This window comes from Phaethon aethereus (assembly GCF_964289735.1).
Source record: "Phaethon aethereus genome assembly, chromosome: 3".
Classification (NCBI taxonomy): Eukaryota; Metazoa; Chordata; class Aves; order Phaethontiformes; family Phaethontidae; genus Phaethon; species Phaethon aethereus.
The window spans coordinates 51657572-51729512 of NC_138576.1; the positions used below are offsets into that span (position 1 = coordinate 51657572).

Here is a 71941-nt window from a genome sequence, read left to right on the forward strand (position 1 = left end):
CCGCAAAGGCCGCCGCGCTCCTCAGCCTGCCAAGCAAGGCGGTGGGCTCAGGGAGGTGGAGGCATCCCCAGAGGCATTTCTTGAAACTCGGCTATGTCTGGCTGGGGAAAGAGGCGTCTGTCGGTGCGAGAGGAGAGGCCGTGACAGCAGGTGGGTGGGAAGGCGGCGTGGCTGACCTGCGTCGCAGCGGAAGCTGAGCTGGTCGGCCATACTAGATACAAGAAGGTGGTGTGCTCGGGACCACTGGCTCCGTGCGCCCTGTAACCAGCACTTGAGCAAGGGAAGAGCTCTCCCCAAATCCTTAGACTTTGCCTGCTGGCTTTTTTTTTTTTTTTTTTTGTTAAAGCAAACGCTCACAAAGTATTGAAACTGCCTGAAGCAACCAAAGTGCCTTTTGATCCAGCTATGAGTGCTTAGAAGTAGAAAAGAGGCACATATATTGCTTTTAAGGGTATGCGCATCCACCCACCTGTTGGGAACTGTTCAAAAATACAGCTGGGTTGGCTGCAGTCTGAAGCGAGAGCTACGAGCAGAATAGCAGGCGAAGTAATTTGTACAAGCGACGTCTAAAGCGGCAGCTAATGGAGAAGCGGCTGGCATGCATGTTCTGGCTCTTTAGTGCGTGTTCTGAGGAAATGGCCTGACATGGTCGGCACAGCAGAGCTGCTTAACTACCCTCACCGACAAGACTTGAAAGAGAAAAATTAGTTATAATTGCAATATTACCACAGTAATGTTTGCCTCCTAATTACCTTTCAGTGAAAAAAAAACCAAACCCATGCATGAGGAATTTTTGTTACAAGCATTACTTACATGTAAAATGAATCCACTAACTGCCTCCCCTGTAAAAACCAGAACATTAAATGTCATGGTCTGGACAGTCCTGTCGTACCTACAAACGTCGTATCAAATGAGATAGCGCCTGTATACATCAGATACATACATTAAAACTATTTCAGCGTATTAAATGTAAGAACATCATTGCCACCATGGAGTCTATAAATACTGCATTGGTATTATCAGCCCTCCGGAGTAGGGGAGGTGGAGGGAAGAGGTGAGGCACAGAGCTGAATGGGAAGGATTCTTGCTCAGGAAAGTCGAGTTGTGGGGGGGGCGGTTTCCCACTCTCAGAACCAAATGTGAGGTTACAGATTCTCCAGGAAAATACAACAAAATGCAAAAATCTTCTTGGAACAAAAATGTTCCATTTCCAAAATGTCAAAATGATGTTTTGACATTACCGAAAGCTGTAGTTTCAGTTAAATAGAATTTTACATTAGAAAGTGACATGCTTTTATGAAGAGTTTTGATTTTGACAAAGTGGGATTTTCCAGCTTTGAAGCCATCTGATAAATTCTAACCAGCTCCAACTACTGATGTACTATAGCAAGGTGGGTTTCTAAGTGCAAGAATTAACATCACCTTTTGAAAAAAAGAACTGTTAACTAAGTTCAAAATTACGGGGGAAAAAAAGGAAGAGTGTTTGAGGACTCTTTGAAGGTGACATTACTAATACAGCAAGATTTTTACATGTTTTGGAGATCTTTGTGGGGAAAAGACTCGGGTTTTTTTTAAATGTAAGAGTGCAAAATGAACCGTACAGGTTTGATGTTGATGTGAAGTCACCTCTGTCCCAACCAGACAGCCGGCTGAACAGACTTCCATTCTCTACACCACGGACACAAAGTGACGTGGGTGGGTGCTACGTTCCAAACATCGACACGTTTAGGGTTCAGTATATTACATCACTTGATAGTATACAACTTAAGACATTTGTTCAGCTATTCCTGTTAGAGGTGTTTCAACGTGCAGGCAGGATTTGCTGAAAGCTGGTCAGTCCTTTAAAGATCCAATCCTGCAAACATATGCAGACAGCTTTGTTAATTTGGGGGAGTAGTCCCCAAGAGAAAGTCCTGTGGGATATGGTTTCTCATATTGTTAAGGATTTTCGGGATAAGTTCTTGAACCGGTATCTTTTTGTAGGAGTTCTAGTCTAGCAACATGCATCAAATTGAATTCTGTTCCATGAGGTATTTTTGGTAATACTCTGTTCTGCATGAACAGGGGCAGACGGTACGGCATCTTGCATATTATCAGGACCTCATTTCCCATACCAATGGAGGCTAGGTCTAAAATAACCTGCATGACTTACAAATGCTTGCTACCTCTCCTCGACGGGCGCTAGGGGTTTAAACTGTACGGATGTGTCCCTTTGTCATCCTCCGTTGTGAAGGATGAAAATGAGGGCATACCCACGCCACAAATTACCTCCTCAGCTTGAGACCTGTCCTCTCCCACCTGGCTACACGCAATCTCAATGAGCACCTTTTGGCTTTGTGTAGGAGGCAGAAGAGCATCATTTTTAATCCACTTGAGACTTAAAGACCGGCACATCTGCGTATGTGCTGAAAGTCGCAGCGCAGACGGGAACCAACCTCGCAGCGCCCGCCCCGGACCTGCCGGTCATTGCAAAGTGCGGAGGTGTGCCTTGCACTGCCAGCTCCACCTGGGGAATGCTCCCACCCGGCTCCCTCGCTTTCTAAAAATGCAAACAAAACCAAACCCAGAAATTCTGCTTTTTCTTAGAGCGCTGCAAACTGTACGCCAGACAGAAATGGCCCAGGGAAGGGAGCCGACAGCTGAGCACGCCAGACACCGTGGGAGCCATCCACCCCCTCTTCAGTGTAACGGGAAACATCCTGTCAGAAACACTCTCTGCATTTGGGCTTTTCTTGAATTAATTATCTGTAAACAGTGACGGGCTTATCCTGCTGGGAGCCTGCGATTCCTTGTCGGTATTTATAGATGTGCTCAATAGGAGAGTCGTGATGGTCAAAGTTCATCAGACAGAAAGCACCGGAGCTCCAGCCTCAAGTCTGTTAGGGCTGCTCCCTCTAGTGGGAAAAAGTACTTGAGCTACCTACAAAAAAATCTTTTTTCCCATTTTCTTTTGTTTTGAAACTTTCTTTTTCCCTTTTTTTTTTTTTTTTTTTTTAAGCGAAGGATTCAAGTTTTCCAGATAGTGCAAGACATGGGGCAGTTCCCACCAGACAACAGGTGACCAAACGCCATGCTTTTCCAACCCTTGGGCATCGGTGGTAGAGCTGGAGCCCAGCCGATGCAGGTCGGCGGTTACTCCTTCGAGGTGGACCCATGGCAAGTGAGGGACTCTTGGTTAGTCTTCCAGCAGTCCTCAGCATATGCCATAGCTGTGTTTGTTTTTGATTTCCCACTTCTGATTACAAAAATAGGACTTACTATAACCATAATAATATTAATGATACAAAATAATTATTGTAATTATATATTTTTGGCAAATTATTAACACAAAGCAGCCCAAAAGACCTTATTGGATTAAAAAAAGGTGACGATGCACAAATGTTAAAAAAGACAAAGTCTTTGTTAAAAAAAGAAGGAAAAACAATCTGCAAATGAATGCATTTCTGTAAGGCAGCATGTTACCTTTAGTTTTCCGTCTAGATTTAGGTCAGGTTCTGTTGTTGTTCAAGAAATTGTTAGAACTTGGCTTGCTTGAGCTTATCAATGTGGTAACACAGTTTCAGTGCAGGTCCCAGTTTCAGCCCCAGATATTTCATGATCATGTCACTTTTCAGCAGCAGCAAAGCATTGCCATCAATCTCCTGGTTTCAAAAGAGAGAAAGAGAATCAAAATGTGTTAACCCCCTTCCAGTGCTGTGTCCTGACACATTAAACAAGGTGGGTCAGAAACAGCATGTCTTTTAAAGTAGAGCTAGCTGAAATGTCATGCATTTTGAAATTTCATTTAAAAAATTGAAATCTGAGGTATGATAGAAGGAAACTCTAAAGGAGGGGTTCATCAAATAGTACTTATTATTCTTCAAGGAACTGTAGTTTTTCAATTATTTTGCCATTAAAACATGAGGATTTAAAAAACCCATCAGGGTTGCTCTAAGCCCAATTCTGAGAAAAATCAGTCAACCTTGAGAGAAAGGAGAAAGCAGTGAGCGACAGAGAGAGCGAGAGGGATGTGGCCTCAGGAACTGCTAATAGTGCACCTCTGAAGCTGAGTTCCAGCTTTGTCCCTGGCTATCTGCATGTTTCACATATCCCCAATGCACTTATATCTGGTGATACATATATCGATCCCTTTCTTTTTCTTAAATTATTTCTTTTTCTTACCTTTCTTATTTTATTGCATTTATTAATAACATTTGTTCAAATTTCATTTAACCATCATGTAAGTGGAGGAAATTACCACAAAGTTCAGGTTTTTATCCCAGACCTGTTGGCTTGAAAGCCTTTTGAAATCACAAAGTGAGCAGAAAGTATCTTGGATGCAGAGAGAAATCGACTGTTTTACTATGGACTGTGAAACACAGGAGCATTCAGCTACCCTGTCCTTCCTTGGATCGTGAGCCTGTCTGTTTTTTTCTGGACTATATTAGTGGATCTTCTGATAAATACTTCCCCTCCCCACAGTCTCCACCACACTTACATACTCTGACCATCAGAGCCAAAACATAACGAGTACTATGTGTGTGTGCGCATAGATACACATATACGCACACATACTAATGCTGTATATATTGTATTCTGGTTTTGATGGTCAGATCTTTCCTCTGTGATCCATTACCTACTAATTAAGCAATACTATGGATCCTAATTTGCCCTGATCATTATTATTCCATTCAGTAGGTGATTTAGGGGATGAGCAGTTAAGGTCCCTTTCTGATTAACTCAATCGATTAATGCTCTTCATTTTGCAACCCCCTCTCTATCCATAATAGAAACTCTCTTCACCTTCCTCCTCTCCTTCCCATTATTTTAAGGAAGCTAAGGGAAAGTAAGAATAAGTATTACATGTAATTAATATTTGCATAAGAAAGAAAAACAAATTGCTGGAACTGTGGTGCCATAGGGTAAAAACGCTATCAAGGGTTTGGTGCAGAGGTAGCTGTTTCTAAATGTTGAGTTCAGCATTTTATTATTTCCTTTGTTATTACTGTGTAGGGGTCAAAATTAAACTCCATGACAAGAGTATGCCAGAGGGAGCATTCATATCCAATTAAATATCCCATATTAGCCGTGTCCCTGTGCAGGTTGTTGGCTTGACTGCTCTACAGTATTACTGTGTCAGCCCTTTTAAAAAATAATTTAAAAAAGAAGGATTCTACAGCATGGTCCCCAAATCTGCAATAGCCCCACCAGAAGGTCTTGAAACGGATCTGGAGCTGGTAAAATTCAGTGTTATCAGTGCAATTAGCTTGTTTCACAAGTTGAGATCTGTCCCACCGCAAGTTAGAATATTGCAGGAGATCATTGCCGTGTTCCTGCAGGGGGATGGACAGAGCAAATGTATGAGCAGCAAGGTCATGATACAGTGGGTATAAACATACAGCTTCCCCCTGCAAGAACGAGTATTACTGTGTTTGTGCCAACTTCTTGCAGCACTTGTTCTGAGGATACTGCTCAAAGAACAGAGTAGCCCCTAAACAAGCCCTGTGCCATGCAAACAGGCATTGCACCCGGTGGTGGATGTCCCCCAAGATGAGGCTTTTGATGAGAAAGATGGAAGTCCCCATCTTCATGGGTTTTTAAGCAGCTAATTCAGAGTAAAATCAAAGACTTCAGGATCTATATCCTGCCTGGAAGAGACATATATATGTATTGCTTCCTATGTATTCTGCAATCTCATGAAGAAACACCAACCTTGGTAAGGCCACAACCTGCCATAGGAGTGCAGCGAGTGGCAGCTCAGTGGTCAGTGCTCAGTTAAGATGAAGGTCTAGAGAAAGATGCATGCTCACAAGTCTGATGTCTAGCACTGGTGGAGACAGGTTGCTATTTGAATAAATTGGATTAATTATGTTAAACTCAAAGGTTTTTGTCTCCTTCATACATGCATTTGCCAATCACTGGCCATAATAAAACTGTCAGACCATAACATTGCTTCGATCCCTTACAGTTTGCGTTTTCTACTTGCTAATTCCCCGTGTAACTCTTTTCCTTCCTCCATTTCCTTTCCCCTGGTCTTTCTACCAAGTCTTCCTTGCTGAGAGAGCACTGCACAGGGCCGCTACGAGGTGCCTGCCAGGCTGATGGCTCCTTTGCATGAGGCCCAAAGATCTACCAGCTGTGGGCTCGGCTCTCCTTGGCACACAGCCCTGACGAGGGAGCAGAGACCAGCTGAGGGGAGATAGAAGACAGTTTCACGGTCTTTGGTGGACAGTCTCAGGAGCCACCTGTGACAGAGCTCCTTGGGTGTCTTGGCAAGAAGAAAAGCTTCTGCTCCTGGTGGGAAGAGCAGAGCCAGAGCCAGGTCATCCTGCAACGCCTATTGCACCAGGGGAGGACATGGGCTGCACCTCCTCATTGCACGCTGGGAGAGCCAGCTCTGGGGACTGTGGCCAACACCCAAATGGCTTAACGTAGGAGCGGGAAAGCACACTGCCTGCGTGCAGGATACCTCCCCCAGCCTCTTCTTCCTGGTAGTCCCACCACCCTCTCCCTCCCTGTGTCATAGCGCAGATGAGCTGACTGACAGTGCAGCCATTTCAGGTGATAGCTGGGCCTTGTCAATGACAGTAAGTGCTTCTAAGTAAATTATGCACCTGCTCCATAGGAAGATTGAACATACAGGAAGATATGGCTAAGGTTAATGGACTAATCACTTGTCTCTCACCCCTGGGGTCTCCGTGCTAATCCAGATGAGATTTGAAGGCTGAAAAATGGCAGGGACGTATATAACTCAAAGGCTTAATTGAATTGAGTTGTGTGGCAATCTTACCCAGGTTCCAACACCTATGGCATATTATGCAAGGAAACCAATGATAAATAGAGCCCATAGGTGGGGGGTGTTTCACAAAGGGTGACAGGGACAGTCTTTAGTGGCAATGTAGCTTGGTCTCTTTGGTCACAGAGCAGCTGTAGTACCGTGGCATGCTCCAGTGCGGCTGGCCCATGGCTGCCTGGAGCATGCCACTGCCCTGCTGCTAGATAAAAGCATGCTGTGCCATCCTTTGCTACAAGTGGGAACTAGACAAAAATGGTGCTTTTTCATTGTACATATGTACAAGATGAACTTCAAATGTTTACTTTTCTTTGGGATGCACCTGTATACCTTGCAGACCATGGCAGTTCTCTCTCCCTGATGCACAAACCCTTCAGATAGTCTCAAAAACTCATGCTAAAGCAAGTTCCTTTAAACCTGGAGGTGGCTTGTTTATCTGCCTGGTTACCCACATGGCCAAGGTAGGCCATGTTTTCATTACCAGCTTATAAGGCAGATCTGGCTTCTCTGCAGAAGGCAGGGAAAGTAGGCTGGCACCTGACCCGTAATCACAGGTTTGGTCCCAGCACCACTCTGCCTGCTCTGTTGTTCTCATCCCACCAGCCTGTCTGCAGAATGGCAGATGGCCTCAATATCTGCCTAGGGTCAGCAGACATCAAGGCCTGTGTTCATTTTCATTTTCATCTGCTCCTCAGCCACCTCCTCTCCTCAGTATCTGGAAACCCTGCATCCAGGGTGTAGCTGGAAGTCCATCAGTTGTCTCCCTCAGCTCTTGTCTGCAGCCCCACATTCCCACCCATCCCTGCTAGTCCACAGGCAAGGAGTGGGACCTGATTGTCAAGCCCTCTCGTTTTTTTGCAACCTACACCTAAGGTGCTGATCAGGAGTCAGGGCTGGGGAGCTCTTCTTGTTTGGACCTAGGTCCAGGCACTTGCTTCCAAAGCTATGACCTCCAGCTGAACACAAGTGAGTCCCTTTTAGGGTAAAATCCATTTTCACAGCCAGACTGAATTGATCAAGGAGGGATGGAGGAGGAGGAGAAGGGTGAAAATGCTGTTAGATGCATTAGTTCCAACTCCATATACAGCAGCATAACCAGAAACTCCAGATCAGATGTGTGTTTACAGTCTTCTCCTTAATTAATTAAGGATAATAAAATTTCCACCACTGGAGATTGCCTAGCAAAAGCAACTATCATATTCTCCAGTGAGTCAGCAGGTCTGTTAAATTTGGTTATGTAGTACCATAATACTGAGGGGAAAAAGATTAAAAGCTTGGCTGGTTTAGGTTTCTCCTGTTAGTATCTAGAGACACATACAAAATGCTCTTCAGAGAAGAATCACAGGTATACTGGGAAAAAATTGTCATTGAGATGAGGCTTTTTTGTGCCAATCTGACAATGAAAAACGAGCACTGGATCCTCTGTTTTCTCCTAGGCTTGGCATAGAAACAGTTTACTCTGGCGTAGTTGGGAACAAATAGTGAGCTGCCTAAAGACATTGTTAGGGTCTCCCCATTGAAGGATAAGTAGGATAGGACAGGACAGGACAGGACAGGACAGGACAGGACAGGATAGGATAGGATAGGATAGGACTAGACTATTTCAGTTGGAAGGGACCTACAGTGATCTCTAGTGACCTCTAGTCCAACTGCCTGAGCACTTCAGGGCTGACCAAAAGTTAAAGCTTGTTATTAAGGGCATTGTCCAAATGCCTCTTAAACACTGACAGGCCTGGGGCATCGACCACCTCTCCAGGAAGCCTGTTCCTGTGTTTGACCACCTTCTCGGGTGACAAGTGAACAAAGGCAGCTGAGGGGGTGTGTGTGATGTGTGCTGGCTATCTCTTGGGACTGCCCATGCACTTGGCTTTAATGACCCAAAAATGCTAAGGGCAGCCTTCTACATACGTGTTTTCTGAAGAGCTCCACGTGGGGACCTAAAGCGTGAGGGTCTGCATCCTTCACAAACCAAACCACGTCATCCACCGTCCAGGTCAAAGGATTCTTGCTTGATGGCCGAGCCGTATCTTGTCGTTCTGGTGAAGGACTTGAGGCTATCGGTACAAAAAAGGCCACAACAGCACATTACAATGGCACGCAGCGGTTTCCTTGGCTTGTGAGCGTGCAGTGGTACGGCAGCCTCACTGCGGCCATTGGATCTGTGTGTGCAAGTATCAGCCTGAGATGGTGGGGTGGGGCGAGAAGGGGACTTGGAGCCATTTCCGATCTGACTGCTTATCGGGAGACACGATCCCAGCTGGCGAATTGCGTTAAAAAACATGAAACCCTCAGGTTCCTGCTGGGGAAGGAAAAATGTGCCAGCTGCCAGGCTCTTAAACCGAGCTGCCCCTGCTGTCTGATCTGCAAGCAGTGGGGATCTTGGCTCAAGAAGACACCACCCTCCCACCTGGAGAGAAAGCGCTTCAGCACTAAACAAAGGAGTTTGCCATTGAATGCAAGGGCTAGAGGATAAAATCAGGGTTTAGCAAATAGTTGGGTTTTTGTTTTTTTGCGTTCAGATATTCAGACTTATCTTAGAGCTTAAAGGAAGGTTTCTAGTCCATATCCTCCCAGTCTTAGGCTTTCATGAAGCTGATGGTCCCCAGTGAATGCCTATTTGGAAGGCTACTAAAACATGCAAAGATGAACATTGCACATGTGACTTTTTAATGGTATAAGCCCTGGATGATTTAAGGTCACTTCGGCTTGCTGTAGCTTTAAATCAAGTGAATAAAGGCACATTGCAATGAAAGTGCATTTATGTTTTTATTCTTAGTCTCTGCAGAATTATAAATCTCAGTCTCCACATGAATATAATTTGCACCCCCACTTCTGCTGCTTCACTATTACAAGAGCTATATTATGCTAGGTTACAGGAAAGCTGTTTAAATTTGTTTATATCCACACCAAGCAAACTTTGCATTAGCAGGCGGCAGCAGACAGGTGTGTAAAACGTTAGCTGCCCACACCTGATGAACTCTTTCTGTTAAGGCCCTGTTTTTAATGAGAGAGGTGCAAATGGTAATCAAGCAGGCACTACAGAAGCCGGAAAAGGAAACGGAAGAGTGCAAGTAGAGGGAGACCAGAGACACCTAAACTGGAGCCTGGAGAAGCCAAGAGGGCAATCAAAGCTGCTGAGGAGAGAAGGGCTGAGCTCTCCAGGGAAATACTGAGCTTATAGAGACAGATGAAATGTATGAGAATCCCCATGTGTGACTCGGAACACGATCCTAATGCGTTTGAGGAAATGTGGCGGGCTGGGTTTGTGGCTTATGTAGATTGTCGTTCTGTTGACTTCAATAGAGCCATGCTGATTTATATCAGCGGAGGATCTGCCCATATATGCACAATAACAGCTTTATGTGCATATTGGTCCTTCCTTTCTTGCCACCATGCTCATCTTAACTGTATAATATAATGAGATGTATTTTGCAGTTATGAAGGATGAACTCCAGTAAGCAGCAGTGCTATGAATGTGCAAATCTGGTCGATGGGCTTCATAATGGGATGTGATGTAAATATCATGATAATTACACTCTCATTTGCTAAGTCACTGTTCTGGATATAAAGGACAAGGAATAGCCGCAGGTCCTCTTAATTAGACAGGGAGGATTGGTGTTCGTATGGACTCAGGCGACCCTGGGCTCCGCTCACAGAATAAATGCAATACACAACGGTACAGACACCATCTGGAGCCGTTGGCATGAAACGATGAAGACAAAGAGTGCAAAACGAGAAGGGTGATCTTGGCCAACCCCTGGATCATCCGTAACGTCAAGTAACTTTGTCAGGGACAAGTGGCAGAGCTAAGACTTGTCTTGGAGGCAGAGGGGCGAGTATTTCTCCCCTACCTGATCTGCTGACACGACAGTGCCAGCTGACGTGCGGAGACACTGCGCACCTCGGCGCCTCAAACCAAAGGTCGGGGAGAAAACCAGGCTTTCACAAACCAGCCGAAAAAATACAGCGGGGAGAGAAAAGCTTGGCTGTGCGCAGAAGCGTCTGTGCTACTGCCATAATGTGGTTGCGGGAGATGTTGTGCCACTACTGAGGATCACGGGTTTTCCCCTTAAATCTGTATGAATGTAAGGAAAGCCCAGGGGGGCTTTAGCCTGGGATTCACCCCGGGCACAGAAAGAGCAGCCCCTGGCCCAGTGACTCCTGCCAGCAACCCGCTGCTTCCAGAAATGCCAGGAAAGGGCAAAGGGGAACAGAGAGCCCCGAGAGCAGTTGGGAGCTTTCACAGGTATTGGAAATATCTGTAGTAAAAGGAAGGGAGGTGAGAAGAAAAGGTTGAAATGACAGGGAAATTCTATTCACTCCTTCACAATCTAGCAATCAATAGCATAAATCTGATTTTGTAAAGACAAATTTATAAATGACCTTTCTAAAGAGCCTGGATGTCTCGAACTCTTCCAGGACACAGCAGGTGAAGACAACCCTTTCAAATCCCTACCTGAGGTATAATATAATAATATAAAAAAAAAGATTTATGCATACATACTAGCTCTTCTAAGATTTTTTCGTCTTCATATACCTACCTAGAGTCAAGTCCTGGATTCTCTGCTGCTTTTTCATGAATGAGGATGTGTTATTTTACTTGTGTGCAGGGGCTACCTTTAAACGTTGTTAATAAAACTGGGATACCGTCAGCTTGCAGACAAAATCTTGAACGCAGTTTGTAGCTGGTGAGTCTGGAAACAATCTGTTTTTCCATATCTTTTAAAATGTATTTTGTTGTTTAATTTACTCTGGCTTTTTAACATTGTAGTTTATACATTTAAGTGTAATCACTTAATTATTTAAGTGTAATCACTTAATTTACAAAAGAAATAAATAATTTAATGTCCACACAATGGCATGGGGTTTATGTTTCAATAGCATCACTTTGCTGAAAGATTATATTAAGCACAAAAGTGTTTGATGGCAACAGGGCAAGTACTATACATTTTTTCTTACCTGAAGGTATTCACACTTAACCTAAGAATTAGATAAATGAGGAAGTCTCATGTCTCCCGGGTATCCTATGCCATCCTGTCATCAGAATTAATCAAGATGATAATGAATACTCAGATTACAAAGAGATGGGAGTGCTCACGACCAATAATTATTTTTAGAGATCGTAATCTAGGTCAAATCCAATTTCCTGTTTTTGACAGGTGGCAAAAATTTGTCACATTAATGGAATGGGTTATGGAAATTTAGGTAATCAGGGGGAAGCACTTCCCCCTCATGCCTGAAGCGGTGTTGGGGAAGGAGAGTGAAGAGGTTCCTCTGCAGGGGAAGGTCTCAGGCATCCCAGTCAAGACCATTGCATGCACAGAAACAGCTGGAGATACCGGGTCAGTGGCCAAAGCCTGGCGAAGCTAATGGAAGGACGTGGCCTGGCTTGGTCAGAGCTCTCACCCCACGCAGACTTTTCTCTGCCCCCCACCTCTGGCCTTGGGACCTTGCTGAGAAGAAGGAGAGAGAGGGAGAAAGCCAACAGCCGAACGGCTGCAGAGGCATGACAAGGAAATCCAATGCTAAAAATGGAGTTAAACTTGCAAAAGAAGGAAAGACAAATAACAGACTCCCTAAATATGTTCTTGGCAAACAAACAGAGCTCAGAGGGAGTTCAGTCATTGATAGATAAGGGTGGAAAGGGAGTGACAGATGAACTTTAATATTGCTGCAGGCCTAAATGATTTCTTTGCCTCAGGGGAAGGGGGTGGGAATGAAATTGTAAAAGGTTCTCTCTGATTGCACTGGAGCAGATAATAAGGAGCAGCAAATCTACTGAAACTAAGCAGAAGTAGCAGACCCTCAAAGGCGCAGAGAAATGGGAATGATTTTAAAAAACAAACCACCTCTCACTATAAACGAGGAGGAAGGCTTCGTAGAAGACACTTTTTAAAAGTCTAAGGCACACCAAGCAGGAGAAGAGAAGAGGCATCAGAGAAGCAGGCGTGTGGGAGAACACAATTACAGGATGGGTATGGGTGGGTGGGTGGGCAATATGGGTGCCGGGGGGTTTGACGAGCCACGGTCAGCAGCAAGCTCTGGAAGGAAGATTGGGCTTAGCACGTCGATCTGCACCGGCCCGCGCTTGCAGGAGGTGCTGTGCACCACCGGGCTGGTGGCCTCAGCCCCGCGGCATGGCAGGGCAGAGTCCTCATCCCACCAGCGCGGCGGCTGCCCCCGCTCCCAGCGCGGCACGCACCGCGTGGGGACGCGACGTCACGACGTCGCAGGTGCTGCTCTGCCCGCTGCAGGAGCCACCCAGCACCCAGCTGCAGGAGGTGCAGCCACGGGCTGGCGTAAAATATTTATTTTGCCTCTTCTTGGCAGGGGCGGGGGGGAAATAGGCAGCTCACTGAAAGCATCGAACCTTTCAGGCTGTAAATGTCCTCAAAAATTAATAGGCAGGCTGTGTTTGCTGGAGAAGCGGTACCCAGCGCTGAGCCCCGCAATGCCGTCAGCAGCTCCTTTGCCACTGCCTTGGGGAGGTGCTGGATCCGGTCCCCGAGGGTGCTTGCAGTGCTATTCTGGAAAAGAGAAACTTCAAACCCTGCACCCCCACATTTTTTCAGGAAATAAATGTATTAGCAAGCAGGATTGCCTTTTTAAGAAAGGCCCTCAGGTGATAATAATTAACTGCTTATATTGGATAATAAAATCTACATAAAAATAACAAGCTACAGGGCAAGGTTAAGGTTATTACATTGTGGTTGAACAGGCAATTCTTCATACTTGGAATAAAGGCTTTGTTTGTTATGTAAGCAGGCTTGGAAAGGTTTATGATGTCCTTGACTATTCCTTCCATGATTTAAGAGCTTCAATTTGGCAAATGATGACAGGAAAGTGCATGTTTATCTGTTAGCAGCCCCAACTGGCTTTCTGAAATGAGATTTTTTTTGTTGTTGTTTGGAATTTTTTAGCATAATCATGGAGAATTAGGCATCAAGCTTCCAATCGCATTAATGAGAGCTTTGAGGTTTAATCTCATCCATTCCTCTTGAAAGACATGTTCTGCTAGGCACTGAGATATGTTTTATGGTTATGGTTTTTTCCATGATATTTGCCCACCATGATAAATAAGGCAAGCTATTTTTCAAAACTATCCATAAATAAAGAGGATTGGTTTGAGGTTTCAGAGATAAATTCTTCCTCTTTTTAATGAGTCCTGCCCATCCCTGCCTTGTAGGTTATGCAGACTGGGGATGATAAGAACAGAGACTGGCATGCACTACTTACTTACTTACTCATCTTTGCTCACTTATGATTCAGCAGCTACAAATTATCCCTAGAAAGAGGAAAAACATATGCAGAAGCATCGTAGTGAGAGTGCAAATTCCAAAGACCTTTGCAAGAGAGATTTTGTGAAGACAACTAATCAAACTCTAGTGTGGCTGCACTAAGGCAATTGCAGCAAGATGTGTCTTTTTAACAGTCGGGGGTTGCCAGTAAAACTGGAAGCAGCATGCCGGGTGAAAGTATGATAGCTGCGAAGAAATACGGTCTTTAATTTTAAGCAGGATCAGGCAATGCTTTGTAGGACTCTACGGTGGGAATTCCAGCATTACAGAGCTGACGCTATGACAAAAGGAGCCGGAGATGAAACTAGGCTGTGACTGGAAACAGCCCCGTTTCTTTAATGCTAGAAGTGATATCATAATGAACCTGTGAGCACCTTGACTTCATGGATATCGCTGTGTTGCCCACCGCCACCAACTGCTGTTGTTGCCCCACTGAAAACTGCCGGGCCATCTCTGAGAGCAAGTGGCTGTCCTCTGCCTCAGAGGACCCAGCTCCTGCTGTGGACTGTGGGAGACTCTCTGCTGGAGTCCCCAGAAAGCAGCTGGGTGGATCAGAGGAAATCTGATGTGTGGTGATGGCACAAACATGCACCAGCCTTTTGTGCTGCCGCACATTGGTGGAACACAGGGGTTTGCTATTCCTCCTGTTGGAGACCTTGACAGGTAACCCATCTCTGTATGGGTTTGCATGTACCTTTATGGCAGACCCTAATCTACAATGGATGATACCATGACTAATAAATTGTTAATAATTTTAGATAAGCAATATCAAAAAATCAATAACCATTTTCGTGATGTTCACTGCATAAGTGCCAGTCTTAGGGAGCCTTTACTGTTGAGCTGGCCTAATGACTCAGAGGTCCCAGAGAAGCTAATCTTTGCAAGTGTCAAACGCTTGTCACATAAAAAAAGACTAATCAGTTTTAAGATGAGTCCTGTTACCCCAAAGTACCATATGTAGCACCTTAAAGTCACTTGCAACTGCTTCAAAGACACCCAAATGTCACAGGTGCCTAGTCCAAAAGCAATCTCTTCCTCTTTGCTTCTCAAAGTGCTTTAATATGTTTCAAGCTAGAGAAATATAGGAACCCCCAAAGCCTATATTGCATGGCCACTTTATGACTTTTCTATTGGTTCAGTTCTGGAAAAAAGGCATGCCATCTTTTAGGTTTTCGTTTTGTGAAAACTGAAAATTTTCTGGGAAGTCATAAGAGAGATGGAGCTGTCTCCTGGAGGTTAGCTTCCTGCCTCAGGACCATGCTGAGTTTTCACAAGACGTTGGCTGAGACCGGGAAACAGTGACGTTAACAGTCAGAAACAAGAAGGGAAATTGATGCAGCTGAGCAAGCTTAAGGAGCAAGCTTTTAAGCTTCAGCCCCTTGAACTAGGTTGAATCCCCTAGATTCAACCCCCCGATACCACGGCTTTTCTCCACGCAACGCATTTTTAAGCGTGGGAGCTTTACCACAATATTTTGTGGATGCTGAAAATGCACAAAGTATTCAATAAGCCACTGGGTGATTCAGGGAAGAAAAATCTATGAAGGGTTACTAAATATGAATCCACCACTTCTGGTTCAGGAAGTCCTTGAGCCACAAATGTCTGAAGGCAGAGAGGGTAGTGGGGAAGCACCACGGTCCCCGCGCTTATCTCTTTCCTGGAGGTGTGCTGCTGACTCCCGCGGGAGACGGGATGCGTGGCTGGGCAGACCTTTGCTCTGAACTGCTCTGACCCTTCCTGTGTGCTGCAAAGAGGTAACGACTGATCTCAAGGAGAATGATAAAAGATTTTCAAAGCAAGCGAGTAACAACATTCTTGAATCTTGGCTCCTTGCAGCTGCCAACTAAAAAGCTTGACGAAAGGGTCCCAGTTCTGCTTGGAGGCTCTAGGGAAGCAGTGGGAGAGGGGAAAATGAATCCAGTGCACAGTAAGCCTCTTGTCCTCCCCACACCTGATCGTGCTGGCCCAAGAGGCACTGAACAAGATCTGAAATAAAGGGCTTATAATTTCTTTTTCTTTGTAACTGAGGCCCCCGGTTCTTAGTGACAACCTTTTACAAGTTGTTTGCAGTAGTACATTTCTATACTATCCACTTTGCTTTGAGTAAAGGTGACTCTGTAAGGAAAGAAAAAATAATGATCACAACTGAACGCTTATCTGTGGTCTGTGTAATCGAGTAACACAGGTGTAAACCAGGGAAACAAGTGTGCGAAAATAATAGCAGAGTGATGTTTTTGGGTAGGTATTGAACATCTAAGAAGGCAAACTTAGACAAACAAAGAAATACAAGCTAAATACTGGTAATACATCTTTTGGAAGAATAATATTCTAAAATATTAAGTAGGGAAAGTTTAGGAACAAGAAATAATACAAGCACTGGGGAGGTGAGGGATGTGAAGGAATTTTGCAAAGATCTGCGGCTACTGGAAAGAGGATCTGGAGTGGCTACCAAGCAAGAATATGCAGAATTACTTGCAGTTTCCAGGGGAAATGCAAGGGCAGAAAGACAGTGTCATGAGCTAATGGTAGACAAAAGGGCTAGGGGACCCACCAAGGCTTCTGCAAATATATCAAGATTTAAAAAAAAAAAATACTAGAGTGACAGTAGATTCCATTAATAAATGAGGAAGGGGAAGAAATTAATGACTTAAAAATGGCTGAGACACTCAACTCCTTTGTTAGATCTATCTTCAAGATGAAAAATGCATAAATGAACTTCGAATAATTAGTAAGGGGTGAAGACGCTGTTGGAATCACTACTGATAAAGACCTGTTAATGGAGAACTTGGAAAAAGCAAACAAAGGCAAAGTTAACGGAAGTTCAGGGAATTAGGTAACCCGTTTGATGAACCCAGGTCATTTCTAGGGAAAAAAAAAATCATGGCCAATAGGGAATATAGCTAATGGGCAGAGCGACCAACCCAGCAAACGTAAATCCTAGCAGGGTAACTGGACAAAAATACAAAGAGAGGGAAGAAGAAGGGTTATTGAATGCAGTGGTTCCCATGGCATCCCTTGAATTTGCAGATAAACTTCTTGTGACTTTGCTTCCTGGAGAATAAAAGAGCCTTGAGCAGTGAGCTGAATGATTTCTAAAAAATGTATGTTTGCTGTGCAGTCTTTTTAAAGCAAAATCTGGCTTGGTTCATGATTAAAGGGGTAGGACGGGCCATGCAGTTGGGAAGCAAACCCTTTTGCTAAAATGCTTTGAGGTAGGCACTGATATTTGGGTTTGCTCTGCATCGTATCTTGTATACAGCTGGTGTCACACAAATAACAGGTCCCTGCCTGTAGGCCCTATCAGTCTTTGGGAGGAATTCCTTATGTATTAATATTTATATCTGTAAGTCGATAATAACAGTTGTGATTGCCACACAATTATACATAATACATATGTTTACATAATTAATAACAGCATTAGAAAACAGTCACCTTTTTACCTAATGATGAACAGATTGATTTTATGTTTACACAGGTTATTATTTCTCCTTCTAAATGGAATCGTGAGTGGTCTGGATGGATGTCAACACAGACCCTGGGAATTTTGGGAGTGAGTTAAGATCCCAGCATGGCACCAGCACAGCAACACACATTGCTAAATAGAAGATGTTATATTACCACTTCTGTTTCCTTCAAGATAGGTCCCGTTCCTTGTTGGGCTGGAGGTCTGATGCCGCAGGCCAGTAGACGAGGACCCCCCTGAAGACATCTGAGCAGGACGGTGGCTACAGGAGGAAGAGGAGCCTCCAGCAGGATGTCCGTCTGTAGGACTCTGCCGCATGCCATACACGGAGCCCATGCAGCCGAAGGCAGAATCGGCAGGATCCACACTGTACCGCTTCATGTTTGCAGGATCAGCCAGGTAGTCCTCAGGTATGACTGTTTCTGCTCAGGAAGCCAAGACACAAAAGAAACATCAGTAAAACAGAATCAATTCAGCCCTCGGGAATTTTTTTTTTTCCCAAAATTCCCCTTTTTTTTTTTGCAAAAAGTTTAACTCCATTTACAACTTTCTGTACAGACAGCTGGCTCCAGGGGGGATTCTTGCTGAGAATTCATAAATAATGAAGGGAAGCACAACCAGTCAGAAGTCAATAGAGCCACAACAGGGAAGCTATGGCTTGGTGTGATTCACCCGTGTCAGCTTACGGCAATGTTCTCTGTAAAGTCCTGGGGCACTGACTGGTGAGTCCCATTTGCCTCATTGTGCTCCCCAAATACCACCAAGACTAGAGGATTGTACAGCTATTGTTTGGTCTGTCTTTCATTTAAAAACATGAAAGTTGAAAGGAAGAAGGCAGGGGAAGGACAACAGGACAGGCAGCTTCTTGGGTTCATAACGCCTGGCAGCAAGTAGGAGGGAGCGAAGGTAATAAACCAAAGCCTTCTAGCTGCAATTACCAAAATTAATCAGAAAATATCCTCAGCTGCAGGCACTCATCAGGGCCAGTATCCCTCAAGAAGAGGCTTGATGGCTGATGAGCACGCCCAAGGTTTATCATGGGCAGAGATGCGTGAATGAGTCACTCAGATCCAGCTTGGGTTCAGATACACGTGCCATCATCACGGATGACTGCAAACCATTGCTCTGGTTCCTCTCCTCTGCGTTGCACCTTGCACACCATGTAGGAGCTAAGTACCTTGCTTTTCAGACTCTTCCCAATGAACAAAATTTTGCGCTTAGAGACCTATTTTGGAGACTTATATTTCCCTTTGCTTGGGGGTCTAACACAGAGGTATGAGGCAGGTCTAGCCACAGATTTTGCAGTACACAGAATTTTTTTGCGAGTTCCCCTCATACTTAGTTCCAGATTCATCTTGCTTTGCTGTCTGGACTGAGACCTCCATGTCTGTGTCATTGTCCTCCTCTGGCCAGTCCCCGTCTCCTCCCAACAGGCCTTGATATCCAGGCTCCTTGCTACCTGCCTTTTTTGTCTTCACAAAAGATAAGTCAAAGATCTTCCTCCTCATTCCACTGCTGTTCTTCCTGCAAAACCAGCCCTCCACCCACCCAGCCCCAGGACCCTTTCCTCCACCACCATCACCACCACCACTGGGATACAAGCAGAAACCTCTCTGAGATCCACACCTTCACATAACCCCTACAAATACTGGCAACCTGTGCTTCAGAGATTCCCACTCTTACTGGGTGAAACAAGGTGTTAACATCTGGCGGGCAGGGAGCCCCTAGATTAAGAAAGTGCCTGTCATTGCTCCGCGACGTTTCTTTGAGCTGTTGAAAATGCCACTTTCCTCATCATGCATACTTTCCCTCCAGAGACATCCAAGTGGAGTGAAATTACCCCCGTGGTGTCGCACATCTCCTTTCCTGCCTGAGCAACGCTCTCCTCCTGACATATTGTGTAGCTTTATGAGTAACAGGAAGAATTTATGCTGCAATTTATGCTACAAGACCCAAACCCCATCGCTAATAGATGTTGAGGCTGTATATAATAGAGTTTTCCTTTTAATTTACATTTTTACTCTTTTGCTTTGAAAAAAAAAACAACTTGGCAGCTGTGTACAGTAGTTGATGTTAAACAAACATGATTTAGTTTGACAACTCAAATACTCAAAAGTTGTGCCACGCCAGCATCCTGGCTCGTGTGTCAAGCCACAGCACAGATTTTTGTTACATGATTGCCTGACTTTTCATATTCTTGCTGCTGTCTTTTAAAACTTTGTCCCATTCTGAGCCAAAGTTGGACTCACCATAAGGCAGATCTGAAGGACAGCTGTAATGTGACGTTTCCTCGCTTTTGGGCACTTGCCTCTGCAACTGCAAGTAACTTTCCTTTAGTGAGACTTTTTTCCCTTAGATAATTTGGATTCTTACAGCATGCATTCAGGTATCCTGCTGCTTTCTGCCAGGGATTTCTGAGCTTGATTCTCACACAAATACAGATAGAGTGTAATTCAGTTGAATTCAATGGAGTTCAGCTAGTGTAACACTAGGAAAAGAGAAATGGGAATAGAAATGGGAATCAGACACTCTGAACCTTTCTCCCTAACCTCCAACAGATGCCAAAATTATATAGCAATTGAGCTAAATACCTTACTTTTCAGACTCCTCCCAATAAACCAAAGAAAATCCAATCAAGCCTCCTCATTCAGAGGAATTTAATTACTGTGTAGAACACTTGCAATAAAAGCCTCTTACTCATAAAGACGACAGCTCTTTCTGCAGCATCCTGCCTGCACCGCATGGAATAATTATGCCTCTTGTGAATCATTAACTCTTTATTCCAGGAAAAGAATGGTCTTTTAATATGATTACAATATAAAGAAGACACAGTCTATCAAAACAACAAACAGCATGTTAGAAAAGCCCTGCTAAATAAATGGCATACAGCTTTTATTACTATGGATATAAATTACTCCAGAATTTGTGAGCAGACACCAGGGATTTTTTGACTGATGTCAGACCCTCTCGGTAGTCTGTGTGAAATAAGACATGTGTGGGTGAAATTCCCTCATGGAAGGACACTATGACGAGGAGCCAGACGCCGTCACTTCTGTCCCTGACCCTGCCTCAGACTCTGTTCTTGATCTAGATCAATTTATTCCACATGTCTCTGCTTTGGGCTCCACAATGGGACTAATGTTGCCTATTGCCACAGACCAAGCAGGAGCCTCCACCCATTACTGTTTGAAACGTGCCCCTGTGGAAGGTGCTCTGGGAATTTGAAAGTCATATTCATGTCTTCATTGGACAGAGGGGAGCAGGGATCATTTCAAGCCGCCAGGTTTCTAAGCAAGCCTTTTAATAGCTCCTGGTCTTCAAGTTGACATGAGCAGTCAGTAGATTACAAGAGCAACTCATCAGTCACCTCCTCCTGACCGAAAGAAGCTCATGATGAAATGCAGGTCACAGTTAGATTAAGAAAAAGGAGACTGTGCATTCAAGTATGTGTGGTTACAGGTTTTAAATCATACATTTTTAAAAGGTGGTGTTCATCTTCTGTGCTCCCTGCTGAATGTGGGCTACTTCGTAAAACTGCACGAGCTGATGCACCTTTAGCAACCCTATGTCCATGAGCCCATGCCCTGCAATGGTCTGACCACCCCCAGGAGAGGCCCATGCATGGGAGGGAAGAGGCAGGCAGGCCCAGGGGGCTTTCAGGGCACAGAGGGATCCATTATGCTCGTGAAGGGTGACACAGTCCCTTGTGACACTTCAGGGCAGGAGAAGACATCGGCATTTCATGACCCGCCTCCCAGCAGCAGAGAAGGAGGTGAATGTGACTGGGGACAGTCTGTGTGGGTTCCCCAAGGATCAGTCACACCTGACCAACCTGATTGCCTTCTATCATAAAGCAACTGGATTTGTGGGCAAAGGGAGAGCAGGGGATGCCATTTTCCTTGACTTTAGCAAGGCTTTCAACACAATATTTTTGCATCCAAGTTAGAACATTACTGTTGGGATGAGTGAGAAACTGGCTGGATGATTAGGCTTAGTGGGTGGCAATTAATAGGTTGTATGGAGGCCAGTAAAAAGTGGGGTACTACAGGGGTCTAACCTGGCATCCAGATTTGGTCTCTGCAATACCAGCCACAGACAAATGGGTGAGTTCAGTGCCTGAGGCCTGGAGCACTTGCCCTGTGAGGGGCAAGTTCCTGGGGGAATGGGGCTTGTTCAGCCTGAGGGAGAGGCAGCTTGAAGGTAAGAGCCTAACAGCAGCCCCCCATGGAGAGGTCAGCAAGAAGATGGAGCCAGGCTATTCACAGTGGTGCATGGCAGCAGAACAAGAGACAACAGGCAAAAATTGAAACGAAAATTTCAGAGTTGGGGTTGTTCAGCCTGGAGGAGAGAAGGTTCCAGGGAGACCTTCTTGCAGCCTTCCAGTACTAAAAGGGGGCTTCTAAGACAGATGGGGACAGACTTTTTAGCAAGGCCTGTTGCAATAGGACAAAGGGTAATGGTTTTAAACTAGAAGAGGGCAGATTTAGACTAGATCTAACTATTCTATGATTCTATGATTCTATGATTCTATGATGTAAGGAGAAACCTTTTCCCCATGAGGAGAGTGGGGCTGTGGCAGAGGTTACCCAGAAAGATTGTGCAGGCTCTGGCACTGGGAGTTTTCTAGACCCAACTGGACAAAACCCTGAGCAACCTGGTCTGACCTCATAGTTGACCCTGCTTTGGGCAAGGAGTTGGACCGGAGACCTCCTGGGGTCCCTTCCCACCTGAATTCTCCTCTGATCCTATGACTGTTGTCTTCTCCACTTCAAGAAGCAGCCAAAGAGTGTGGGAGAGGATCGTGGCAAGGGTTCATGTGAGGGTCCCAGGGCCCCTTACAGTGGCGCAGGAGGCAACAGGAGGGACAGGCTCCACTGTCCAAAACCTACAAAAGACTGTGGAAGCTCTTTGTGTTCGTATTTCTCCAGCTCCTTGTTAGTTTGTACCACAGAGAAACTGCATGAGTTAGGGCTCCACCAATGATGTATATAAAAATATCTGCGTTTTGTAAGCTCCCAGAAGGCCTTGTAATGCATACGGCTTTCACAGCTACTAATCCCACTTTGGCCAATTAGGGAAAAACATGTTTTCTAAGACAATAGAAAAAACCATGACTCTCTATTGAGGTTTAAAATGCAACAGTTTCATAAATCTGTAGCTTAACCCATCTGTATTCTGCTGCATTTCCATATTTTATTTTCTAGGTAGTTAGCAGAAGGGCACACACTAGTGAGAAATTAGTACACAATGTTTTAAAGCAGGATTTATGAGAAAGATTGTTTGAGCCTTTGCTTTGAGCACAGTAGCCTCCATTACAACTGTTCACCACCCTGAGATGCTCAAGCCATTTTGGCATTGCTGTCCTTTCCATGAAAGGTCCACAGGCAACTGGATTGAAAAGCCCAAGGCTGTTAGATCCAGCAGACCTTAAAATGCATCAAAGGAGGACAGAAAAAAACTAATTGCTTTGCCAGTTTAAAAATGCATATTTCTTTAGCTGAGTTTCTTTAAAGTAGCAGCCTGTATGGTTCCTACCCAAATTCATGAAGGTGGATCACCTCAGAGTTAAAACAGTGTGACAACTTGCAACTCACATCCCAGCTCTGCTGCAGACCTCTGGCGTGACCTTGGTCAGGTTATCCATCATCTCTGGATCCCAGTTCTCCATTAAGGTGAAGAAAAATACTTGTTTTGTCTCTCACCTCTGTAACATGTCAAGTCTTTTGCCTTGGCGGTCTCTGTATGCCACTGCAGCGTGCCACGTGGATGTATACTGCATGTGTGAATGCAGAACACATAACAGTGGACCTTTGGTAGTGTCTGGGAATAGAGACACTCCAGAAAGGCAAAAAAATTATTAGGAAAGCAAGTGAAAATCAATTTCAAGTCAAGCAGGAAATGAAGAAGAATGTATACTCAGGAAAGATGATCCTTAGCTGACATTTTCCTGAGCAGGTCTAACCTCACAATTTTTCTTCTTTATCTTAAAAAAACCCAAACAAAGTTATTCTGCTAAAATCTCTTCTATAGGTGAAAGCTCTTTCTGCACTCCAGAGTCCTTCTCTAGTCTGCCTTCTCCCTTCTCCTCCCGGGCCAAGCACAACTTGTGCCGCTTTCCTCACCTGCTGCTGCTCCCACATCACTTCTCGTGTTCCAGCCCTCTCCCCTTCAGCTGTCGCAGGCTCCCTTCCCTCACACCCCCCACCTGCTCCTCCCTCTGTTCTTCCCCATCATCTCTTCCTACTGCTTCTTCCACCATATTCCCACTACCTCGACCTTGCTGTAACGCTGCTTTCCCACACCAGCAGCATCACCCTTTTCCCATTTTGCCAGCTATTTTCCTATCATCTCCCTTCTCTATTTTCCCTCCTCCCGCACCACTGACCTGCATAGCCATTTCTTCCCCAGGCTGTTCCCCTTCCGTCTATCTCTCACTCTCATTCACCCAGCTTTCCCTTTCCTGATGTCCCCATGCCTTTCTCTGGGTTCATCCCCAGATTGACGCTTGGGCAGCAGAGCCCGAGGTCAGGGCAGTGAACTGGGACCAGGGTCCCCATTCCCAGTTAACAGGCCATGTCCTGCATAGCCATGGAGTGGCTGCATCGGGGTGAAGGTTGCATGGACAACCGATGGAAACCCACGCCCCCACCTCTCAGCACGCCGGACACTGATCCCCAGACCAGGCAGGTCCTCTTTTACACATCAGTAGCTTCCTGGGACAACTGCCCTTCCTTCTAGGCCAATATTTTTGCGTAATTTCATAACCTTTCACTCCACCACCTGCAATGCTCGATCATTTGTATTTGCTCTGATTAAATTCCCCATTAACGTCTTCTCCTCACAGTCAATATAGATTTCTTTCCTTCTTTCTTTTCTCTGCCCCCTCCTTCCTTTTTTGTGTCCTCTCCTATTCCTCATATCGCCTAGTGATGGGCTTTGCCCTCTGACCCTTCCCTGTACCTTTTTAAGTGCTACCATATATTTTCTATAATGGGTTGACCAGATGTGAACTCCATATTTTAAGTGGCATGATATCATAGCGTCCTCAGACCTCTCGTCTCCCCCAGCCAGGGACAGCCTTTTCTAATCTCCCAGTCGTTTTGAGAGGAGCCAGTGACAGTATCGAAATCCTGTTGAGAGACTCCTTGTACAGTTTTCTCTTCGCCTGTATTTTATAGTTCCTGAGCTTGGCTCCAGCTCCCCGCACAAGGATGGCATTTGCCTGGCCTGGGAGGCAGTGGCGGGCACACAGTTTTAAGCAGTTGTGGTAGTTAGAAACCCTGCATCTCAGCCTTCATGGAAGGAAAAATAAGAGTGGGGAAGCACAAAAAGCAAATGCAGAAATGCAGAAGGAAGTACTTTAGGTGAGTTTAACCATCAGTTCTATCTAGTGTAAGCTGGAGAGGGAGAGAGCAGAGAGATCTAAATAGTACTTAAGAATGTGAAAGATATGCCTTGGTTCTGAACTGCTATCTTCTGTTTTAACATCAGCTCTTAAAAGATTAAAAAATAACTTTTTCTGTGTCTGCCAAACAGCCCCACACATTTCTGTGCAGTCAGAAACAGACTGTGGGCCTTATCTTCCTTGTAGCTTGAGCCTGCATACATCTATCTAAAGATAAGAGCTTCCTATGATGGATTAAGACTTTCCGGCTCTGCCTGCTGTGATTTACTCTGGGATTACAGCACCAGCCCATTCCTTTTAGCTCCATTGCCCATCCAGACATGCAGCACAGTGAAAATATGATGTCACCCCTTAGCAGGCATTTCTACACCATGTCAGCACCGCTCTCTGGTGCACGCACCTGCACCCCGCGCAGCTCGGCAAGGACCTTTTCCACACCAGCCCGTGGCTGCCACGGCTTGGCCGGACAAGGAGAGCGTGACGGGGAACGACGGCTGGTTCGTGGCAGCGGAGCCAAGCTGCTCACGGCTCGCCAAGGCAGAATGACACAGAGACACGTCCCTGAGGAGCCACAGCATCCCTGAGGCTGTCGCAGAGAGGCAGCGAGTGAGCAGGCAGCCCAGGGCATCCGCTGACAGCGGCTCAGGGCTGTCACGCCTGCGTTTTTCAGTCTATGGGATAACTTTTGCACGGGTTATAGGAACACACAATCGCATCCATGGGGGATAAAAAAAGAGGGGCACTAGTCAGTCGGAACAGGAAAATGTAAATAAGCCTTACCCCCTTGTGAATGTAGATATTATGAACGCTGAAACCATGGTCACACTGTGGAGATAAAACCTGTAGTGAATTCTCCAGGGTTTATTCTGAGGCTTTACTGCACCATGTATCATCTCGCTGTGCCCTAGCTGCTAAAAAATATTTTGCGGTAACTGAAATGCTGAATTCCCCAAGGAGAAGCTGCCAGTCAGTTAACATAAAGAAGCTAAATTTTTTAGAGAATTTTCCAAAATCCAATGTTGTCCTGATTACAAGGACTTCAGCACAGGCAATTTTTTTTTCATTATTTAAACAATTTCCCTTGAGTGTTTGCAGCCCAGACAACAGCCACATTGTGTTTAATGCTGTAGAACCAGGGAATGAAACCAGCTGGGAACAAATCAACATGGTTTTATTGTCCAAACTGAGTAAAAAGGTAGAGTAAATTCACAAGCTAGCTGCTGACAAATACATTAGATTTCATAATGAAAGGTGCTCTTGTGTGTAAATAACCCATCGAGGATTTTTGTTTTTTAAGTGCTTGGGGATGATTGAGTAAATGTCTAGTGTTGCAATGGAGAGGTTTTAGTCCCATCTTACAGCCTAGGCAAATGGTTTAGGCACTGCATAGCCACGAGTGAGGGCGAAGGGATTTCAATGACATAGGCATCCAGCCCTTAGAAGAAATCTTCCTTTGGTCTCTTCCTCCTGATTTCAGACCTGCTCCTCCATTCTCTTCCCTTGCCTTTGTATTACACTAAAATGTACATCATGAAAAGGAGATTTATCAGGGTGGTATAGTTTTGTGTCTTTGCACAGCAATAGTTCTGCACTGGCAGAGGGAGACGGGAGAGGCTGTGATCGATCTTTTCTGTCTCCAGCTTCTAGCGGTACCTAGAGGGGTTTTTCTATCCAGGTACTTTATAATGCACTCTGTATGCTTATAAATCAGCATTGATAAAAGTCACAAAAAGCTGTATATAGAATAGACTAGATGAAAATGACTGTGGTATTTGAAAATTTCAGGGTGTTATATACTGGGATTCTCTGCAGCTGAAGTACTTAGTGCATTTCTGTTCTGATACTACTGTGATGAATCTCCCTGAATTATATTGCTTTAGTACTGGCTTAAAATATTTAACAGCAATTCTTTGTGTGAAAAACAAATAATTTGAGACACAAAAAGTCAGATGTCTAGAGCAAAGTGCAGTAACTGCAGAATAAGTTGCGTTTGCCCATTAATAACTAATAATCTCATCCAGAAATTAGGTAGAGCACCTGTAAAGCATGAGCCTATACATGTGTTTATCCGTAGGTATAAGATCTTTATTATAAAGTCTTTGCTTCCTTTCTCCCTGCCTAGTGCTGCAGCTCAGCTGGACTTTCTGATATTTCTCCTGGGGTTTCTTCTGCTGTATAAATACAACATAGCTGGGCCCTAAAGCCGTAGTTCCCCTTCACAAATCTGTTCTTTTCCTGCCTTCTCCGCCGCTGCTTCTGACATCCATGGCCCACCTCAGTCCCAGCAGCTAGCAACTCACCAATTCCTCTTTCTTGGGTCTTTTTATCCCCTCCTCTTCCCGTGATCCCACAGAGCCAGTTTCCCTTCACATCGGTGTGCTGCACTGTGCCGTGCCACCGGGAAGCTGGGCTTGCCCCAGGACCCCATCCCAGGACTCACCCCCAGCCTCACCGCATTTTCCTTAACTTTGGCTTCTCTGCTGAAGCCTCGCAAGCCACTGCTGCCTTTTTGTTTAAATCACTTCTGTAACCTTACCTCTTCCATGAAGGAACCCACCATAAAGTACCTGATGCCCCAAACCTCCAGTTGCAGCTTATTTTCAGTGAGAGGTGGGGACGCATTTCTCTTGCCCAGCTGCTTGCACCCTCGCCTTGCACCCTCACCCTTCTCATTGCTGCCCACCGCCAGCACCGTCCCAGCACAAGCACTGAACTGCTTCCATTATTCTCTTAACTGCTTTAATCTCCTGCTCTGCACTCATTTTGCCAACAGATGAATTCTTCTGGCAGGTGCTGCATGTTACTACTTTCCAAAAGGCACTTTGATATATTCTGCATAATTACTGCAAACAAGTAAGTCCTAAGGAGCTGGGGAGTGCTGTTGATTAAACAGGGGCCAAGACTTTTTGAGAAAAAAATGGATGTTTTATTTCCATGGAACTGGAAATGCCATTATGGGGGGGGGGCCCATTTATTTTGTAGTGAACTAGAAAAAGACAGAGATAAACAGAAGGTAAAGACAAATAAAGGAAGAAGAGCCTTTTAATCTTTTAATCTAAAAGGCTAAAAAAGAGAGCAACATGGGGGAGGAGAAAAACTGAGCTGAAAAACTGAAGAAAATCCAAGCAAAAATCAGTAACGCCCCCTGAAAAAAGTTCTGACTCTGCTTTGAAACATGTCAAATGGAAACAGTTTAAACACAAGACTCCCTTTTCCCCCCTTTCAGCTGGCTCTGCTTCCTCCCACGGAGGAGCAAGCCCAGGCCCTGCCGTAGGTGCCCCGTACCAGGCAGTCCCAGAAGCAAGAGTCCTCTCTTCCAGAATCACAAAACATGAGCAAGTGTCCATCTCCCTTCCAAAACATTTCTTGTTTTGTCTTTCACTTACTAAGTGCTGGCTTTGCTAACTCTCATAGTCCCCTCCACTGCCATAGCCAGTCTTTCCATTACCCTGGCTGCGACAGCAACCCAGCAGCAAGGAGCTACACATCTAACTGCCCGTGGCTTTCATGGGCTGTCAGAGCCTACACCGACACATCGCACGTGTCTCCCAAGTGATGTTGTCTCATGTGGCTTGAACTGGCACGAGGTAAGGATCCTGAGGATCATCTTCTTTCCGCCTCGCATCTATGAAAAATCTGATGGGTCATGCCGGCTAATGCATGCGGCACTTGGATGGGGGGTAGGTTTTTCATCACCAGTTCTGGCCTGTGGCCTGCTGATTTGACTGCTTGAAAAATGGGTATATTGGATCACAGGTGTTGCTATCAATATTTTAAAAGTTTAGGAATGGAAATTCCTGTTTCAACTTTAATTTAAGCTGTTGAAAATCAAAGCCCGGACTCCTAACTTCAGACATCTCCTAAAGGAATCATATAGCTCTATGGAAAAGTCTTAATCAGCTAAAACAAAGTTAAAGGTAAAAATGAAGCTAAAACAGAGTTACAATCATATGATTTACCTAACTGGGCCTCTAAAAGAGTGTCCATGCTTTCCTCCACACGACTGCACATGTAAAGCTTGAATTAAATCCTTATACCCAGGGGTATTTTTTTCTGTAGTGGATATGATCTCATCCATCATGCTTCATGCATTACGCCCATCATTTCATCCACTTTTCTTACGCATACCCTTTGATATGGCAAAATAAAGCATCTTTTTTCCCTTCTTTAAACTCTATTTCATAGCTTAGCTCTGTCTTCCAACCTCCACAGCTGCAGCCCAGGCAATCTCCAGCACTGCCAGTGCCTGTGCCGTGGCTGTGAGCACATCTTGGACTGAAGGACAGAAGAGCCTTTGGGCTTCTCCTCATCCGCTGCTGGGAGCAGAGTGCCTACCCCCCCAGGGCACAGCTTTTCAAAAGGGATGGATTTTTTTCCACCCCTCAAGACTGTGGAAGTAAAACAGCCTGGCAGAAGGCGGGAAGGAGGATTTCCCTTGGGCTGACTGCTGGAGGGATGTCTGCTTATAGCTTCATTGCAATTTCATAAAGTTAAAGGAACAGAAAGGGACTCTCTCTTCATTTGGGGGTTAGCAAAGAGTAATCACACGGCTTAAAGGTCAGAAGGGTCAATTTATCCAATTCTGCCAATTCTATAGAGTTTGGGCAAATTATATCACAGGTGGATTTCATCTCTCCTATCCCTCTCTTATTTTCCTTCCTGCCAGCATCTTGCCCCTTAGCGTACATTTCATGCTAAAGCTTCTACTCCACCCTCATGAAACCCCTCCACAGGGACATTCCCTGACTCTCTCTTTTCTTTCACCCTCCTGCTTTTACTTCCTACCTGTTGTACCATCCTAAACTGTTCCTGTCCCTCCCCAAGTTTCTGAATTACAACATTTCTGCTCTGTCACAGAGTTACTACCCTGGACACCTCATGTCAGGAAGCCAGTCCTGGGGATGGGGCTCCAGCTGCAAGCAGGACCTCAGTGTGGGGGTCCTCGGTGGGATGCCCTGCCCTGGCACTGGCTGGGTCGGGTCTGGAGAGCGAGGAGGCACCCAGCCTGCTGGTGGATGCACAGACTCATGCACACACAGAAGGAAGGAAGAAAAACCTGCAGCCATCCCACCCTTTCTCTGCTCTGCTTCAGGCTCTGCCGTCAATTCAAATGCCCCAAAGGCCAGACAAACTTTTTATATTAGACCTTGCTGTGGCTGGATGGCTCGTGCAGTTCCTCTGCTCCCTCTTTAAGAGTGACCTTAATATTTTATTTATTGTTTAAAGGATAATGTTCATGGTAGAGGAATATATGAGGCAATAAATGGCCTTTGCAGGTAATTAAATGCTGAAGAGAGCCGAAGCTATTGATAGCCGTAAAAGCCATTTATTCTGAGTGTGCTGAGAAGCCAGGAGCACTGTTCCTCATAGCATGCAACAAGACAAGATTAAACAAGCCACGGTACTAGAAAGGGGAAAGACAACATTTTTCTTGCCCTCTCAGGGCTTGAAATTTCTGAGCTGCTGTTTATTTGGTGCTTGGAACAGAAAATATTGATTGTAATAATATGTGGTTTTCTATCATGTTATTCTTTTTTTCCCAGCTGTTTTAGAAGGGCTTTGCACATGGTGGCAAGAATTATTGCCCTCCTTGGACAAAGGCTCAAATAAAGGCAATGACTTGCCCACACAATCAATGGGAAAGTCTCTGACAAAATCCAGCTCCCAGCCTAGCGTCTTGCCTGCTAGTCACACTCTTATAGTGCATTGTTATCACACTTCTCATACCAACTTTTCACAGAATCACAGAATCATTAAGGTCATCAAGTCCCACTATCAACCCAACACCACCATGCCCACTAAACCATGTCCTGAAGTGCCATGTCCACACATTTTTTGAACACTTCCAGTGATGGTGACGCCACCACCTCCCTGGGCAGCCTGTTCCAATGCTTGACCACTCTCTCAGTAAAGAAATTTTTCCTAATATCTAATCTAAACCTCCCCTGGCGCAACTTGAGGCCAAGTTTTCAAGTGCTTGTAGATAGGAAGAGCCCCCCTTCCTATATATAGAAGCACTGATATAGCACAGGGTACCTCTACCTCCTGCTGTGCTTCTGTTCCATATGGGGCCCTGCCTCCAGCCACTGCCACAAGAAGACGTGCTCTTCTCCTGTGGACAGTGGTAGGGGACACCATATGGCATCTACACATACAAATTTGACTTGGCCATGGGGAGAGGAGCAAGGCTGGAGACCTTATTCACAGACCTTCTTGTCTTCCCCTCTGATGAGGACAAGGGTACAGGGTGGCCACAGGAGTCCTTGCGTAAAGAAAGATTTGCTGCAGCTACATGCAGACATGCTCTGCGTGGAGCACAGCAATTGTCCAACAGCACAAAATAACCAAAAGCCAAGGTCCAGGACAGAAAGGGTAAGAAAAGGATTGACTGAAAGGGGAAAGAAGATGCTTATCATGTTTGATGCTTCCCACATAAGAAGAATTACGTCAATTTCTGTGCCCACCATAACGTTGGGAAGAAGTTTTATAGCAAACATGCTTTCCTCTGAAAAATAACAGTCTAACATTGCGTAGATGCGTGTCAACAGTATGTAGGTGTTCCAGAAATGACGTTTTCCCATGCTTCCATCCAAGCCTCCATTAACTCAGCATGAAAGCTGAACGCAGAGAGTGTGGATGGAGGCACTTCACAGGATTTCCGTTGGCTTCCCATCCATGTAGCCCTGGCACACTTCACAGCATTTTCTTCAGAGTTCACTCAGATCTTGCCATCATTTTGGTTGAAACTGCACTACCACTCTCATGGAAAATTCTGGGGTGCAGGTCCAGAGGCGATTTGAACCCAAGTGCTGTGGGGACAGGTAACATCTCAGGATTTGCTGTAGTGCAGACCTGAAGCTGGGCACTTCCTGTATGAAGTCCTGGCAGTCATCCCACAGCTGCACCCCACAAATTGCTCTTATGAGCCAGAAAGTCCCCTCACAGCTGAGAAAGAGCCGTGGGATGTGCCCGCAGATGTGCCAAGACAAGGCAGGGAAGCCACTGGCGTTGGAGGAGGGCTGGAGAGGGACCCTCGCCCCATGTGTGGGGCCGCTGGGTGCTGGAGCGAGAGGGGTTGGCAGGGCGGGCAGAGCGTGGGGGCTCAGGTGTGGGGAGGGTGATGCACAGCCAACGAGGCTCATTGCAGAGGCTGCTGCTGGGTACAGCCTGGTGAGTGCGTGCTTCTTGGGTGTGTAAAACATCGTTGTAAGAAGTGATATATGCATAGATCAACAAATCCCACTTGGCCTGTACACAGCCATTAGCATCTGGCAGTTTGCTGCGAGCACAGGTGAATAATGGCTTAGGGGCATGTGCTTGGGGGCAAGGTTAAAAGGTGACTCTTGTATGGTGTAAGTGGATTAATATGACTGGACACGATGCTGGCTTCTCCTCTCACTTCTGCCACTGTAAATCAAGGCTAACTGCACTGTAGTCAATACATGTATTAAATTCATTGGTACACAGGGGCTGAAAAGCACATGATTTTAAAAGAAAGAACATCTCAATTACAAGCTGGAGAATGGAAACAATGAAAAATGTGGCTGCTTTGCATGGCTTCCTGTGGTGCTTTATTATGGCTCTGCTCCTTCCGTGCGAGCTCTATCCCAACAGGCGCCCTCGCAGACCCGTCTGCGAGAAGAGCTCCTACTGTCCTCCTTATTATTGCCACCACAGGGACACCCTGTCTCTGTCCTGTGTGGCAGAGGTCCCCCTCTGCTGACCTTGCTGCAGAGGCACGCGGGCTCCGCAGGAGATGGAAGGAGATTTAGGCAATGCAGCATTAAACACAGACTGAGCGGCTCAAGCCCCAGCGCCTAAAACTGTGGTTATTCCGCCGGTGCCGACGTTGTTGTTGAATACAGCCTGACATGATGAACAGGAATATTAGGTATCTGCCTGGCTCTGGCAGAGCACAGCGTGGAGGGTGCGAGGCCATCGCTCTGGTCCCTCTGCCGCACAGCCACGGACAGACAGCGCCTGAGCTGGACGCAAGTCACCCCGGGGAAGAGTCAGCTTTTCCCCTCTCCAAAATTCCCCATCTCGAGGGCTTTATGTGGCAGAGTTAATTTCTCCTCCCGTACCTCTTTGTGTGCGCTCTGGGGCAGAGCAGTAAGCTTGTAGGTGGGTTTTCCAGACAACAACCCGCTGCACTGAAACAAGGCCCCGACTCTCCAGCCCGCAGCCTGGGCCCCACAGCGATGCAGGCCGCGGCTCAGCTGGTGAAGCTGTTGAGCTCCTCCCCAGGCCCGTGGACAGGTTTCGGTGGAGCGACCCGGGTTCGCCAAATTTGGCCCACCAGGGCCGGTGGTCAGCAGAGTTCTGAAAACATCCTCAAATCCCGTTTCACCATATTTCTGCTAATCTTTGGCGGAAGGAGAGTCCCCTTTTGGGGCTGCCAGCTCAGAGGGTCACCTGAGCACCCGGCTGCTCTGGAAGCGGCACGGCTCATCGCAGCCTCCCTCGCTGCAGGACCAGGCTGCTCCTCCATCACCTCTCCCGTGTCCCCACTTCAACAGGGAAGCACCCAAATCTCTGCAGGTCATGCTGACCCACACTCGACTTTCTGCCTAGCAGGCCAGTGGCTACCAGACCCCGGGGCGAGCAAGCTGGAGGCTGGCAGGGGAGTTTTAACCCCATGTATAACCCCTGCCCTCAGCTATTTCACAGCTTGCATCCCACACTGTATGTACCACAGTGCTGCTGGTGATGGAGATACAAAAGCCCCAAGAGCCCATCCCGCTGCCAGGCAGAGGGGAGGAGAGCCCAAGCAGCACTAGCCCTGACTAGCCCAGGCTGCCCACCCCCCTGCCTGTAGAGTGGCTATTAATTGCCCCCAGCAGTGGGAGAGCCAGACACCTTCCCTACATCCACGTCTCCTGCCCGGTCTGGGGCAAAAATAATATTTTGCCCCTTCCTCAGTGGCTGGGCAGAGCCAGTGGGAATGGTGTCAGAGACATCTTCCTTGAAATTATGTGGGGAAGGAGATGCTCAGAGCGTAACAGCCACTGTAACAACTCCGGCTGTGGAGTTGCCTTCCATCACATACAGACTTGCCATGCAAATTAAAATGCAAATGCTAATGCAAATGCCAGGCCTCCTGGGCTGCACTCACTCAGTGATACAGAAATCCCTTGACCTCTCAGAAATGTTCAGGTTGCTGCAAATGTCCAGTCCAGAGGAAACAAATTATTGCTTTTCAGTCTGGGTTCCTGCCTTTCCCCCGCTATGTGTCAGGGTGGCAGCTGGGTATCTCTGCACAAAAAGGCGATTTCTGCACTATGTGCACAGCCCACTCCCAGCTTTGGTGTGCGAAGCACACATTTAGGGTCTTCCTGGCAAACAAGCGATTCATGGATCATAACTGTGGACACTAAAACACCTTTCTCTCAGCTGCCAGCATGTATCTGCCATTAAACCGAATGCATGAGAGACAGCGTGCTCCCCAAACACCCACAGTGTTGTTAATAAAAGAGAAGAAAAAATAATTTAAGTCAGGAGGAAGACTGCAGGTGAAGCAGAGGTTCAGGGCCATAACTTTGCATCTTTCTTTTTTTCTGAACTGACTTTTGCAATGTCCATAATAAGGCCACAGGGCAGCTTTCTGGCCACTGATTGCAGATGGGGGCTGCAGGCATGTCCCAGCTCCATGGGGGCTGTGTGGGGCCAGCACCCCGTACCAGCACACTGGGGTGTGGGCAAGAAGGAAGCCCAGGCGTGCCCATCCACCTGGGAGCCTGGTGCTGCTCGAGGCAGATGCCTCTCTGGACCACCAGCACCCTTGGGTGCATCTGCCCCATGCCACCGCCCCTCCAGGCTTCACCCCACACGGTCAAGCACTAAGACAGGGACCTTGCTGATGCCCACAGGCATTTTAAGCTAAGAGAAACACTCCTCCAAGTAGTAAAGCAAACCCCTGAGAAGTCACGACTCTCACATAGATTTACACTCATGGGTGGAGGTGACAGGTCCAGGCTGACTGTGCTGCAGCAAGTAACGTTACCTCAGATTTATGCTAACGCACTGACCCAAAACTGCATTGCTGTGAGGGGCTCTCTCCCCTCTCCCAGGAAGAGGTCCCCTCGAGTGAAGGCAGACCGTGCTGCTTTGCAGATGATCCTTAAAACGAGCGGTGTGCAAGCGGGGAAGCACACAGGTAACGAGTCAAACCAGGTCAGGGTGTACCGGTTACGGTGGTGATTTCCTATTCATGCTGCGGTGACACCGAAGTGTGGGCTGGGGTCCACGCGCTCCCCCGGCCTCCCACCTCTCGCTGCAGCCAATGAGCCAAGGCAGGGCACGAGCAAAGGGGTCTGGGGAGCGGGGACAGACAACGCTCTGCAGGGGGGCTCTGCAAGCAGAGGAGGCTTGGTAGTCAGTGGGGATCCTTAAGTGTCTAATATGGTGGTTGAGTTCTATGGAGAGAGAAATTTCCCCTCTACCTTCCCACCTGTCTGAAACTTGAAGGAACTGAATGCCTTTAGGCTTCTACCCCAGGGCCAGGTATGGTTGAGGAGACCAAAAGTAATGGGAGAGAATTGACAGAAACAAGGACAACGGGATCATACAAGCCTTGTTTCCTTAGGAAAAGAGATAAAAGAAACAAAGAGATAGAAAGTAATTTAAAAATTATCCCTATCACTGCTGGGGCTCCTCAACACAGTGGTTCTCACCTGAAAGCCACCTCTATAGCCACTGGGAAAAATACTGCAAATCAGCCTGCTGCCTCCTGGTAGAAAGGTCCCACAGAGACCTGCAGTTCTCCACCATATACAGTACAGGACCAAAAAAAGACAGTTATTTCTTCAGCCCTATTAAATCTTAAGCTCAAGCTGATCAAGCAGCCTACCTGCCTCCATCTGTCTGTTTTCATACGCCTCTGGGCTTTCCGGCACGGCGTTGTACGGCTGGAAAGGCTGGTTGCTGAAGAGATTGTCACACAAGAGGCTGCGACAGAGCTTCTTCAGGAAGCGCAGGACATACCCGATGCTGTTCACTACCAGCAGGCTCAGGAGATGCTGCTTCCCCTCAAAAGAAGCTGAAACTGGAAAGCAAGCAGGAGCAATTCAGTACCTGGGGATGTACGTCGGGAGGACAAATGAGCGCAGGGGAAAAGATTTCAAACAAGTATTTGTATGTCTTAAAATATTTTACATAATTACCTCGCCTGAAGTACAAAAACTGGAGGAGCTTAAGGAGCTGAGTTTGTATGACCCCGATCACCTTCCCTCTGGAGTGCTGAAAGATGCTGACTGGCATGGCCAGCAGTGCAAGGATTTCTAATATATGCATCCAACTGAAAACTGTATTGTATGATTGGAAGGAGGCAATTACAATATCCTGATCTAAGGAAGGGGAAAGAAAGTGATCTGCCTATGATGGGCTATTAGGCTGACTTCAGCAATACCCAAGGTTTTAAAAGATAATGGGGACACAAGAATTAAAGACATGGCTGTGAATGAATAAAAGGTACCAGGGTTGTACTGAAGAGAGGGCTACCAGCTTCATCATGGAGCTTTATTTACTGATTTAATTGCATTTATAGGCAAGGGAAGGTTGGCAGTTGTGGTCTATCTGGAATTCAGTAAAGTATGAGAAATCCTTTGTTAAACTGGAAATGATTGTCTATGAAAAGTGGGTCAGGAGGTGATAACAGGCTCTGCTGGCAGGAGACCCAAAGCACTGGAGAGGGACCAGCAGTGGTCCATGCTGGCACAAAAAGATTTTGTTGATGCTGTGAGCTGGGAGGCATTATCAATGTAGAAGAGAACTGGGAGATTGCACAGAAAGGACTGGCTGATCTTGAGCCCTGCAATAATAAAAATGGGTGGAAAAAATACTAGAAAGTACACAGCAATCCATAATTTTTTTTTGCGGAGGCTCAACATGACCTGATGGGAGGAGAAATGATGAGACAGGCTCACCAGATGCCCATGAGCCACCAAGGTGACACAGCAATGAAAAAGTCAGATATATTTCAAGGAAGTATTGAACAAAACATTTCCAGGAGAGCCAAGGGAGTATCAATTCCACTGTATAAAGTCCTGGTGAAAGCTGAGCTGGACTGGTGGGCACCATTCTGGTCATCCAGGCTCAAGAAGGGTGAGTTCACACCTGAAGAGTTGAACAGGCAGGCCACAGCAAGGTTCAGGGAACAGAAAGTTTCCCTGTGGCACTGTAGCCACCACCATCTCTGCTACGAGGGTGTGTGGGAAGACACTTGCACTTCTTACATTAATCCAGCGATCTTCCTCACAATGCAGAGAGGATCTGAAAGAAACTGTGTATTTCAGCCTAGCAGGATGAGGACTGCTCTTCAGAAATACAGCTAAGATTGAACTCAACGGTGAGAGCAGAGCAATTAAAAGTCCTGGACAAAGGTGTCAGGGAGTATATTGAGCCAGGAATAAAAAAGGGCATAGGTCCCAGCCATGAGAGAGGTGGAGGGGTCACAACAGACCCAGCAGGATAAACTGCAGCAGGACACATTCAGGTGTCAACAGCTTTGCAGGGAGGACTACATGATATGGCTGCCTGAACTCCACCACCTGGAAGGTTTTTTCCAGTCCTACAGCCTCCAGTCACTACTAACGAGTATAAATTGTAATGTTAGACATATAATCTTTGGGATAACTTCAGAGATTTCCTGCTGGCCTGAGCTGCTGTAAGGAAGCCAGCTGAGTACCTGTGAGCCAAGCCATGGGAAGACTGGAAAGCCCATGAGAAAATCTGTCTGCGCTGCTGCTGAGCTGGGATTGAGCTGCAATCTCAGAGCTACACCACAACTAGAAGGCCATTCACCCCTCCTCGATGATTAGAAGAGGCATGAAGTTGGGAGCAATGTTGACCAGGTGCCTTTAGCTCAGGTACCTGAAGTCAAGCCAGCTCAGAGGAACTGAGACCAAGGGGTTTGGCAGGCTTGGTGCACAATGTGACTCTCCTGCTTGTAATGAAAATCATATACATAGCAGAGAACCAGGCAAAAATGAAGCTGCACTAATTGCTTCGGTCTTATGTTTCTGTGAACAAATCTGTGTCATTCTTAGAGTATTTCTGCTGTGCCTTAGGGAAGGCACACCTGTGATTAGAGAGACCCAGAGGAGAGGGAGGAAGCAGGATTTATATGCTGCACAGAGGGCCAGAGCCTGGGCTCCCACACAAGAGGGTCCCAGTGGCATGGCTGAGCTGCTGTGATCCCTGCGAAACTGATTGGACTTGGTCCTTGGTCCTTGGTGTTCCCTTCCTGCTGCGTTCCCACGTGCTAAAGCAACGCTGTGACACAAAACTCCTGCTGTGATTAAAAGAAAAGTTCATGTTCGGTCTGAGAACCAGGCTAGGGGGTTCAGCATGGGACACAGGAGGCTCGTCAAAGACACACCAAGAAGTGTCACCGCGGGAAGATGAGGAGCTCCTGGGAAGTTCCCTCTGATCTCTGATTCTCTCTGATATATTTGTATAGTCCTGCTGTATGGGGAATTGCCACGGGACTTTTGCAAGTTCCTACAGCTGAGAGCAGAGGTAGCTCATGAACGGCAGGCGCAGGACACACCAGCAGCTGAACTCATTGTGAGTTTTCCTTTACAGCGACACATGGCAGCAACCTGTGGCATGAAGCAGGCTTGCAGTGCCGCTCGTCTGTGGGGGGCTGCGTGAAAAACCCAGCTGATGCGAACGGGGCAGCTAGGGCAGTCAGGACTGAGGATCAGGTTAAGACTGCAAGCCCTTCCCAATTGGCCACAAACCCCTCACAAAAAAATGCCTTACCTGACACCATCTCGCCTCCGTAGCCCGGCTTGATGAGCGAGAAGACCGCCTTTTGCTGGAGCGCACAGTCGATGCAGGCCTGAACCGCCTGCTGCAGGGCCGCAGACGGTCTCTCTGGCCCGAAGTGCTCTGGGAGCTGCTGCACTTTTTTTCTGTCAAGGTACGGCCCCAGGTTCGCTTGTTTGTTGACATAAATGCAGACTGTAGACACAAAATCCCAACAAGGTTATCGCGAAATGGCCCTGAGAGCGTCCTAGCAAATGCGAGCTTTATACATTCCTAATTTATTTCACAATAGTGGATTGCCACCCACTTGCGATGGGCACAGCCAGGCTTCCTTGCACCCGTCGCCTAAGTGAAGTGAGCTGAGCTGAGCTTATCGCTCTCTACAACTACCTGAAAGGGGGTTGTGGTGACGTGGGTGTTGGTCTCTTCTCCCAAGTAACTAGCGATAGGACGAGAGGAAATGGCCTCAAGTTGTGCCAGGGGAGGTTTAGATTAGATATTGGGAAAAATTTCTTCACCGAAAGGGTGGTCAAGCATTGGAACAGGCTGCCCAGGGAGGTGGTGGAGTCACCATCACTGGAAGTATTCAAAAAACTTGTGGATGTGGCGGCCGTTCAGGACATGGTTTAGGGGACATGGTGGCGTTGGGTTAATGGTTGGACTTGATGATCTTGAAGGTCCTTTCCAACCTAGTGATTCTGTGATTCTGTGATTCTGTGAGCTTAGGCCCTGCTTAGTACCACGGATGAGGACAAGCTACATGCAATGAAAGAAGCTCCTGTGTGTGTCTGGGGTCTGCTCTCTTGCAGACTACCTTGGCCATGCAGCTGGTGACCAGAAACATTGCTCAGGACAGTGACTAGCAGGGGTGACCTTACAGCAATGGGCAAACTCCAGCCTGAGGTGTGTTTTGGGTTTGGCTTTTTTCTCTGTGTGTTTTTACACTGGTTCTTCTCTGAGAAGCACAGCTCTGAGACGAGTTTTGGGACACTTGTGTTCCTTTCTGCTTCTGACCTTAAAGCAGCTGTGATTTCTGGAGGGTTACTCTGTGCTGAGCTGCACAGCGCGATGGCAGAGACTCTGGTCTCTGGGAGCTTCCTGCCCCTCCACGTCCAACCCAGCACTCTGCAAACTGCATCACCTCGAGGGAAATTTTACATCATGTGCAATGCTAAACCCCCGTTTGGGACCACAGCCGCCCGACTGTGCCACACAGGGGTCTGCGAGGGATGCCCCAGCTTCTCCACAGCCAAGCCCTGCATGCCTCTTCTGGTATGCAGTTGCCTGCAAATGCAGTTTTTTTACATGCCGTCAGGCCTGCCAGCAATAGCCAAAAAATCAGTGTTCTCTCGCTAGCATGAACTTATTTTAAGCTTGGCTAAGACTAACCGCGTCTTGGAGGAAGCGGAGGTGATGCTGTGGTAACTAGGGGCGACTAAGGCACAGCCTAAAGTCAAGCTAAAGTGAGATATATTATAATAGCTGCCAGAGTGTGCTCAAGCTGTCATCTCTCAGACAATATAACATTATCCTCTGACAGAAATCAGATATGTGACAAAAAAACCCACCAAGCAGAGTGGAGGACATGGTGACAGCTGTGTAAAGTAGGAAATAATTTACAGTTTGCATCACCATAATGAAAATCTACTGCCACTGTCACAGCGCACTCTGCTACCCCATCTCTCACCGAACAGCAGAAGGGGCTCAGGCAGTATATCCTGGGTAAACAGGAGGATAATAACAATCATACTTATCATTACATAGCACTTTACACCTTCCAAGTGCCAAGCAAACAAAAGGATAACGCGCCGAAAGAGAGCAACATCATGCATGCATTGCAGGGTGCTGTCAGGGTGCAGCTTTCCCAGCGTGCCACCATGCCAGGCTTCACCGAATCTGCAAAGTGTGACTTCTGCCATCACAAGGCACCGGTTTTGTCCGGGGCTCGGCTACAGGAGGGACTCTGCAGCCTGCAGGCAGCGTGCTGGGTCCCTCGCTGGGAAGCGGGGGCCCCTATGGTCCTTTCAGCGCAGGTAGGGAGGTAAAAGTTGGCTTGCGCATGCCTGCACCTCCCGCAAACCCCCCTCTGGTGGGAGCCTACTCACGCCATTGGGAAGGTGCTGGGAGAAAAGGTGCCGGCGGCATGGGGACAGGCAGACAGAGGTGCAGGGTGCCGCATCCACAGAGCCCAAAATCACCCACAGAGCCTCTGCCTCTGTGGCCACCCCAGCAATCTGGTGGGGCTGGTGGACTCTGCCTCCCTGCCCCACTCCGAAAGCAGCACCAGGCACACCTCACAGGGCAGTGCTGTGCAACGCTGCTCGGCTGATGTTTGCCAAGCGCTTTGCAGTCTTCGCATGTGAAGGGATAAATGAGAATAAAATATATTATTATTGTCATCGTCACGATGTTTAGTATCATTCTGCTACCAGAGCAGATGGAAAACTTCTCCTCTGTGCATCCCAGCTAAGAAATAATGGGATTTATGTGTTGTGTTTAGATTCTAATGTTATCTAATCCATTTCTCTGCTGAAATCTCAGGGTAAATCAACTGTCTTGTTGATTTTCTTCTCATTTACATCAATTTAAAAGCATTGACCTATGTTACTTCTGATAATATAAGCAAAAAAAGAATAAGGCTGTGTTTTCTTTGGTTACAGCCAGAAATGGCCAGGTCCACTGCTGTGATAAGGCATTGGGGTTTATGTACTGGTAGCCCTGCCTACGAGTCAGACCATGGCTCCTCCGTCCTTCTTCTCCCCACAGCAGTAACAGATGCTTCATGTTCACACTGGGGTTTATTCCAGTCATTGCAACACATTTGATGGGGTGAGTGTTGGGTATAAAATGGTAGCATTCATGGGATGCTGATGTCTGCATTTCAAGAGGAATGGGTCTGACATCGCCACTAAACTTGACACATGGCAGTCAAAACGTAGTCTTGCAGGACATCTTTGTTCTTTGTCACTGGTTGCCAATCTAATCTGCAAACCCCCCATTTTCATAAGCTCTGCCTGTTCTGGAAGGCACAGCATCTGGCTGTCAGCCCATGGTTCCTGCTCACCCCTTGGCCAAGGAGCACTTGAGGCTGGGTACCTGTGAGAGCCTGTGGGGTGGCCGAGTTGGGTATCGTAGCTGCATCCTGGGGGATTGAACTAATATCCGGCTCCGGTGTGCTTCTCGGCGGAGAGATTGCTAAAGGAGTCATCAGGACACGAGACTTCAGCTGCAAAAAAGAACCAGTTGGGTAATGAAAGTATACACAAGATATGCCAATTTTATTCCGTGTATGTCACTCCCCATGAACTCCCACTCATTAGCAATCTGCTGTTGCATCACTTTCTCCAGGCCAGGAGCATCCGTTCTGCTCCCAGGAGGATGCTGGAGCCTGAAGCCTGACTGATTTGCAGCAGACAGCAATGCCTTAAGTTACAGGATGCAAATATTATGCCACCCACCAGGTAGTTATTTACTCCGGAGCAAACTGGGTCCAACGCTTTAACAAATCAGCGCAATGGCATTTTACGACCCATTTAATGTGGGTGTAAACAATTCTCCACAACTCAGAAACACGGGATCTTTAAATGCATCATAATTTAGGGCCAAATTCTGCTCTTGGTTACAGGGGTGTAAATCTTGTGTAAATCCGGTGGCACCAAGAGGTTACTTTGGGCTGACACCTATGTAAATAAGCTGAGACCATGGTCTGTAATGTGTTATTACCAGGTAGTAAATACAAACGGCTGCACTGCTGCATCCAGTAACTTTTGTGACCTGCAGCCTGGCTTGGAGAAGTGAAACACGATGGGAATTTATGGTGCAATATCACTACATCTTTATGCTGCCGGTACCTGGCAACGTCTCACCAGTCAAGTGATGATCAGATCCTCATAATTATAAAGGGCTGATGTGATGGATGTGACCCGAAGGTACCACTCTTGCTTTTCCTTTCGCTACAAAGGGAAGCAGGGGAAAAGCAGAGCGCGAAGCACACAGTTGGTTTATGTACTTACATACCCTACAGTGGCCAAAGGTAAAAATGCTATAAATGACAAGCATAAGAATGAAAAGGAATTTGTAGCCCTGTTAACTTTTCAGAGTATTGCTTCTCTCAGAGCTTACACCCAAGCTAGAAATAATGTACAAAGTATATTTTAGGTGGAAATGAAGCCAGACCATTACCTGCAAACTAAACCTTGAGCAAGTCCTGGTGGAGAGTAGAGGTAATCTTGGTTAAAGACTCACGTTGTCCATGATCGTGATTACAGCTCTCTAAAATAATGGTCACTGTTTCAGTGTAAGAGTAAAACCAGAAAGCTGGGGAAGGGAGAGGGAAGGTTGTTGGAATTAGTGCCATCCAAGTGAGTTTTTAATTATTAAATCTTTGGGAGTTTGGATCATTCCCCAGTTACTGGCTTATCCCAGCAAGGGCTTCACTAAGAGAGAATTCAGGGTCTCTCTTGCTTTCAGTAGCATGGTAGCCTGTACTGGGATGGCACCCATCAAAACAAATAAAAAGGCCATCTTTGTTGAGATGGGTGTGATTTTTGCCTGCCAGACCTCCACCGGCCCTTCCTGAACTTGCTCCTTTACATAACCTGGAGTTTCCCTCAGAGCAGCCTCTGTGGAAAGATGGGCACAGTAAGCCCAGATGGAAATAAAAGCTGGCGTCTCATCCAGGCACCATCCCCTGCAGAGCTCTGTTCGGTGCCTGGGGCAGAGGCTGTATCCCACCTGCCTCAGAAGTGCCAGGCACCACCTCCACATGGTGGCACCACCTCCACATAGTGCCACCACCTCCCCTTCCCTGGGGCGGGCTAAATCCCTTTGGATTTAACCTGAACAAGGGAGAAAATGTTCAATAAGTGAGTATAAGACAAACTATGGATTGACCTCCTGCTGTATGGCAGCCACAGGGCAATAGGGACCCAATGAGTGCCAATCCTCACCTGCCTGTGTTGTCCTGGTTTTGTAGGGTTGTCTTGCCTTCAGACTGGGATTGGGAAAGACCGGCAGCAAGTTTGTTTGTTTTCCAAGCAATTAAAATAAATGGGAGGAAAAAGGTGTTTCAAAAAACCGAGGCCCTCATCCACTTTGGGGTGTATCCCATGTGAGAAGGTGAGAAGCAGCATGATTTTTTATTTTCTGTAGCAACAGGTCAATGACTCACTTTTCTATGGTGAAGTGGGCTGGCACTGTGAAACTTTGGGTAGTCTCTATGCTAGGCTTCTGGGCTTGCTTTTGATCATACGCATATATGCATGTATAATAAATGCATATATATATGTGTGTGTTTGTACATAGCATATACACAGGTATAAAAGTATATACATTTGTATAGAGATGTACATATATACTTGTAGATACATATTTGTGTATACATATATATAAGAATACAACTATGCACTCACACATGCACACATCTATATAGGTACTATTTTGGAGACAGCACACCTAATAACTTCTGTTTCACTTGCTTGTTGGCTCTTTAATGTCCTTACTGGCTCACAGTCCTGTGGCCCCAAACACAGGCACACAAGTCCTTTCTCCAGCCCTTGAGCCTCGTGCACCATCTGAGCGCGCGCTGCCCCATGGGCACCATTAGCCCGGAGGAGGTGGGACAGTGCCTGGTAGACCTCCTTCTCTGCCTGTTCCTTGGCTCTTGGAGGCCCAGGCAGGCTTATGTTCAAGAGCAAATAAACAGAGGGCAAGATTTGTGTAAACTCTCTAGCTTGGAAGCCCCTTCTTGGCAGTTTGCTGTTTTAGCGAACTTAATTGCAACAGTATGTGCTCTACAGCCTCTGGATACAGAAAAATGCCATTTTATTGGGGGTAGCAGAGAATGTGCCTTCATTAGATCAAAATAAAACAATGCCTGGTTACAAGAAACAGTACACTAGCAAACACGGCTTAAATACCTCCTGGCCACTGAAACCCTCAATAGTCCCTGAATATCACTAAGTGTAAATCTTGAAATATTTCATATAAAAATGTCTTTTCTTGGGCTGATCCTTCTCTACCAAAAAGCCAACCCAACCAAGCAGCTGACTGACTGAAAGCTTGGCAGTGGAGAGTGCATACACATGAAAGTGAAAAAAAGTGGAGGGGGGGGGGGGGGAGAGAGAGAGAGAGAAAAGGAGACAGAGAAAATCTGTCCAAGCACTTTGGGAAATCCTCGTGGCAAGGCATTCGAAGCTTTTGAATATCAAATGTTGTAAGTTTTAAGATGCACAGCACGAGATATAAAAGGCAATGGTTGCTTTAAAACAAGATGTACCACCAACCTCTTATGGACCTTCTGCTATGGAAAAGAGAACAGGGAAAGCTGATCAAGGATTTAGGGTAGGAAATAAGTGTGTCAACTTCACCAAAGTCACCGTGCATTAGATGCAGAGAGAGCATGGACTTTCGTGCCATTGATGCCAGCTGCAGGCTTGTCTGAGTCTGCAGTGGCTGCGGAGGACCCTGTTGACTCCCGGAGTTTCTGCACATCCCTTTGGAGCAGTCAGGGTTCATCTAGCTGGTGTTTCTGTCACCCCAGACTAAAAAAAGTGAAAGAGGGGGAAAAACATTTCCCAGACAGCTTTTTTTCCTTCTGAACAAGTTCTCTACCAGCTTATATAATAAAATACACAGGAAAGACACAAGATGAACCACGATGCAAACTTTCCCTGTACTTTTCTTAAACCACTTAGATCATAGGTCATCATCTTTATGGCTCCTAGTTCCCCCGTACTGGTTGTCCCTTGTCCTGACAAAACACTTGCTAGAAAATGCTGGGGTTCACCACGTCCCCACGGGCCTGTGTCCTTCCAGCCAGGATGGCAGAGGCACCTCCTGGCCACAAAAGATTTGCCGCTGGAGAGAAAAACACCTCCAGCCCCTGCAGATGTGCACACAGATGTGCACCAAGGTGAGTGCCTGGGCCAGCCTGGTCCTGCTGTGTGGGCTTCCGATAGCTGGGCAGAAGGGTGCCGTTAAACCTGCACCAGGGAAGCACAGAGCTTCCGAGTACGAGTTTTGGGGGTCGTGGCTGTACCTCGCACTCTTCTGCGTGTTTGGCTGTGGGTGAGGAGGCTCAGCAGGAGGCAAGTCAGGGCTCAACTCGGTCGCCGGGGCAGAGAGGGGTCAGCACTGTGCTGGCAAAGGCAAAATACAGTCCAAGGTCTTTCCCAGCTTTTCTTCTTGTGTCATGCAGTCCCCTTCTGCCACACAGCAAATGACGCAGAGTCTGCACGCAGCCTCCTACGACCCCGAAGTGTTTTGCAGTGAATGAGGCAGGTAACCTTAAGAGGAGCGTATGCCACCTTGAAATCCAGGGCGGTATCACAGGACAGGTGAATAATCAGGGCACTTCAAGGTTGTCTGTGCAAGCTCAGTCCCAGTGTGTCCACACCCTGACTGCTTATTTATCATCATTAATAGTGACTTCTAGGGCAGCAGAGGAACCTCTGCCTCGTGATGGAAATTGTCACTCCACACGCCATCCCGCGTCTCTCGCTGCCCACCCCTCCTGGCAGGAGCTTGCAAGGTCCCAGCTGACCACTCGCCCCGGGCTGGGGCCACCTCTCCAGGCAGGAGCTGCTGCGGGAGCCCCGGGGGGACAGACAGCCCTCGGGCTGCTCCACGGACAGGGCCATTGCTTTGCTGCTCTCTGGGAGGGATGTGGTGGTCTCTGCTGCAGCGCTGCCCCGCAGCTGCGTGGCTCCAGTGTCCTCTAACACCGCGAATCCCCCCCCAGTGCTAACAAAGCCTTCCCTCGCACGGGCTTTCTAGGCAGCTCTTCGGGGCTGACCCTCACTCACAGCCAGAGAAATAAAATGGATTCATCTACTAATCTCCCCACCCCGGCTGCCAGAAGACTCTTTCCTAGAGACAGTCAGAAAGAATATTGTATTTAGGGAAAATATAGCATTTTATGGCAAATAGCTCCACATCAGGTACAAAACAGTTTTTGGAAAAACAGCTGATGAAATTTTATAAGCAAAGCTCTGAAAAAATAAACAGGAGAGTGAGGAAAAGGACTTTGGTTGGTGGTGAAGCGTGATGAAATGTCATTTTAGGAAGACACAGATATTTGCTTTAATATCAATGAAAACAGGCAATGGGTCATCTCACTATAAAGAGCATGTGATTAAAAATGTCTGTTATTAACATCTTGGCCAAAATAAATTTAAATCAAGGCTGTAAATTCCTAGTTTGCTAAAAATTCAGAAGTATTTTTCCATCTGTTCCAACAACCAACAGTTATCTGGTTGCTATAAAGAATTTGGTCGTCTGCCATTTGGGCAGGGAGTCATTTTTAAAAATGCGTTTAAGTCTCATGGTATCTGCAAGTCATACAATTAGCGAGCTAATTAAATCAAGCTAGAGTTCCCCATCAAAAAATGTAATCTTTGACTCCTGCTGGGGAAGTGGTTTTGGTGGAGTGGGGTTCACTTCAGCTGAGCACGCAGCGTACAAAGGCGCCTCACAGAAAACGTCGCTTTGGTGTACGAATCCTATAGCGCAAATAAACGGCACCAGGCCAGATGCCACGGATGCTCCAGCTCACGAGTGTCAGCTCCAGAAACTGAAGCCATTGGTTATAAAAGGATTCCTTTTTACTCGCCATCACTCGCCAAGAGATGACATCGTGCCAGATTCACTGCCGAAGGCTCCCCCGCCAAGTCCCCAGGGATGGGGAGGAGGCGTGTGTGGTACCCAGCCGGGGAAAAGCTTCCCTTCGGAAGAAGAGGGGGCAACAGCAATCAAGGGCTTGGCTACCTAGGTCTGAAGCACAAGGTTACTGCAGCATTTCAGGAAACTTAAGTCTCCATTTTTGCTTCTCCTCCTTACAAATGTGTGGTGGTTGGTGAAAGGCTTTTTCACAAGTGGATGGGTGCATTTGGGGTGGAATGGAACATACTCCCCAGAATTTTTTTTTTTGGCAATTTACAAATCAAGTGTAAATGCAGGAGTAAGAAATGGGGGTCAGCAAGACAAGCAGGGGAAGAAGAGATGGGGCCTGCCGCAACTCTGCATACAAGGTCATCGTGGTATTTGCAAGTCACTTAATAGTCTCAGGGACTCAATTTCACCACATCTCCGAAGTGTTATTATCCCAGACTTGGATGGTTTTGATCTGAAGAGCCTATGAGTGACATATCTTTACTGATAATAATTTAAATTATTACTTGTAATAAAACAAAATAAATATAATAAATAATAAACTTGCAATAACAAGTACCTCAAGTAAAACAATTTACATGTTTCCGTCCCAGAGTTTTGACTTAATACTAAAGTGAAAAATAAGAACTATTTCCATATCCCATATTTTAAAAAACACGAGATTATTTGCCCCAGTTTTAGCTTGGACATGCAGCTCTATTTTGGACTACCGCTATAAAATTCTGCGGTAATCCCAAGCGGGACACCTGACCCTGCTGTCAGGTTGGCTCTGCTTGGCCGCTGCTGTTACTCATTCATGTTACCAAATTCAAAGCTTTTCAGAAGAAGTGGGAAAAGGCAGCTGGAACTGTTTCTTAGCCACGCAAGGTCTGTTTTCAGCACACACAGAAGCACGTTTCAAAACGTGCCCCCATAGCAGAGAGGGGTATGGATGAAGTAGGGCGAGCATGGAGGGAAGGGGAGCAGGCAGAAGATGAGGAGAAAGCACCAAGGGCTGAGGCACAGATGCCTACGCAGTAGGTGTTGTGCGGAGGGATGCGGAGGAGTAGGGGACTCTGGAAATGGAATGCAGAGGGCTCGCCTGGAAAAGAGGGAGGAGGGAGGTTGGAGGATGGGACGAAGAAGAAGGTCTGGCGGGAGGTGAAAAGGAGGGAAGGGCAACGATAAGGGTAGCCTGCTCTACATAAAGCCCAAACCCACGGAGCTGAGACATTTGGTCCCCGTCCCCGGAGCTCGGCTGGCAGCACTGTGCATGGGGCCTTGCTGCTTCCCGTGAACCGGGAGGGACCCCGGGAAGAGCCGGGCGCCACCCGCGGCCGAGACCTTCTCCCGGGAAGGCTGGGGCAGGCCCTGCGCACGCACCGCTCGTGTCACTCGCTTTGCTGTTTTGACATCGGCAACTTGAGCAGCTATTATATTCTAACAGTCGGCAGTTTGCCCCCCCCGTGTAACAGACTGCGCGTCTGCACCCCTCCCCATTAAAAACAAGAAACAGGCACAGCAAACACGTACGGTGCCCCGCGCTGGCTGCGGAGAGAGGTAGAGAGAATGATGGAGCAATTTGTTGGCAACGAGACCCCTCGTTACGGTGTAGCTCGTTTTCACTCCCCAGAATAAATTCCCCTCCTCTCAGCACCGCGGTCCCATTTTCGCCTGGTCTGAGGCGTAACGGTGGCCCCACTCATGCTGGTGCTGAGCCCACCATGGGGGGGTGCGGTGGGAGAGCCCCAGCCCGCCGGCAGCGTGTGAAGGTCTTGAGGCACTCTGAGTTTCTTTCGTTCTTTAGCCCAGGCTCCCCACCGGCATCACACTGAGAGCTCGGCGTGATTTTCCCCACAAAAGTGAGCAGACGAATAACCAAAACTACCTTTCCCTCAGTAAGTGAAATCTCATTACTTCCTAAAATGTTCGGGTGCTTTTCCTTTGGAAATTAACTTTATTCTCTCCTTTTATTCCCAATCCCCCGTATTCCTTTCCTTTTCCTTTCATTTTGTTTCATTTCTAATCACTGTTAGACAGAAGAAAAAAGTGACAAATGGGAGAGCAACGCTTCCCAGAAAGTGTGCAGCCATCTCACACAGCACAGTGGGAGACAAGTTATTTTCAAAAGATGCAAATTAAAATAACTGTAATCTTTAAAAAAATAGATTACCTCTATTTTTCACCAGCTCAGGTAGTAGATAAACTGGCTTCTCTTACTTTTCTTGCATTGCTCTGCCCCACCCTTAGAATCATAGAATCACGGAATGGTTTGGGTTGGAAGGGACCGTTAAAGGCCATCTCGTCCAGACCCCCTGCAGTGAGCAGGGACATCTCCAACGAGAGCAGGTTGCTCAGAGCCCCGTCCAACCTGACCTGGAATGTTTCCAGGGATGGGGCATCTACCGCCGCCCTGGGCACCCTGTGCCAGTGCTTCACCACCGGAACAGGTTGCACAGCTTTGCCCCCGTTCCTGCATTTCACCTGAAATTCTAGAAGAAAATGTATTAAAACCAGCGGGAGGTGGAGGAGGAGTGTGAAAATCACATATCTACCTTGTACCCGGGTTTCCTCCCTCTCTTCTTTGGGATCTTCACGACCGGCAAAGCACTGGCTGGTGCCGAGTAGAGGTTGTGAACTGCCATTTTGATGGGCGCCGGCTGGAGCGGGGGCCGCCCTCGCTTCCTCCCCGCCACTCTGGGGGACGGCATCTCCCCGGGGGACAGGCACGGCAAGTGGCTCATCTGCCCGGGGCTGCCCATCAGTCAGAAGGGAGAGAAAAGAAAGAGGGGGGGAAAAAAAAAAGAGAGAGCTTTTCATTTATTTTTTAATTTTAGGGTTTTCATCCAAAGGCAGTTTTCTCACACTGTCATTTTCCCTGTTACCCATCGATCATGAAGCGGGAAGCCATACGCCACAGATGTGCACTTCTGGGAGGGTTTCACCTGACCACAGCTGGCTCAGCTTCTCCAACGTGGGACAAGACCCTTGCCATGCCCGTTTCTCTCTGCTGACCGTGGATACAGTCCAGGGCGCTGGCTCAGGTGCCAAGGTCTCTATTGTGTATATCTAATAAATCAGTCCCACGACAGCCACCTTAACCCTGCGTCCTGCAGAGAACCGCCATGAAGGCACGCGCTTGCGCCCACCAGTCAGTGCCTGCTTCCAGAGGTGGATTGGAGCAGACAACCTCCTGAGGTCCCTGCCGACCTGATTTTTAACTGGATTCTGTGGTTCTGCAAATCCTCCCTCGCCTCAGAAGTGCTACCGATACCGAACTGGACTTCCCTCATGTGGCACTCCTGAGCGGGGAGGCAGAGCTGGACCACGAGGCTGCCAGCACAAGGTAGCCACGTTAGAGGAGAATTGCCAAACGTTTACTCTCTGCAATTTTACAGCATCTGTTACCACGCATGTTAGTAGTGGGCTTTTGGATGTACTCCATCAAAAGCTGCTGTTTCACCACAACTCCGTGCAGCTGATGAAGTTGAGCAGAGGTAATGGAGTGGAATCTGGTCCATTTTCTTCTGCCCGGATTTTAATAAAGAAAACAAATATACATTCATACGCAGGGTACCAAGGGAATACACAGCATTCTTCACAGCTTCTGGCAAGGGTCACGTGCTAATAAAGGTCAATAAAAAAAAAAAACAACCAAACAACTGCAGAAATATATTTTCAAATGTTGGTTTGTCCAGGCATCTGCTTTCCTGCACGTGGGCAGAATATTAGTCCCAGTCGTGGCTGCATATATTGTTAGACATAAGGGTCTAAGCTATTCTCATGCTTTTATGATAAGCCTTGCGACGGCTGATGTTTTCAATTTCATGCTCCCTCAGGCCAGTGATAACGGAAGACTCCCTGTTCTCTGATTTTACAGAGCAGACTCACAGCCCGCTCAGCTACAGAGAAAAGCCTGAAGATGTGGCCCAAGAGCATCCTCGAAGCTCAAAAAACATAAAGCAAGTAAAGGTTTGTTTATTGCTACAGAAACTACAAATTTTTACAAAATCTTCAAATTATAAAATCTACAAATTTCTCACTACACTTCAAATCTTATAATTTCAGAACCTAGTGTGATTGGACTGATCAGGGCCGACATTGCTAGCAAGGAAATTGGGGTTGCCCCCCCCATTAGTGGGAAGGGTACCACTTGCTAGAGGCCTCCAGTGACAAGTGTCTGCAACTGGGGGCTTCTCCGCTTCAAAGGTAAATATGTTTTGCCTTGTCAAAATTTTGTAAGCATGACTGACTACGCAGCGACTCACTTCTGCGGTCTTATCTGTTGAGTAGTTTACACAGTCTGCTGTAGGGTAAGAAAAATAGGGAGCTCCCAGTCCTACCCTCCAGTAAATGCATTTGTTTGCAATATATTAAAAACTGGGGGTTTTAATAACACTAGGCGTATCTGCTAAGTTCAGACAGATCCATTACATATGGCAGGATTTACTGATTGACTATAAAGTTTCCAGTCTTCAACATCAGCTGCCTAAAACTTTCCTGCAAACGTTGAATGTCTAACATCAGATTGGATTAAAGCTGCGGTGCCTAATTTACCATATTGCCCAGGGCCGCTGTGGTTGCATTCTCCAGGCATGCTCAGCCAGCTTGGGAACCACCTGAAAGCCTGCCACGGGGCTCTGATTTTTAGCAAATAAAAGCCTCGTGTGACTGCAGAGAGTATACTTTCAGGGTTAAAAGCATCAGGCTTACCACAGCAGGAGTCAAATGGAAGAGGTCTGTCAATCCTGAGCATCACCGCTCTCCTTCTGTCTTCAGCAGTGTGCACTTTCCTCCCTGTAGTGCTTTCTGAGGGACACCCTCAGCGTCTCTTCCATCTCCCAAAACAAACCATCCCCGGGACGCTATGTTACAGGCTGGCTGCTGGAAGGGAGTTCGGCAGGGGAGGGAAACGCAAGGATTACACTGGATTTGGCACAAAAATCCACTATGAAAGCCTGGTGCTTCAGGTTTTGCATTTTAGTCTGCTTTAAACAAAGCCTTGCAAGACAAACTTTCGCAGAGGAGCTTGGCAGAGGCTGCAGAAGACAAGCCCGGCCCAGGTTTGCTCCCCGTCTGGGGAAGAACAGTGGTTCCTATGGTGGGGGCCACTGGTGGCCATGAAACTGTGAGACAGGGGGTATGGACCTGCATCGGACACCACATTGCGTTGCCCTTGTTGTATTCTCCTTTGATGGTAAAGGTCGGTGGTGGCACCTCAGAAACTCTGAAGAGTTACTTACTCCACACAGAGTAAGAGCTGCTGACCTAGAGCACTTCTTTGACTGAAATGCTGCTTTCTTTTGCAACTGGTGAGGTATGAAACACGTGGTGGTCAGGAAACACATTAAATATTAGCAATCACTATTTTTTTGTCTTCTATCTCTGCTTTTGAGGCCTGCAACACTGTGCTTTGGCAAAACCTCTTAAAACTCCTTGCCACAGGTGCTGATATACAGGACCCAGCTGGGCTGTGCACAAAATGATCTCAGGTGTGATGTGTTTGAATTGGTAAGACAAGCAAAGACAAGAAGTCAACTGCAGTATACAAGCTGTTGCTATTACACTTAATTACAAGTCCAACCGTGACTTGATTCTCCTTTTTTGTATGCTGAGGGAATTGAAGAGTGCCTTTGGTGGTGTCTACTGTGTTACGCTGCTGCAGATCCTGGAAGGCAAGTGTGCTGCCCAGCAGTGAGGGAAGACAGCAGACAAGCAAAAATTTTCTCAGTCTGACGGAGGGTGACAGCACGCCCTCCTCTTACAGCTGGGAGAAAGCTCTTGGGCAGGCTGGAAAAACACACCGTCAAATTGCAGGTTGTCTGGAGGGACAGAAGGGCTTGTCTGACTGTCCCTCGACAAAGCCTCCGAAGCACTTTCCTGGGGCGGCTCCGGCTGCTGCCGCAGTCTGGGCTTGACCCACGGCTCAGCTGCTGGAAAGCTTGGTGCCTTCAAGGCAAGTTAAGAGAACTTGATGCAATTTAAGGGCAAATTCAAGGAAGCAAATTACAGGCTACTAACAAAGGCACCGCCTCAGTTCAGGGAATCACTGCAGTACAAATAGCCAGGAGAATATTTTGGGAGGGAAATCTGTATCCGTTTGCCCTGTCCTTGTGCTCTTCCCAAGGCGTTAGCTTTGGATGGCCGCGCATGGCACAGCTTCAGTCTGACCTGGGTCTACCACTTTCCTGTTCTTAGTTTGAAAATAACAGCAAGAAAGCGCTTTACATTTATGGGTTCTCGTCACTTAAGGGCTAGACACAGCGTAACCTTTCCTCGCTTGTCTCTCAAACATTGTCATCTGGAAATTTAATTTCCAACCCTGCCCTCCACATTGCCCCATCATATCCCAGCGAGGAGGCGGCAGGGGAACACCTCTCCCCGCCCCGACGCCTGGGCGAGCGCCGCAGCAGCGGTGAAGCCGTGGCCCCTCCGGGCAGCAGGGTTCTGCCATGTCTTCAGAAGATCCCGAGGAGCACCCTGTGCATGGCGGTCTGCCCCCACGGAAGGCCGGGGAGGGAGAGAAAAACATGCCCTAGACCAACACTGGTGGCCCGTAGGATGTTTCTAACAGCCCATGCTTTGCGCTGTGCTTGCCCTGCGTTGGTGTATATGCTGTATGATTAGCAAGGCAGCTTACCCTGCCGGCAGCTCACGCTGATAGCGGAGGCAGCTACAGTGCATTTCCTCCAAGCTGAGTGTTTTTGATGGACTGCAAAGATCTGTTCTTAATAAAAATAAATGCCTGCAATAAATGCAGCTTTTAACCTGCGCTCCAGTAACTGCAAGGGCTGAAGGTAAAAATACCACATTAAATTTTATATCGGTAATTCCAGAGGATGATCATTTAAACCTGGCTTACACCAGGTCCCATGCAAACCCGTGCCTGGTCTGGCACAGGGATGATGCATAGGGAAGGACAAGCTATTCAAGCCTTAAGCCAAAGGAATGTGCAAAAGTGCAGTCGCATGGACAATGTGCCTGTTTCACAGCACCTGAAGGAGAATGCCCTTCGCTCCCAGCACAGCCACTGGTCCCAGCTGCAGAAGGACTCTGAGCCAGGAGTCCCTGACAGCACTTAAAGCTCTGCCTCCAACTCTTGACTCCTTCAGAGGTTCAGGTCTCCCAGGTCTACAAACCCAACATCCATATGTGGAAGAGATGTAAACTTCTTGTCTGTCTTTCCCTCAGTTCTTTTTCAGGAAAGCACACCCTGTGGGGGAATATCACGTTATTACATGGGAGGGAGGGGACACTTTTCAGCCAGTCGCAGGACTATTGTCCCCTCCTTCTCTGTGCACAGCAGGGCAGCCCTTTGACCGTGACCGCTCGGAGGTGATGGCCTGTGGAGTAGGTGAGCGAAATGCGAAGCATTGCCTGACCTGGAAGTAAAGCTTTATACCTGCGTGCTTCTCTTGGGTATCATTAGGGACAGGAGGCATTACACATCCCTTCATCATGAATACCAAAGCAGCACCGCATAGTAGATGAAAGCTAAGTGTTTAGTGAAGCAGACTGTAGGAATTTTTGCTAATAAAAGCATTGAACCAATATTCTCTGCATGTCTGGATGTGATTGCCTAATGACGTTCCATGGAGAGCACCCATCTCCCCATTGCTCAAAGGTCAGGCTAATTTTAAGCTGTGGCATGAATTTCTTCTACAGCTATTTGCAAAGCTCTTCTCTTTTCTTGCCTATTGCCATGGGGATTGAAGTGAGAAGAAGCTGCTCCCCTGAGGGAATCTCTTGCCCATTTTGACCCCAGGAAGAGAATTTCTACATAAAAGCCTTGAGACTGTCCAGCCAACAAGATCTGAGTAGAAAGACCCATTTTCCCAAACCAATCATTAAAGAAACACCACAGATATCTGTGGGAGCTGTAGGAACCAAGAATGGGATTCACCCCACCTAATTTCAAACCTCAGTTCATCAGTCACCTCAGTATAGGTGCCTCCAGTCATTCCAGATGTGATCTCTCTTACACCCTGTGTCATATCTGCCAAAATGTCCTGGGCACCTCAGGTCATCTCAGGTGGCACTAGATGACTATTTTAGGCAAACAGATTGAGTTATAGGGAAGAATTCAATAACAGATTAAGACATCTAAATGCCTACATTCAGATCCTTATACGGAGGTGTCTCTGTGTGTGCTTGATGTCTGACCTGCCATATTATCAGTGGAGATCTAGTCAATGAGGTTGACGATGTGCAGTCATTCTGTTGCCCAGACACAGATGTGCTTTATGGTGGGCTCAGTGGCTCCAGGGTCCACTGACCAGGTGCAATGTGACTATCATGGGGGCTTTGTCACTTCCTTGTAGACATCTTTATTTAGGTGTCTTAATCCAGAGCTAATCCCATTTGGGTTTGACTTGTCTATTTTAGACCCAGTATTAGGATGAGGTTAATGATGTCCTCTATATACATGTTTCTTCCATTTATAAAGTGAGCCCAGGAAAACAAGCTCATATCTAGTATCTACAGTGCCCAGGTGAATCCTACCCTTGGCTGCTCATGCCTACCCACAACGGCCATTTCTGTCTTATCCTGTGTTCAGGATATTTCTGGTTAACAGTACATTGCATTGCAGAAGAAATCATTGCCTTTTTGGAAGTGGAAACTCAAGCTTCACAGGTAAGAAAGACTTGAGATTCCTGGGCTTGTCCCACACTCCCTGCAAGGTCCCAAGTGCAGAACTTCCTACCCTTGCAGTGTCTCACTCCTCCCACATGTCCCACAGCATCCCTTCTAGGAGGCAGGAGGAGAACCAGGCATGCAAGGTGACTTGCTTGGGACAAGGCCAGTTGATGGCAGGGTTCAGGCTCCTTCTGCTCCTGTCACCGGTGTCCCAACCACTGCCGCATGCTCCTTCTCAAGGAAAAGTGGGCAAAATATTTCAGTACCTCTCACCTGGACAAAAGAAAGTGTTTCCCCTCTTAGTTCCTAAAACAGTTGAATTTTGCCAGCTATCTCGTGTTTTAAACATTCTCACAAGCAGTTTAGAAAAGGCCAGAGAAAATACAGACACCTTTTCTTCTGCTTGGAGCCACTCCCAAGGAGACTGATCCTTAGGTATTGACCAGAGGTATTTGTGAGTACTCCCTGCATGGAGCAGTGCTACAGTGAAGCCTGTGAGCAGATGCAAGGAGGAGTGTATGTGGTTTTGTTTTGGGCTGTGAAAACATGGATTTCTAATGAGCTGTAATCTTCTGTCAGAGCTGGTAGCCATGTATCACTTTCTCCCTGCAGCACAGCAGAGATTTAACTCTCCGTGATGGAACTGAAAGTAGTAGCAGCATCCCAAGCAGCATATACCAGCATCCCTCACTGCATAGACTCTGTCTACCTTGCCCTTGAGCCATCGTGTCAGCCAGAGAGACTGTGGGAGGTGGCAGCACGAGGGCGAGATGGGCAAGTTTTCCTTCAGTGCTGTGATTCTCCATCTGAAACACACAGGGCAAAAAGGTGGTGTGCATTTTTTTAGTCTTACTTTCCCGCAGAGTAAGAATTATGTATTCACAAACTCATGCTCTCCTTCACCCCCCATATGACTTTCGGACTTATTGACTCGTTTCAAACAGACCTGATGGGCCACAGGGGCAAGGGGTGCAAAGGTCTGCAGGTGTAGTGGAAATGTGTAAAAGAAATGTGTAAAATGTGCAAGACCTCAGTTGTGCTCCTCCAGTTTTGGTCACCTGTCTTACGAGACAGTGAGAGCAGAAGACAATATGAAAGCTTCAATGCTGGGAAGAGCTCTTATCAGACCTGACACCCTCTCAGACACCAGAATCAGGCAGTTACACGACAAAAATCTATAGAAAACTAAACATCCTTCTCTCCTCTGCTCAGACAACTACCTGGGGCTGTTTCTTTTAATTGCTCCATGTCTGAGTTTGTCCCCTGCTTCATGGGTACTGAAGGAGGTGCAGCAGCCGGTCTGAACACGGCTGGCACGCTGCTGCTTGGCTATTCGCATCTCGGGAAATAGCACGTTTCTCTTTGCAGCTAGTTTCAGCCCCTTTTACCTGCGCGTCTCCAGCTGCAAAATGTGCTGAAGCTTACACCGCAATAGCAATCGCATGGCGCTTTGTTAAGTAATTTGCCAGAGGTTCCAAATCAACCTGGGTTCAAACAAGAAAACGTCTTTTTACCCTCGCAACTGTGAAACCCAGCAATGTTACTGCCATGGGTGCTTTGCTGGCTGCTCCGCGCTTGCAAGCGGCAGAGCCCCTTCAGAAGGGGTCCTGCGGCAGGCTTGCTCTTCAGCCGCCGAGAGCCGGCCTTGCCGAGCTGCCTTTGGTGCTTTCACAGCCGCCGCATGGGGGTGGGAAAGGACCCGGCATCGTGCAAGCAGCGCCCGGTGCTGCACCTTCCCCTCTTCTCCCTCTCATGGTCTGGGTGCCTTAGGGAAGGGGCAGGGAGCTGGTAGGAAACAGCACAGGATTCTTCAAAATCCAGACATAAAGTACTGACGGTGTCTGCTCCTTTCCTTGTTACTAAGTGCGTGCAAAAGAAAGGAAAAACGGTTCCCCCGTGTCATCTTACAGCCTGATTTTTGGGGTTTTTTTTAAGTCAAATTCAGCAGCAGTGACAGTGCTGTCCCTGAGGAGGTGTTCTTTTGAAGGACAGCACCTTGGTGACAGCAGGTAGAGCAGTAGCGGCCTGTCCCCTCTCGCTCAGGTTTGCTTAATGAGCCAGAAGAACTCGAAAGCCCCAGCGAGAATGGGACCCCCAGGAGCGCCAAGGCCCGGCCTCGCCTCCTGATCCTGCCTTTCTGCATTTGGCCTTGACCGTCTTGGTGCAGACAAGTAGCCTGCGGCGGGGAATTGCGGAAATGAAACTTTACGGAGAGCGAGCGCGGGCAGAGCACCAAAGGAAAGGTGAGAAAAAGGGATGCGACGAGGCCACGTGAGTGGCAAGGGTCACTCTGCTGAGGTGGTCAAGCCAAATGTGCACACAAAAGGGAGAAAACAAAGGCAATTCCTTCCTTCTCTCTCTCTCATGTGGAGCTAGTAGCACCGCTTCTGATATTGCCAAGAAACAAGAAGAAAAACCGCCTGGCGTCAGTCTCCCGCTTTGAGGAGCTACAGGAGAGTGTGGAGCTCCTCTTGCATGTCTTTGCCTCAGACTGTGGTGCACCATTTGCAAGAAAAGGTCCCAGCAAAACAACCTGAATCCCTCCCCTCACTACCCTGAGGCCTCCTGCCTCAGCATCTGGGTATGCAGAGGTGCCATTTCAGTTTGCTAAAGAGAGCTTCTTAAAATCCCCTGTCCTGACATCCTGAGGGTGGTAAAATGTAGTGGAATGCTGGTGGAGCAGCCCAGGAGCCACGCAAAACTTCCTCTGCAAGCTCGAGAGGCAGCATGGAGGGCTGAGACCGAGGGCTGAGTATTATGTATTTTATATATGTGTGTATATATACATAAAAGGTTGGTATTTATTGTACGAGTAGTTACTCCTGCAGACTTGCAATCTCAGGATTACTGTTTGCGAAGCCTTCCTATCAGCCTACCTCCACTTCATCTCCTCACCTTCCTCACCTCCTCGGAGAGCTCTCCCCTCCACAGTTTCCGAAGGACGTAGATCCTCTCCCCCGTTGCCTCCCTTGCACTCCCTCCATGCCGGAGGCTGATGGGACACTGTGTCCCACACCAGCATCCCTCTGGGTGTAGGGAGGTGTGATGGAGGACTGCTACCTTTCCAGACTGCCATCGGTTGAAGATACCTCCCATGGGCCCTCCACACACTTCCCCACTGCCCTGCCTCTGGCCATCTTCAGTCTGGAGCCAAGTGACTTTTCCAGTGATCAGGAGGACTGTAATACAGAACACATCTCTCTTTTCCCCCTAAACTGCCAGATGTGATTTCCAGCACCAAGATCCTCCAGCCTCAGTTTCCCCAGCTCAAATGCTAGAGATGCAAAGATGGCCAGGATCACAGAATCACAGAATCACAGAATCATTAAGGCTGGAAAAGACCTTTAAGATCATCAAGTCCAACCACCAACCCAACACCACCATGCCCACTAAACCATGTCCCGAAGTGCCACATCCACACGTTTTTTGAACGCTTCCAGAGATGGTGACTCCACCATGTCCCCGGGCAGCCTGTTCCAATGCTTGACCACTCTCTCCATAAAGATATTTTTCCTAATATCCAATCTAAACCTCCCCTGGCACAACTTGAGGCCATTTGCTCTCATCCTATCATTAGTTACTTGGGAGAAGAGACCAACACCCACCTCGCCACAACCCCCTTTTGGGTAGTTGTAGAGAGCGATAAGGTCTCCCCTCAGTCTCCTCTTCTCCAGACTGAACAACCCCAGTTCCCTCAGCCGCTCCTCATAAGACTTGTGCTCCAGACCCCTCACCAGCTTCGTTGCCCTTCTCTGGACATGCTCAAGCACCTCAACATCCTTCTTGTAGTGAGGGGCCCAAAACTGAACACAATATTCAAGGTGCGGCCTCATCAGTGCCGAGTACAGGGGCACAATCACCTCCCTACTCCTGCTGGCCACACTAGTTCTGATACAGGCCAGGACGCTGTAGGCCTTCTTGGCCACCTGGGCACACTGCCTGCTCATGTTCAGCTGATGTGTGTTATTAATTAATTAGATGACACTGGAACAAATCTTTCTGTAAATACATGAATGTTTGTAGCCCAGGTAGGGCTTCAGACTGTAAAACTCAGGCTGAGTGATTCTGGGCCAGCAATTAAATTTAAATTGGGCTTTGTACGGTAGCAGGTCCCGTTTCACATACTCAGCGAAGTGATGGCTAGTTGAGACGCCCTTGTTTCTGATCGCACACTTTGACAGCGTAACTTGCAGGTTGCTTCCCAGAAGTCCACCCTCCTGCCATTAGCTGTGTTACCAAGGAACTTGCATGGTTAAAAAGCTAACCCTCCTTGAACTACAGGCACGCAAAGCAGCGTCTTATTTACCTACAACCTTCAGACCAGCAAAGAAAGCACCAACTTCTTGTTTGAATGCATTTACTTTCTTTCTCATCTTCTGTGTCTCGCACAGAAGCCAGATGCTTTCATCACCCCTAAGCCACGGATCCTTTCTGCTCTCTGTTAAATTTTCAGAGGCAAAGATTTGGAACAAATGAATGTGAAATGAGCAACATTTATATTATGGCCATTTCAGTTCTCCAGCTGAGTCTGTAATTGACTGATACCCGTATTTTTTCCCTCTCGCTTGTCTGGCAGTACTCTGGCCTCTTCTTTTATAACTGCTTGCCTTTTTCCCTCCCCCCACCCCCAGTTTTCTGTAGTTTTTACATTTATCATCTTCAACCAGTTTCTGCCATAAATGGATGAGTCTCACAAAGCTGCCAGCTCACTTCAAAGAAGGATCCAAATATCTCAATAATTTCCCTGAACTGCTTCCAGTGTTTTCTTGAACCAGCTATGCCTTGCCCTTCCTGCAGGAAAAAAAGAGTTTGACATTTATATGTGGCAGAAAGAAGAACCAGGTACCTAACTCACAGAAAGTCAATGTATTCGAGTCAGATGGTGGGACATGAGAAGGGAGAAGAAGCAATGTCCCCACACTTCACATTTTTCTAGATCTACGTGCCCTCTCACCACACAGAATCCCTCTCAGGTCCATTTGGCACAGGACAAGTTGAGGAGGGATTTTGTACACACTTCTGTGGAGGTGATGGAGGAGAATAAATAGCAATAGGCTGGGGAGAGAAAGTCTCGCCAAGGTCACACCAACAAGCAGATGTGCAAGGATTTGGGATGCTTATCCCAACTTGCCTGGTGCACACTGCAACGGCAGCTGGCTAGGAATTTTTGGAAACCACAATGTATAAGGATTCTTTTTTTAAGTGAGCGTTTTGCAGTAAAGAGCAAGGTGCGACAAAACTTTTGTTGGAAAGCAGCAAAAGAGGCAGGGTCCCCCAGCCCCGCTCGCCCCTTGCCTGGGTACTCCCCAGCACACAGGAGCATGAAACTCCAGCCCCTGTCACACTCAGGACTGAGCAGGAGTCTCTCTAACTACAGGTATACTACTAAATAAAAGAGGAGCAGGACTAATGCCCATCTCCGGGGCCCAGGGGCGCAGCATCGATGGCATGCACGTGGCTAAGGTTGGCCCCTGGGCTGCAGATTTGTCTTGGGAGAGTCGGATGGAGCTGCCTGGATGAGAGGATGCTGTGGAGGAGGTTGAGAGCTGTGCCCCTTTTCTACTTATAAAAGGGGGTGGTCTATCATGAAGAGATGGCCCCTCGATGGCAGACTGTTACCCAGTGTGAGGTCCCAGCCTCTCATCACCTGCTGTCAGAGGTCTCCTATGCTGTGTGTATTCATCACAGGGTGACAGAATTACAGAATCACAGAATCACAGAATGGTAGGGGTTGGAAGGGAACTCTGAAGATCATCTGGTCCAACCCCCCTGCCAAGGCAGGATCTGGGGCAGGTTGCACAGGAACACATCCAGTCAGGTTTTGAAGGTCTGCAGAGAAGGAGACTCCACAATCTCTCTGGGCAGCCTGTTCCAGTGCTTCCAGTGCTGACTCCATCCTAACCTCCCACATTGGGTACAAGGGTACTGGCTCAATGACTTTCTGCCATGTACATTGAAATGACTGTGATTTAAACCCAGCGTGGGATGAGAAAGAACTTTCCACCCCCAAAACACTGGCAGGACAGCAGTCGGCTTCCCACCAACCCCGCTGATGGTGCCTGAGCCCCAGCCTTGCCGCAAGGGGCTGAGCTGGGCTGCATGACCTGGGCCGATCCCTGAAATCGTGTGGAATTACGAGAAGGAGTCACTAGCACAGAAAAGTTGAAAAATTCCCTGTCTTTCCCAGATGCAGTGGACCTCCAGCGGTGTAATAAGAACTATGAGCTAACTTTATAGCGGAAAAGAGAAAATTGTCGTGATGATCAGCTTGAGGTGGTCTGGATGCTCTTTGCTGGCATTTTTTGCCTCCTGTGCTACTCTAGGCATTTCATTATGGCTTACATACTATCATCGTCAATTACTTTGCCAAGTAAATACATTTTTAAGACAGAGACAGCCCCAGTCCTGGGTACAACTCCCATCGTCCCCTACCTTTCTTGACCCACTGTGCTCCCTTCCTTGCCAAATTATGTCTCCATGAAATCACCAGGTCTAATGTGCCCATTTTGGAAAAAGAGGTGGGACACCCCCCTTAAAATGTGCTCTCCAGGGAGTCTGAGCACTGAAGAAACAGTCCACTACTTCTCCTATCCCACACAGATGATATCCCCGCAGTGTGCTGGGGACCCCGGGGGGCTCGGCAGCCGTGTCTGGTCCCCCTGCTCCCGCATCCCCCCATGCTCTGCCTCCCTTTCTGTCACCAGTAACAGCCAGCCACCGACTCCGGGATGATTTCTCTCCAACACCAACACACTTGACTGGATCATGCATGCCAGCTGATACGCCTACCACAGATATCTGTCCCAGGAAATAAATTAACCCCCTAAATCTGAAGAGCTTATATTACAAAAGTCAATAGGGAAATATCTTTTCTTACACAGAGGGCAGGAATTTCACACATTTCTCACATAAAGTTATCCTTATTCCTTAGGGACCTGCTGCACTTTTATATTACATTTTGATAAATAATACTTATAAAAGATTCATCCTTTTCTGGCATAAACTGGAGTAGCTCTTATGTTTCTGTCTTTAGAGATTTCAGGGCCCACTGCTTCTGGAGATGCTCAAAGCTTTCACTGCCACGCGCGGGAGATATGTTTATATTCAAACCACCTTTTAACATTGTAATTGGACAGCATAAATAAAAGTACATTCATTTAATCATTAAGTTCAGGAACAGGAAAAGCATGTACATCATTTGCTAGAGTCTGCTGTGTCACCCAGGACTGTCAGAGTCCACTGGGTACCACGGCTACCACTTCCCACGCCAGAAGGAAAACTCTGGTGCCTACGTGACCACTGGGCAGGCTGGCAGAGGTTGTTGGTGGTGTTTCAGGCCATCAGCTGTGATTTTGCTCTGGCACACCTCTCTTTGGGAAGGCGAGCCCTGGCCGCTCGCAGGCTTGCTGTCTGCCTGGACGCTGGATCTGTCTTTGGAGGAGGCTGCAGGTGGCTCTCAAGACGCAGAGCAGACACATCTGGAATAAGAAACATGCTGGGAAACTGCAAAATATCCCGGACCTGAGACTGAACCGTGGGAACACCATGTGGCAAGTTAGCAAGGGTTGACTCACTGTCACTGGGGAGCAAAGCTTTGCTAACTGGGGTTGGTTACTGAAGAATACAGCACAGAAGAGTAAAGTTTGCCCCAATTTGATTATATCTGTAACTCATTTTCTAAACAAACATATCACCTTCACTTTTCAGAGCTGTTTTGATCCATTTCCCCCTCCAATGAACCACCATTTCCTCTTTTCTAGATGTTTTTTACCTTGTGTTTGGCAACAACCCTGTTTTCATCACCTAGAAACTCAATACTCGGAACAAAACCACTCCAGCTGGCTTGTGGGTCATCGTCTGCATACCCTGGGCAATAGATTTTGCAAAATTGTACTGATTAAATGTCTGCTTTCGCTGTTCTTCTTTAAAAAAACACATCCCAGATGAAAAGTCCCATTGATTGAATTTTGGTTTGTGCTTGCCAGTGCCTGTCAGTAGAAGGCACACTTCCAAACCAGCTCTGAGGGCGACTAACAGAAAGCTTTCAGGTACGTTATGGAAACTATACACAAAGTTCAGCCCCTGTGCAGTTCCAGCACTAATTGGTGAGAGCAACACAGAGCTCTAGCAGAAGGCATATACGGTCTTGCAGTCCAGCTTAAGCCTCCAAAACAGCGCTCTGCGGGATCGCAGAAGAGCTCCTATTGCAGGCTCACCCCCACACACGGTGATTTTTTTCCCCACAATATATTGGATTGTTTAGTGCTTCTCGAGATGTCATTTTTTCTACGTCTGTATCATAACATTGGCAAGACACGTGCGGCACAGAATGACGATGTCTCCCACTCCTGGCTACATTTCTTCTAACTGATTCGGACAACAATTCCAGTAGCAAAGACAACTCCTCGCACAGAAATACCTGGGGCTGCCAAGGAAGAAGCGTCTCCGTGCACAGCCCCCCGCTGCCTCATATTCTGACATGGCACGGAGGTTTTCAGGCTCGGTGGCTGCGGGGGCTCCGGGAGCCGCTCAGTGTCTGAGGACTGTCCCAGTACGTGAATCCTTAGAGAGGCAACACGCAGCCCCGACCGGTGGCACCTGCTTTCCCCTGGGAAAGGGAACCTCCACCGCTGCCGAGCGCGGCGACAGAAGCGCTCAGGCTGCCTGTGCGAGCCCTGGTCAGGAGGGTGGTCTGCTCTGCTCCCCCACCCTACAAATCTCCCTCACCCAGAAGCCTTCATAAGCACCTCCTGGTCCTGGGCATGTCTCTCCCCTGCAGAATAATTTCAAAATTGTTCAATAAAATGTTTTGGCTTTTAATCCCTTTCTTCTGCCAGCAAGAAAGCACAAGCACATCATGAGACTGATGAAATATCTGCAGGTCACGGCTCACTCTGCCTGCCCCTGCACAGGGGATGGGGACTTTGGACGGGGGTCAGTCATCCTTTTTTTGGTTTGTGCGCGTGACCACGTCACTCAGGGACATGCTACCAGCTCTTTGGGGCAGCACAGTGTTTGAGACAACTAGTACGTATCTTTTCATGAAATCTCTATGAAATTGCAAAGGAATGAAAACGACAGATTGAAAAGCTCCTTGTATCTCTCTTGGAAATCCAGGGCAGCCTCTAAAGGCCAGTGGATCAAGTGTGTTTCAGACACCCAGAGTAGAACAGGCAAAATGCCCCACTTCAAACTCCTCCCTCTGAACCTTAAAGCCCAAAGTCAGATTTACTCTCCTGCCTTGTAATTCATACGGGACACACCATCGATGTCATCATTATGCCCCAAATTCTTTGTCTGAAGCCATTTTCTCCACTCAGAGTTTCTCCTATTTTTCCCCCCAAGCTTTCTTAGCTCCTTTATAGTCTCTGAGAAGGGATGATTTTAACATACTTCATTCAGAGAGATCTTCCACTCTTGCAAGGAGTCTGCAAGGGGCTGTGGCATGGTGCCATCCACAGCACATGATGAATGGAGTCCCATGAATACCTGGAGGGATTTCAGACTTTATTTATTTTATTTTCCTTCCACTTTCCCCTAATTTTCCATTCCCTTATGAAGCACGCTTTCCTGGCCTTCCCACCACTTCCTTTCTCTCCCAATGTTTTAAGACCTCTATGTTGACCAGCCTGCGATGCTCTTTCTAGCCATCACCAGGCAGCAGGACCATAGTGTCAAGCTTTTCACTGCCTCAAAAATTAGCGTAAGAACCTGGCACATTGGCTGTGGCTGTAGGCAAATATGACCTTTTCAGAGGTTGACTTTATTTATTTATTCTGTTGCCGTTTATTTCTCTGTTGACAAAAAAAAGAAAAATTATAAAAAAGTAGTGCACTGTCTCACAGATCTACTAACAATAATCATCAAAATATCTCTGACTAGCAACACTTCTTAACCGAACAGTAGCTAAGGCTGCGCTCGCAGCCTGGGGCACAGACTGAGCCCGCGGCAAGACCATCATTTCCAGTTCCAGCTCCTCTGCACTTCGGGTTAGCTGTGAAAATACAACCAACCACCATGCAACTGGGACGGGCAAACCAAGCGCGTAAATGAAAAGAGCAGCGTGGTTCAAAAAAAATTTGCAGTTTTCATCTTTTAACTGCATCAGCAAGAGAGAAGGCAATGAAATAAGATTAAAGGCAGCATCTGAAACATTCAAAGGAGCAAAGAAACGTTGCTGCGTGGTCTCTCACTCCTTCTTGCTTACTCTCTTTTTGAAGGATCATTTGCGAGCCCGGAGGAAACCCTTCTCCAGGGGAAATACCGCCCGGCAGGGCACGGCCCGTCCCTGCAGTGGCCGGTGCCCGGGGGGGACACCCGTCCCGCGGGGCCCTGCAGCAGCGCGGTGAGCAGCTGCCTCCATGCCTGCGCCAGGCGCCAGTCCCCCCAGGGTTGTACCTGCACCCACGAGTCCCCCCACAGTGTACCTGCACCCACGAGTCCCCCCAGGGCTGTATGTGCACCCAGGCGCTGGCAGCGGTGGAGATAACCCAGGGCCAAGCACGGCCCTGTTCACCGTTGGGTCTACATACCACGTTTTCCTGTGATCTCACATGGTGCGTGGGAGAAGCCGCTCGTCAGACGTCCTAAAGCATGCGGATGGGCATGCGTGGCAGTTTTCGTCTGCTCCGCCGAGCTTCCCCCCTCTTCGGCCCCGGGGACCGTTTGCCTCGGCTCAGCCCGCCGCGGCGCTCGCCCGGGTCCCCAAGGGCACTCGAGAGGGGCTGCAGCCTCACCTCTCCCCCCTCCCGGCTCCCTGCCTGCTCGGAAGCTTTTACCCCAGCAGGATGACGGGCTCCTGCCTGCTCATCACCCCCTCCCCTATGTCCCTGTGCACGAGACCTCTGTATCTGCAGAGCTAAATATTAATGAGTTTGGGAGAACACCCCGGCTTCCAAATTAATTAGAATAAATCACCCAGCAGAAGCCTTGATAAGTCCCGCTCTCCGCATTTCGCAGAGGATGTTTCTGCGTGCCTCCCTCCAGCCAGCACACCCCGACCGCCCTTCGTTTTCTCTTCGGCATGGGGCAGCCTCCTGCCTACCTGGGCAAACAAATAGCTGCATCAGCCCTTCCCTGGACAGACCCTCTTGCTGCACACAACCTAAGCTGCCGGAGAGACAAAAGCCCTGCCACGAGGTTAATGGTAGCTCATCTGAGCAGATCTTTCTTTTCGGCGATGACAAGTAATTGAGTTTCTTTGCCGGATCAGTGTCGGTCCCTGTTGTTGACAGAGCCTGCCGCTGCTAAGCGTATAAAAATAATGGGTAAGGATAAAAGATCAATCGTAATTTTGCAATATTGTCTCCTAGTTTAATAACCTCATTTAATTAGAAATCATAGGTAGCAACCGTGGCAGGTTATTTTAATATAAGTCGTGAAACACCTGAGATTGCAGGAATTTTATCATCTCTAATATTCTTGTTAATAAAAATGTCTCTGAAGTTGAAGGTGTGTCCCAGGAGCCCCCTCCCATACCGCGCAGCTCAAAACCAACCATCCCAGAGGACCAGCACGGGCCACCGGCACGTCTTCGTGTCTGGGGCAGGGTGCCCTGATGCACAGACGAGCTCCTGAGCGCTCATGCAGCAAACGCACAAACCTGTGGCCGCGCAGGGATGGGGCGAGACGTGGCTGCCTCCTCGACCGAGCTGCATGCAGCAAACGCCCCGGCAGCTAAGCGCAAAACTGCATTTTTGCTGGTGTAGGTTTTTGCAGCTGGATCTGGGACGGGGGACAATTTTGTTGCCCAGCCCTAAGTCCAGGGTGAGGGGTGCTGGGTACCCCACCAGGCTAGTGAGGATGTGAGGCTTCCTAACGTAACGCTGGGTAACGAGCATCTGGAGTGATAGCTGCGGCTGCCTGGGAAGCAGGTTAAATAGTAACATTGTGATAGGTCCCATTAGCCTAATTACTTGATTTTTTGTTTCAGAGCAAATTTACCTTCGCCTAATCAGCTGTAAAGAACAAAAGAGCTGCATTTTCTGTTTTTTTTCTTGAGCATCCCCCAAAAAGCCCATGTTCTGAGAGGGAAGGATATGTGCCCAGGCTTAACTTGGTAATGGAGTTACAGCAATCCCCTGAGGAACAAAACACATTAATGTGTATCCAACAAACGCAATCAAGGGAAGAGCAACAAGTGATAAATATCCCTGGACTACCAGAGCTGCGAGGAGCCTCCTGAGCAATGGGGCAGCAGTGCCACGGCCCCATGCAAGGGTCCAGATGCCCCCAGAGCTTGTCCTCTTACCATGAGGTTTGCGTTGCTCACCTGCCTGGCTGCTGTCTCCCCTGGCCGACGGGAAAAAGAAGATGCTCAGTGCTGCACAGGGCTTTGGGGCTGAGTGGGGTGGCCTGGCAGGGAGGAGAGCATGGCCAGAAAAGTGGGAACATCTTTTTCAGCTCACTGCTGTCCCGCAGCCGCGACACCCAAGGGGACAGGAACCGCAGCCGAGGTTTGGCCACCCAGTCTCAGACCCAGACCCAGTCCCAATCCCAATCCCAGCTGTCACCAGCACGCCAAGAGTGGGGCTTCCCACCCTGGCCCCAGGGCAATACGCGCGTCCGTGCAAACGGAGCAGAAGTCCCTGGGAGACAAGCTGGACCCAGGGAGATGTAGAAAGGGCAAGTTCAGATTAAAAACGTGCCTCTCGGAAGCAGCACAGCTCTACCTCACTGGGCCTTGCGGGCTTTCAGTTTCAGCACTGTGGGCTCCCTCTAACACTCGTTGTAAAACCCGGTCAAAGCCACCGCGCTTCACCTTGGCTTTGCTGGGAAGCCATAGAGGAGCCCCAGTGCCCAGCCCAAAATCAGGCACCCGACTGCAGATATATAAAGCAAATAGCTGCTCTGCTCAGCTCAGTCGCCCTGGGGAGCAGCAGGGCTGAGTGGCAGGTCGGTAACAAAAAGGCTGTCGCCCCAAGGCAGGCGGAGGGCACCCGGCTCCAGCCGTCCCCGGGGACCCTGCCTGCCCCGGTAGTGCGCAGGGCTGTGAGCTGAGCTGGGTCTGGCGCGGCAGGACTTGCCCCCCCGCTGCCTTTCGCGCAGATGGGAGAGGCGAAAAATAGACACGTGGAGGGAGAGCAAAGGGGGTGCGTCCCCCCGGAGCACTCCTCGTCCGTGTCTGCAGCCTCGCAGCAAGGCAGGGCCGGTCCAGCAAACCCCGGGGGGCTCCAGGCAGCCGGCAGCAAAGCTCCCAGCGTTGCAAGGGGTGTGTCCCCTTTTTGGGAAGGGAGAGTCACACACCGCCTGCGCGGGCAGAGCCCAGCCGCGCCGCTCGCTGACCTGCACGCACGTGGTCTCCCAGGCGGGAGGGAAAATGGCAGGAGAGCCGAGCCGGGGGAAACCAGCAGGGTCGCTGCCAGTCCCTCCCGGAAGGCAGCAGCGCTGGGGCATGCGGCAGGGCCTTGGCGTGGGAAGCGGGGAACACCTTACCCGGCCGCACCGGGAGCTTACGAGGGACGGAGAAACCCGTCTTCCCCCAGCTCTCGCATCCCACCCGGCGGAGCTGCCCCCATTCCCACACGGGACACCAGTTCAGCAAAACTCAACCCCGCAAAACTTCCCTCCCTCGTGGCCACTGAGGCCTCAGGGACTGCAGCCGCCTCCACGCGCGTGCCAGCACAGACGTGGCACAACACCCGGCATGAGCAGCACCCTCCTTTCCCGCCTTTTAAAGAAAATGGGTTGAGTATCAGCACCAGAGAGGTGTTTTATATTGCTAGGCATCCTTTTGAATGACTAAATGGCAGTGACTAATATGTATTTACATACATTATGGCCTGTTCCCCCATTGGAAGGCGATTTGTGTAGATAACTTCCATTAATGTTAAAGGGAGTCATTCACATAAATCCTCAGCACATTAATGGCCGCCTAGCCTCCTCTGTGTAGTACTTCGTGTTGCTGCATTTAGTGAGCACAACATAAACGTGGCCAACTTAATATGCAAATAAATTCAAGTATTTACTGAGCCATAAGAGACAGTTACTAGGCACATCTCTCATTCATCGTTTATGGGGAAATAGATGGAGGCTGCCAGATGAAATCGAGAGATAAATGCTATAAACATTTTTTTAAGGCAGCAGGGGAAAGGGTACTGAGTCTCCACATATACATAAATAATGATCATAAACAGTTTCTTGAGGACATCTTCTCTTCTATTTATTTTTACTCTGCGTGTGCTTACCACTCATCTGCACTGAAGCTACAAATAAAAATGACAGCAGAGGAAAAAAATACCAAGCAATGTCTGTCCTTAATGCAGGATCCCCTCTCGTAATGTCGCCCTTTGGGTTTGTCCTCAGCTGAGACCCCAGAGCTCCCCTTTCCCCTGTTCAGTGACTGCTTCTCCTTTCAAAATCTCTCCTGCCCGAGTGCCGTCTCTGGCCAGATTTGAAGCCCCCTCCTGACTCTTTGCTCTCCCCCTTGAGACACGTTTCTCTCCCGCAGGTGCAGACCTCCAGCGTATACTTCGGAAGTCAGACCCGTTTACACACCGACTCTATAAAATGGAGCCCCCCCGCCACCCAACCTGCTTGCGCCTGTCCCGGCGTTGCTGTGCCCCTCTGCTGCCCGCCCAGGAGAGCCCCCACCGCCCCTGGCAGGGTGCAGTGCCGGCCCCACGGCTCAGCTGTGCCCACTCTGCCCCAGATCCAGCTGTGCTGTGGGGCCAGGGAGCAGCCGGAAGCACTCGGGGGGCAGGAGGGCACCTGAGAGACTGATTTTGTGGCAAGAGGACGGGAGGGGGGAACGGGACACCCAGCAAATGGGACTGGCGGTGACCCCTTGCCCCCACCTTTCCTCTCCCCTGCCTAGATAGACTTGCCGTGTTCGAGTGACACGTTCCCTCTGACTGTGAATTTATAGAGTGCCTAAATATTAGCCGGCACCTCTCGGGGTGATGACAACCATAATTCTCAATAACTCTGGCCGTGGCATGAGACAAGGGCTTGGGTTAGAAACTTACCTGCCCGTGGTGTCGGGTGGGCAGGAAGAAATCACTGGGGGCCAATGATGCTTAGAGGCTTTCAGGTCACCAAGGGCTTCTCCTGCGTTACGGGGACATGGCAGCTTCCTCCTGCTAGCACACCGCCACCGAGAGCCCCTCGCCCAGGCAGCTGCCTGCGAGCCAGCCTACTCAGCTCGGAGACATCTCGGGGCGGCATCTTCATCCGGGGGGCTGTTTTGGAAGGGCTTTACTCATAGGAAATGCTCATCGCAGCCCACAGGTCGCCCTGTCGGCCGCGGCGAAACGCTCTCGGGAGTTTGCCCTGCGAGGTTTAGGGTACGGGGATAGTACTCGGCACTGGTGAGGCCACACCTCGAATCCTGTGTTCAGTTTTGGGCCCCTCACTACAAGAAGGATGTTGAGGTGCTGGAGCGTGTCCAGAGAAGGGCAACGAAGCTGGTGAGGGGTCTGGAGCACAAGTCTTATGAGGAGCGGCTGAGGGAACTGGGGTTGTTCAGTCTGGAGAAGAGGAGACTGAGGGGAGACCTTATCGCTCTCTACAACTACCTGAAAGGGGGTTGTGGTGAGGTGGGTGTTGGTCTCTTCTCCCAAGTAACTAATGATAGGATGAGAGCAAATGGCCTCAAGTTGTGCCAGGGGAGGTTTAGATTGGATATTAGGAAAAATATCCTTATGGAGAGAGTGGTCAAGCATTGGAACAGGCTGCCCGGGGACATGGTGGAGTCACCATCTCTGGAAGCGTTCAAAAAACGTGTGGATGTGGCACTTCAGGACATGGTTTAGTGGACATGGTGGTATTGGGTTGGTGGTTGGGCTTGATGATCTTAAAGGTCTTTTCCAATCGTAATGATTCTGTGATAGCATGTCCTCACCTGCCATTAAATCTAAATCAGTTTTGAAAGCAAAAGCACTCACAATTAGCTTCTGTATTAAAACCTCAGGTGCATGGCACCTGCAGGAAAAAGGAGTGAAAGAAGA

At 47.9% G+C, this 71941-nt stretch overlaps 1 protein-coding gene across 1 annotated transcript; it reads right to left on the reverse strand.

The window, feature by feature from the left end:
• Positions 1 to 3515: 3515 nt before the first annotated feature.
• Positions 3516 to 50205, reverse strand: SCML4 (Scm polycomb group protein like 4; the record flags this gene model as incomplete). The annotated part of the gene is made up of 7 exons (XM_081997877.1): positions 49913 to 50205; positions 41805 to 41934; positions 38703 to 38903; positions 35788 to 35982; positions 17689 to 17955; positions 8681 to 8826; positions 3516 to 3641 (listed from the first exon to the last, which is right to left on the reverse strand). The coding sequence occupies exons 1-7, from the start codon at positions 50117 to 50119 to the stop codon at positions 3516 to 3518; spliced, it is 1272 nt and encodes a 423-aa protein (XP_081854003.1). The 5' UTR covers positions 50120 to 50205.
• Positions 50206 to 71941: the final 21736 nt, after the last annotated feature.